This window comes from Strigops habroptila, chromosome 2, assembly GCF_004027225.2.
Source record: "Strigops habroptila isolate Jane chromosome 2, bStrHab1.2.pri, whole genome shotgun sequence".
Lineage (NCBI taxonomy): Eukaryota > Metazoa > Chordata > Aves > Psittaciformes > Psittacidae > Strigops > Strigops habroptila.
In genome coordinates, this window is record NC_044278.2 from 75,130,964 (window position 1) to 75,203,052 (window position 72,089).

The 72,089-nt window shown below is 36.2% G+C and overlaps 1 protein-coding gene and 1 long non-coding RNA gene across 2 annotated transcripts; both read right to left on the reverse strand.

Annotated features, from left to right (window-relative positions):
- Window positions 1-21,219: 21,219 nt before the first annotated feature.
- SLITRK5 (SLIT and NTRK like family member 5) lies at window positions 21,220-47,537 on the reverse strand. Its single transcript, XM_030476746.1, is given in 3 exon segments — window positions 21,220-21,260; window positions 41,696-47,490; window positions 47,493-47,537. Coding segments are annotated over 2 exon segments (2,886 nt in total). The 3' UTR covers window positions 21,220-21,260; window positions 41,696-44,649.
- A 988-nt stretch (window positions 47,538-48,525) lies between these two features.
- On the reverse strand, window positions 48,526-50,219 carry LOC115604057. The gene is made up of 2 exons (XR_003990112.1): window positions 50,049-50,219; window positions 48,526-48,732 (listed from the first exon to the last, which is right to left on the reverse strand). It is a non-coding gene; the product is annotated as an uncharacterized LOC115604057 (long non-coding RNA).
- Between the last annotated feature and the right edge of the window lie 21,870 nt (window positions 50,220-72,089).

Genomic DNA, 72,089 nt, shown 5'->3' on the forward strand with positions numbered 1-72,089 from the left:
TCATTTAGTGGTATGGATGTAGCGAGAGACCGTCTTGTTAAGTGTTTGAACTACCCTGAAAATTCAAAATACAGATAAGGTAAAAGTTTGTCAAAGAGAAGCTTTCTCTCAGGAGAGGAAGACGGCAATGTAATATAGCCGTAGAGTAGAAACTGAATAATGTTACTTCTGCTGCTGACTGTATATCCTGAGGCAACCAATTAACTTCTCTAGGTATCAATGTCCCATCCAAGAAGAGCGTTGATAGTTACTTTCCAGAGATTTCTAGGATTTTGTGTAAGGAAGACACTATATGAATGAGAAACCTCGTTACTACTCTTTATAAATTGTTCACATGGATCTTATTTAGAAACCTAATTGTGATTGATAGTTGGCACTACAGTATGTCCCGTTTTTATTATTATGTAAAAATGAGAAAACATTATCTTATCACAGCTTAAGAGTTTCAGAATCATTTCCTTACATAAATTCTACCCCACAATTAAACTGAACAGAAAGATGAGCCTAATGGAGTACCTCTCATGAAGGAACAGATTTTTTTGGATAGCTTTAGTTTGCCTTCTTGTATGAATATCTGGATTCAGCCATAGTATGTCCAGGTTAACTGTGCATTTCAACTACATTAAACTTCAAAAGTAGTTGCACTCTTTGTAACTGCAGATTTTTTTTTTATTTTTATTTTTTAAATTTTGCTGCTTGCTACATTGAACCAAATTCTCCTCTTTGGAGACAATATTAAATAATTATTATAGTTTGTAAGAAATTAATAGGAAAAATTAAAGAAACTTATTTTTTATCTTTAATAGAACTAATCCTAATTGCATTATAACATATGAGGGCAGAGGATGGGATCCAATGTATTGAACTTAGGCACTGAATTTATTTTTCAATTTTAGGTTCCCTTCTTCCTCAACTAAAGAAGTTTCAGATATGATCAAAGTGTAGAGGGTAGTTGTCTTTAAAAAAATTTAGCGTAACATTCATTTTAGCTAAGTCTAAAGAGCTGTAATCCTACTGGTTTTTTTTAAAAAGGCATCTGTTTCCATCCATTGACTATGCTGCATCCACACAATCCTGCTACACTGCCAAAGAGCTCTGTGAGAATGAATGCCGTCTTCTGCCATTCCTATTAGTTGGAGTTCCCTTCAGGGCTTCATTTGCACCTGCTATGTGGGGATGAGAAGGGAGATGTATAGCAGGGTTCTCCAGTGCATGCTCTCACAATGACAAGAACCAAACCTGGTTAGTTACGCTAATTGATAAGGGTGTGCAAAGTGTGAGAACTTTAATTTCAGATCATCTGATGAAGTATCTTGCCAAATTGGGATGATAAGGAAAGGGGGGAGGCAACAATCAAGATATAGTCTGTCCTGTCTTTCCAAATCTGTTCTTAACTATGTTTCTGTGTAATCTCCCTCTCTATCCAATGTGTGCAAGTGCTGTGAGGACTCAATGCCAGCTACTGGCATGACCAGAGTTAGTAGATTTGATAACTGCTACTGGAGTCATGCCAGGGTTGTAGGTGTCCCCAGTCCGTGGTGCCAGCTACTGGAGTGAGTGGGGTCTCAGCCCTAGCCACTAGGGTAGCAATGGGGAAATCTAGCTACTGGGGTAACTGGGGATGATTGAGGTGAGTGAGGTGCTCAGTGCCAGTGGCTGGAGCAGGACTGCAGGTCACAGTCTGCGTGCCTGATGCCGGCTGATGGGGGTGAGTCTATCTTCCCCAAACCATGGCGGGGGGGGGGGCGGTTTGCTGCCAAACTTCAACCTGGATGAGCGGCAAGTAGGATTCCTGGGATCAGGCAGGGCTATTGGGCAGAGGGGTTGCGCCAGTGCTCAGTGGATCCGTGAATGTGCGTGTGCTTGTGAACCTGGAGAGTGCTGTGTGCGTGCTGCACTAGTGACCTTTTGCCTCTGCTAAGAGGAGGAAACGTGGATGTCTGGGCTTGTGTCTGATGCAAGTCCTGTGTGGGGGTGCTGTTGAAGGCAACACCTTCTCTGTGGCCGTCTGTGTGGCCTGCTGTGTTGGTGTCCTCTGTGTGTGTGTTTTCTGGGATACACACTGAGTTTTGCTACTGGCTGAATCTGGAAACAGGAAAGCAGCAGCTACTCCAGCAACTTGGGTCTCCAGGCTGGCGTCCAGCAACAGGCAGGAGGAACCCGCAGGCCCTGGAGCTGCTGGAGGTGGCTGCTGCTTGCAGCATCCTTTAACGCCCATTGTAGTACATTGCACTTTAAAGAGAGTCAGAGAAATCTGAAAGAAATCAAATTATCATGAAGAACTAACCCTTTAAATTTGGCAGACTAATCAGGTGTATAACTGTTGAAATTAAAAATCAGAATGTGGTCCTGATGAGTATTTTCCAAGCAAGGAAATCACCCAGTGCGTATTGATTTCCATAAAAGGAGATCAGACATAGCTTTGTCATTATCAATTTGAAATCCAGAATAATCCAGGAGAGAAAGAAAGACATGGAAATCTTAGAGTATGATTCAGCGGCCTAAAAACAGGAACATAATGCAGTTTTAGACACTGATATCCCAGCTCACTTCTATCTGCCACTCCAGAAAAGTACCACTCTTCTGCAAACTTCAGGTTATTTTATCCACTTTATGCTGATGTCTCGGGAATCACGGATGGACTCAAATGAAAAAAATCAGGATATCTTGTTTAGGAAACTATATCCCATCATCAAAGTCTGAGTCTGCAGAGAACACCATATAGCACCAGACTGCAGTACCAGATGAAAAACTGTTCAGACAGAAAGAGAAGGAATATTTTTCGAGCACCAGCAGAGTGTGAACAGCATGGGCAAAGAGGAGGATAGCAGGAATGCTTACTTAAAGGATTTCTTAACAGCAGTAATTGATAATACTGCAGCAGAAAATTAATGGAAGAGTAGCTCTAAACAAACAATGAAATATTATTTAAGATTCTGTTGAATTTGCATTCAGCTTTATAAGTCAGTGCAATGCCAAAATGAGTGATATTAGAAATTTAATAAAAATACAGAATTTTGTAGAAAAGTAGGAAAAATACATGAAACACAGGAATTTTTGGAGTTGACTTTGCCATCCAGAGGGACCTTGACAGGCCCTAGAGGTGGGCGAGCACAAACCTTGTGAAATTCAACAAGGCTAAGTGTACCCTAACTGGTAATTTGCACCAGTATGAGGGAAAAAAAGTTGAAAGTATCCACTACTGAGTTAGTTTTGAAAATAAATTTAGAGAGGCAATGGAGTAAATATGTTTATTAAAAATAAAGCATGTCTTTCAGGAAAATAAGAAGAAGCTCTTAAGAAAGTTGAAAAGAGAAATAGCAGAATATTAACGGCACTACAGAAGACTTTCAAACGTGCATTAAGAAAAGTTCCTTTAAAGCTGTGTTGGTATGGGAATCAGAGAAGTATCTCCAAGGTAGATTAGCTCTGGTTATTACTTAAAAAAAGGAATAGAAGCCCTGGAAGACTCTGACGAAGTCCAGATGAACGGAAAATGATACTTCTTATTACCAACTACAGGAATATTTTTGGGAAGTTTGTAAAGTATATTTTTACAATTTATAAGAATTTTGAGACTTGCCAGAGCAGTAAAGCAGACTATACATTTCTTCATATGTTCAACAATTATTCGTATATTCAACAATTGTTTCCACCTTGTTGCACTGTGTACAACATTCAGTCTGGTTCATACTGTTATGATACTGCTCTAGTCTAAGTAGACAATATTTTGATCATGAGGAGGAGAAAAGAATTGAAGAACTAGAACAGTTAAATATAAATAAACAAGAATGTTATTGGTTTTGGAGAAGAAAAATAACTTGTGATGATATTTAACACAATGGAACAAATAGGTAGAGGAACTCAAGTAGCTAGGACATCAGGCTATGTGTACCCAGAACTAAAGGTTTGCTTTCTGCTACATCCAAAGAGATGCCTTCCTCAGCTGCTTCTTGCTGAAGTTCTGTGGGATTTTGTTGAGCCAGGCTGGGTGTAAATGCGTGAAAATTATTTATGTTTTCCCAGATCTGTATTGACAGAAGCACAGACAATTTGGTCAGTGATTATCCTCAGCGCTCAGTAGGTCACATTTGCATCAGTAGGTCACATCTAAGTAAGTTCTGGGGTTTGCAGTACATGAAAGACATTCATAAACTGGGCAGCTTCAGAGAAGGACACCAGGACTGCGATTTCCACAGCTGGAGCACTTGCCCTGTTAGACGAGGTTGAGAGACTGGGGTTTGTTCAGTCTGTGAAGAGACAGCTTTGGGGGCAGACAAAATCCACATTGTACGTATGGATATATTTTGCACTAATGGAACTTCACCTTGATGAGCCAGAAATGGAAATAGGATAAGGCTATTGGTGCTGTTTGTGTTTGTGTGTCTGCACGTAGGCAGTGTAAAAAATAAAGGAGTTTCAGTCTGCATGTGAGCTGTTCTATGCTGATAAGATGATGAGAGTCCAGTGAAGGATGTATAGTATAAATGTTGTATTGTCACTGCTGGAGGGAAGACAGGAAGTACAGAAGGACATGTGCTAACCAGCACACAGTGTAAATCTTGCTATTGACATGAGAAAGGCCTTGTGTTAGACCCAGTTATTTAAAAAAGATGTGCATTTAAGAAGTAAAATATATTCATAAATGCAAGAACATACCTGATTTACCACATCACCTGACATTAACTAAAGCTGCATTGGGCCAAGCTGTCCATGTATTGTACCATTTTCTTAACAACTTTTCCTGATGTCTGTAAGTTTGCAAGCTGTGTAGTTAAACAATTCTGACATGAATCTATGACATCTTAATCAAGACAAAAGTACAAAATCATTTATATTCTTATCAGTTCAGATGAAAAATATGTATTAAAAAGAAATCTGTATTAGAAATATAATAAATTTTCATGGCAAAGAAAAATCACAACAAAGTTTTTTTAAAAGTGTTTTGTCCCTTTTCTTGAGATTTTAAAGAAGCACATAAAAATTTAGAAGAGCAAACTGAAGTTATGCATTTGATTGTTTTATTGACTCTTGATCCCAGTGCTGTAAACTGTGATTTACATAGCTTCTTGGAGACAATGCCAAGAACCCATGTTATGTGGGTTACACCTTGGTTTTTTGACTACTTAGTGTTGTGGTAGATTTGATTTTTTTGGAGGGTGAACTAACCTCATATGAACATCAAGTACAATTAAGTTTGTGTTCTGTGACAGATCTGATATAAAGCTGGTTAAAACTAAATAGGAAAGTAGTTAATTTTGTAATTAAAAAAAAAAAAACCCAAACAAATAAGCAAAAAGAAATGTACAGCCAAATGTATTAAAAGAATTAGTGGATAAATCTTTCTGAAACAGTATTATAATTTCATTAATATCAAAACACTGGGGAAGTTTCAGAAAATAAGAATAAACTTTCATTATAATAATATTTTTAAAGATAATTGAGCTTACAAAGTAAATTATAATGCTGTTAATTCAGTGTTTTAAGTATTATATTAAGTGGTATGTGGTATGATGATAGATAATGAAAACATAACACAATACCAATCACTATCAATCTTCAAAAAAAGAAATCATTAAACTCACATCTTATATTTTTGATGAGGCTACAAGTTAGTTGATGAAGTTGAAAATATCAATACAGGATAAATCTCAGAAATATTTTTGCTTTGGTACTACTTGATATTTTCCTTAAAAGTAAAACTTGAAACAAGCCCGAATTTTTTTAGACCAAGTGTATTATAATTTTTATTAGTAAAAGGTATATTTCTAATGATACCAATAAAAAATTAATTCTTAATCTAAGTATTGTATGTAACATTTAATGAATGACAAAAAAAAAAAAGCATTTAAGCATTAGTATTAAAGTTTAGAAACAATATAAAATTATAACTCGGAAAGAAAAGGATCTTTTAGTATGAAGTGAAAATATTAGTCATTTCATTTTGGTTTTGGTTAGGGTTTTTGGGGGGGTTTTTTGGGTTTTTTTAGATAGGATCTCTTTCTTACATTCTTAGCACCATGTGACAAATAAAAGGTATATCATCAAAGTTTAAAGTAAAGCAGAGATACTCAAATGTAGGATAAAATACCACAGATGATGACCATCCTCTATGAAGTTCTGTATAATTCATATTTTTAAAGATCTGCAAATATTCTGTTTATTTAGGGAAGTCTGTTGAGGCTGGATTCATCTACCCCAAATGCAGGAATACAATTAAATATAATAAGTTATATAAAATGAATCCAGGCCAGAATGTCACTTTTCATCTAGAAGTCACATATAAAATTCTGTTTTATAGAGGTAAAATGCGGGAAGTTCATGAATCAGTTCGATGTCTTACCCAACATGAGATTCTTTATTATTGTTTTGTTTTCCAAATTTGAGCTGTTTTCATGCACCCAGATTTCTAGCTCCAACACACACTGACTAATCTTTTATGTTATTTTCATGGGAAATACATGTTCTTATATATTTATGTAATTTCTGATACGAAATTCAGAACATCCAGAGTCAAAATAATTTTGTTTAAGGGATTTATGTGATATTTCTTGCACTTATCCAGCCCTCAGTAATTGAGTAAACTTATGTGAGTGATCCTGGTGACATAACTGATTCAATCAATACCTGTAAAATGATGAAAATATTTTAGAAGAGAACCAAATAAAATCTAGAACACAGTTCTACTAAACTTTAATTCAAATTAATTCTGATATTTAATTTATATTAGAGACAGTCTCTTTGAAAACTCATTGTCAAAATACATCTGTACTTGCATCCTTATTTTTCTTTAGACCATTCTAACATAGTAATACTTGCTAATATCAGAATATGGTGACATATACATTTAAAATGCAAAAAAGTAAACTAAATATAGGCATCTATAACACTGAATTAAGAGATTATATGAAAATAAAAATGCTATAAAGAGCAGCTTTGCAAAACAAGGAATATGATTTTGAGATGCCAGAGCCACTTTTCTTTTTTGCAGTTTTGATTTTACTTACAAATTTCTGTACTCTCTTTATATAACCCTAGTAATAATAATCACTTATCTATGCAGATATCACAGCAATCCATGCACTATAATCAGCCCCTCGAATGTATTTTACTATGTTTAATTTCAGCTCAGCAATTATAAAACCTAAAGCACAAAAAGAGGTACAATTTTAGGTCTGTCTTTCTGATAAAGCAAGAATGTTCTCTAGCATATATCCTTAAGAACTTTTTTTACTACTTAGTGTTGTGGTAGATTTGATTTTTTTGGGGAGTAGACATTTTTAAGGATTTTTGAGAGACTAATCACTGTGTCACAATGGATTATTTTTGTTGCCCTCCCCAGTTTTTCAATCTGAGGTCTTATGAAGGTAACTCAATCTTTGCTTATGCCTCATTGAGAGTAGCCCTACAGCTCACAAAGTCAAAACCAGCTCCTGCACTGAAGCTGTCATGTGCCTGCCAGAGGAATTGTAATGACCAGTGCCAATGAAGGGATGGAAAGCTCTAAATTGCCAAATGAACTGCACATTTATTTACCCACAACTATCTACTGAACATGAAAGAATTTAAATGACCATTCAAACTGTACATATTTAAATTACCGGAATCACCAGTACAGGAAAAAAAATCCACACACATACATACACATAAACCCACCAACACACAACAAAACCCCCACAAACAAACAAACAAAACTCCAAACAAACAAACAAACAAAAACAAACAAAAAAGCCCAAACCAAAACAAAGCCAAACAAGAAAACAAAAACCCAAAACAACAAAAAACCCTGAAACAAACCAAAAAACCGAACAAAAACCCAACAAAGCAAAACCAAAAAGGTGCAGCTGAGCCTAGCATCCACTTTTGCAACCTCTCCGTAATGAAGAAGTAGCAACATTAGGGATTTGTGTTTTTCTTGTGTTTATGGCATGCTCCCAGAAGGTGTTCATCTTGATGAAGGTGGTATTTGCCTTCAGCTCAATAACATAAAAATGTAGCATGCAAAATATTTAAGAAGGCTTGCAATTCCTGGCTTTTTCACTTCTGCTGTAATGTCATCCTTTTATTTAACTCACCGTTTTATTTTTTGTCTTTGAAACTGTTTTCAAAAGGCTAAATTTGTTTGCTTAAACTCAGATGTTTAGTGTCATTTAAGATGCCTTTAAATATATTGTTTGATTTCCAGTAGGCAGTTCGTAAGAGAAGTTCTGTGGTTTATCTGCCAATATCAGATACCCAAGATCATCTCAAATAGTGCTAAAGACATATGTTTCTGAAATTTAATCCAGTTATTAAAGTCTCCTGTGTAGAAGTCTTAACCAGAATGAATCAGAGTTCTCTTTCTTCTTTTAGTTTAGTTGGTGGAAAGAAGAGGGTGTTTTGGAGTGCCATTAATTTCATTCTACAATAGGCAACCAAGTCAAATGAATTGTGCCCTTTAAAAGCCTGTTTCCCTCAATTGGCTATAAAAGATCCTGAATAACTCTGTCATATTGACATAGATTTCTTAAACTTGTAGAGAAGAATCTCACCAAATGTTTTATTTTATCTGGCTTTTAGGCTTTTCTTTACTAGCATTATCTTCCAAAAATACTTTCAATATTAATTCATAAACAGGAATATATATCCCCATTTAAAAATCTAGATGAAAATCTGAGGTTAAATTATTAAATACCTATATAGAATAATAATAATATCCTTGATTTGTGGGGTTTGTGGGGAGGGGGTTTTTTTTTTGCTTCTTTGGTTGGTTGGCTGTTTTTTTTTTCTGATTGTGCAAAAGCAGATTCTGCAGAATCTGGAGATGAACATCTGGAAGATGACTTTCATGATCTGTCAGCACTCCAGTAAGTAACCTAACACATACTGATGGTCACATCAGACCATATGGCAAGTCCAAGTTAGATTCATGAATTAGACATTTTTGATTCCATGTAGTGTTTCTAACTTAGAGTCTTCAGGAATGTGACTAAAATTAGGTGGCATGAATCCACCAACAATTTGTTTCAAATTTTTGTTAAGAAAATAATCTCCTTCTATACTTAAAAGGAAATAAAATATATGCATTATTAGGGGAAAACAGTATGCTTTTTGCCCCAGTCTTCAGTTTTATCCACCTGAGAAACCACTTATTGAGCTCTCATAAATATGGTAAACTGTACACATCAGACATTCTACCGAAATTGCAAATATGTAAACCTCATTTCAGATGCATAGTTGTGTTTTATATATATATAGATAGATATATATATATCTGGTGTTCGGAACATGCTTTCACTACATTCCTTTAGCATCAAAGTTGCAGAATGTTTAAGACAATGAATAAGAAATGAAAGGTAGTTACTGCTCAAAGTATTTTGCAAAAGTTTCAAGCATGCCAATAGGTCTCAAGCTTTAGAATTATCTTTTTTTTTCTTTTTCTTAAAATTCCAAACTATTTTAATTTAAGAATACTTTATCTTCAAATATCACATATTTAATAGTTTATATGAAGGAGCAGCAGTGGTCCCAACCTGAATCCACGTAGTATGCTGCCAAAAACTCTCTCATGGCTCAGAAAGATTGGATTAGATTTAGCCTTTTCAACATGGTAATTTATTTTGATTTTTTCATATGTATGCTTAACTATTTGTAAAGGAAAGTCTTCTTGTTTGCTGCTGTAATTAGTTCTGCTGAAACCTTACACAATTTTGTAATACCGATTACTGTTCTTTGAAATAAAGATTTTTCACCTTTACAATTTTCATATCCCTTACTTCCTGTAAGATAAAATTAAGTGCCTTTTACTCACTAGATAAAAATTACTTGACATTCCTATTTGCATTTTTGTATCAAATTAATAAATAGTTTCAGTAATTTTGATTCTATATCTCCAGTGTACACAAGGATGAGGTTTTAAGCGTTTCCTCCATCTTTTTCCAAGTGAGTCACTTAATGAATTACATTAACTATACTAGGTCTCTTTATTTTCATTTTAAGAATGTACCAGAAATGCTGTCTGACTTCGATCAACCTAACTTCTTTCCTGAAAGCCTATATTATGAAAATAATGTACAAATTACTCTTTACCGATTATGTCGTCATTACAGTCCCTAAAAGAGTCTTTTGCACTTTACAGGACTGTTGCATCACAGGTCTTTATATAACATTATAACAGAGAACTTTGCTGGCTAATTTTCTCCTGTGAAAAATACTTTTCCCATTTTTAATCTACATAGAGAAATCAGCAGTTTAGACCTTTACAAAAATCTCTTTCAAAGCATCTCTTTTCAAAACACAGAAATTACTAACTCCATTATTCTCTTCTCCAGCCTGGACTGAACACTTGTAGGGAATAAACAATTACTTTTTATTTATGTAATTCGTGGAAAGTGTTTTAGAGTGGTAGCTGAGGTCATATAGCTTCAAATCAAATAGCTCGCTACTGGATTGAATGATTCATATTTAACTGCCCTGCAAAATCACTTGCTGTGATATTTAATGTACAGGAAAACATGGGAGTAATTATTCATAGAGATTAAGTGGTTTTGTATGTTAAGTAAACAAATCTGTTTGCTTCAATATTTGAATAATATTAATTTAAAACATTAAAATGAAACTCTCTCCCAGTGCTTGGGTAACTCAACCAGTAAATCATTTGAAAACAAAACAAAAAAAGGTCTAAATGCACAGTGTGTTCTGACCATTGTGAGCAGCTTTGCTGATGAAATGTAGCTATAGCTGATAAGATACTAAACTATTAGCCAGTTTCCTCTGAGCTTTGTAGGGTTGTTATAAGGTAATGAAGAACAGTGAGTTGGACTGAAACTAAAATAAGGTTAAAAGCTGATGATACCCTTTTAATTCTTTAAAATGTAACTACATAACATTTCAGTCAGGTTCATGATTTGTTGTTTTCAAGTGGAATTTGTTTTAATAAAAATGATGCATCTGCATCAAAATACAAATCTAACAAGAATGTAGAACAGGTTTTTTGTTGTTGTTATTTTAATATATTAAAAGGCATGGCAATTATCCCAACGCTAAGAAAAAGCAATTCTGGAAGTTTATGAGTAATTGCTATTGCAAACCATCTCATTATATAGTTCTTCCGCAAATCAATCAAGTTCTTGCATAAAAATAGATTGCACTTATTTCTATTCCTAATAAAATGACAGGAATTGCAGTTCTCTGATGTGTATATATTTAACACCTATATCAAATTCTTCTTATGTAAACCTGCTCTTAAATGGCTGTTTTACCTCCTGACTGGGATTTATTTCCTTTCCCCACGGTGCTGGGCTAAGGCTAGGCCAGAGGCACGGCCAGAGAGGGGCAGCTCCCTGTCTCCTCGTGCAAGCTTGTACTGGGTTTAGGTGGTAAGGTTTTGGTAGCAGGGGGTGCTGCAGAGGTGGCTTTTGTAAGAAGACAGCAAAAGCCATCCCCATGTCAGAAAGCCAGTTTCACACAACTCCATGATGGACCTTCTGCTGGACTGAAAGCTAAGCCTATCAGTAAAGTTGTTGGCACCTCTGTGATAACATACTTGAGAAAGGTTTAAAACTGCTGTGCAACAGCAGCCAAAAGAGAAGAGTGAGAAAATGTGAGAAAAAGAGCCCTGCAGGCACCAAGGCCAGAGGAGAAGCAGGAGGAGATGCTCCAGGGGACAGAACAGAGAATCTGCTGCAGCCCATGGAAAAGACCATGATGACACATATTTCCACTCTACAGTCCATGGGCATCCCATGCCAGAACAGGTGGATGTGCCCTGAAAGAAGCTGCAGCCCACAGAGAGCCCACACATGAGAACAATATTACTAATTGGTAGTAAATTAAATTCATTTCCTTAAGCCAAGTCTGTTTTGGCTGTAATGGTAATTGGTGAATGATCTTTCTGTCTTTATCCTGACCCATGAGATTTCCATTGTGTTTTCTTCCTATTCTTCTGAGGAGGGAGAGTGATAGAGTGACTTGGTGGGTGCCTGGCATCCAGCCAGGGCCAACCCTCCGCAAAGTTCATTATAAAGGGCCCATTTAATATCTGTCTCTCTCTACTGACTATCAAGAAACCAAAAATTACTAACTTTAGATGACTTTCTCATGATTGAAATTAGGTGAGTTAAACAACAGCTGTAATGAATTCTCTGTATTTTGGATCAACATTACAATGATGATATCTTACGTAGAAATACTTGTGTCTAATAATCTAAAAATAAATGGTAAAATAAATCCACACAAAAAATGGTGTTTAGGGAGAAAAAAAAGCTGATGGCATTTTGGAGAAGCCACTACAGACAAAGCACAAACTGCTGATGTCACAAGCATTTGAAGATGATGGTGGAAATGTTCAAATTATTCCATAGTAGTACGGACAAACTGTTGCTGAAGGATGCTTATCAATGTTATTTGAGAATTATGTGCAAGGGAGTTAAGAAGTTATTTGTGCATTATGGGAAATTCTAAAGCTTTGTGTAAGCTTTTGCTTAGCACTTTAGTCATTATGTTCTCTATATTAATAGTAAATACTCTATATTGTTCACCAGAAATCAGCATCAGAAACAAAAATTTTTAAAAACCAAAATAAATTATTTAAAAAGAAAAGTCTGATCAAAAAAACCCATACAGTATTAGATCATAACTCTATTGACTTTAGAGTTCAAAGGGATGCTTTTAGATCAGTTTGCAAAATAAAAGCTTGCACATGTAACAGATAGGTCATTTTGTTTCTTTGGTATTCAAATTTATTACAGTTCATATGCCTAAAATAAAATTAAACCAAGTGTAATCTATTGCAAAGTCAGGACTGCTTAACATGACTTTAGCTGAGTTGTCTGGGTAATGCCATAACCCCAGATTTTCTATAGCGCTCACTTTTTTGTGGAATGGCAAATAAGGTAGTAATTTGATGTGATGTTTTGTTTCATTCTTTACCTCAAAGCTGTTTCTTTTGTTAGTCTTCATAATTGTTTTTGAATTGATGATTTAACAGATTCTCCAGACTCTTTCTTCACTAAAATTTTAAGGATCAGTTCTGCAGTCAGAAGTGGAGAAAAAGATATAAACCAATCCAAAATTATTGTGTCATGTAATAGTTACTTCTGAAAGCATGGGTCACTTTTCTAAACGCTTCACTTTTGGGGTCTTATTGTATATAATAATGAAAAAACTATGAAAGCATGTTGACGCATTTTGTTGCTTTTTGTAAGAACAACACAAGTTGAAAAATTAGCTGATTTTATTTTACAGTGCTCATAAAATGAGAAAAATGTTTATCCTCTGGTTCTGTTACATATTGCACCCTGTGATTCCTAATGTGCTGCCTTGGAGCAAGTGGGAACTAAATAGAGAACAGCTGAGGCAGCAAGAACTCTGTCATTTATTGCAAAAATGACTTACGGGGCCTCAAGTTGTACAGCAGTGGGTTCACAACATATTAAAAGCTAAGTCTCTGATTCAGCGAGGCACATCATAGGCATAGTTGTAAGTGTGGTTTTGATTGTTTAACTGAGTCAAGGTCATATACATAAGGGCTAAGACTTTCAGCTGGATGCGTGTTTAGTTGAGATGCACTGAACTGGTCTTTCTTGCTCAAGCAGACTGGTATGTTGACAAAGCAAGATCAAGAAATAGTAACATTTTTATATTATTGTTATTATAGTACATATTTTAGCAAAACCAAAAGGCTATAGCCATTACTGGGTCTCTATTAAGTTCTCTCCTGGCAGGAAGGAGCTTTTACTCTGCATTGAATATGAAGGTGACAAAGCTGCATATCTGTGATGGTGGCTTCTCCTCCAGGAAAGCCAAGGATATTCTGTTGTTAAGCTAAGCTTGCAGGAAGGCTCTCTAGTGTCAACAGACCACCCCAAAAAATGGATCTACAAGTAATGAATACTAGTCTGACTCTGAATTAGATTTATTTTTAATGATTAATCATTAGAAGTTTATTAACAGAAAGACGATTGACAAAAAATTAGATTAATATTCTGTCCAGTTCCTCAAACTGCTTTTTCTGTAGGGAATCGTTAGTGTTTTGCTTTACCTGCACTCAATTCTGATGTTTTGCATCCATATACACACCTCCGTTACACAACCGCATGGAAGAAAGCACTAAATAAATCATCAAACAGACTGAGCAAGAATTTAAAATCAGTTCCTGTAGCCCTTGGGAATGCATGGGACAGTGGAAAACATTAATTTTTAACTCTTCCACTATGTATCAACTGCAGATTTTTACTGAATTCTCTACTTCTGACTGTGTTTCAAGTCATATACAAGTTGAAATTTGTAGGGTTTGGGTTTTTTGGTTGGGTTTTTTTTTCCCATCAGTTATCAAGTTTAGGATTTATCGTGTTTAACTTAAAATATCTGAAGCCATCCATTTTGCCCTTATCATTCTCTTATCATTCTCCCTCTGTGGTGATTAGACAAAGGACATTTGGTAGAGGTACCTTCTTTCTCCATTGTCTGTAAAAGGAGACTGGCTAAGGTAAGAATCTTTGCTTTTAGATGGCTAGTGTCAAGCTAAAAAAGTCTGAGCCCATAGGTGTTACCAACTTTAAGTCTGGTGATTTATTAGTGACATTTTCCTTTGTGATCTTAGAATATCAGTATTACCTCCATGTGCTAAATTGTATGTTGAATGTAATGCTTGACAAATTAAACTGTAAACTGAAAACCTTACAGCCATTTTAAGATCCTATAGAAAGAGCTAGATTGTTAATGATGATGTTAATGATGTCTTTCACTTTGGTGCCTAATTTATTCTGGCATGACATGATAAAGATTTAAAAATATTGCGATGATGCAAAGTCAAGTCAGTCCAGAATCCTCCACGGTGAAATATACTATAAACACAGAAATATCATATTGTACAGTGCATTACATTGAATTAAATGTATTTCCATGATTCCTGCATTACTGGATAGAGAAAGTCACAGAACAGGGATTGTCAGATGAAAATAAAAAAAAGCAACCAACCAAACCACAAAAAAATTTATCAGTGGTCCCAAAAGAACACAACACATGTTCATCCTATAGAAAGTCTCTTCTAACATACAAAAACTCACATTTTGTTTCCAGAAAGAAACCAATATTCCTACTATGGTACTGCTGATTCTACAGCAATTTATACCATCTGAAAATCTGATCTAGCAAGTTTATCACTGACTTAACTAGACATATTTGAGTAGCAGCACTCAGATTTGCAGTTAGAAGAACAGAGATCCTATGATGCAAATTAGTACTATCATTTTATGCTGTAATTGTTTTATTTATTAGTATTGTAAATAAAACCAATAGCCCATATTTTTACATATAAGGTATTTTTGTTTTCCCTATTCCTTGGTTGTTTTTTTGTTTGTTTGTTTGTTTGTTTTTTAATTTATCTACATTTTTTTTTGTCAGAATCTTGTATAAAATTGTTACCATTATACACCTGCTTAGTTTCATTCACTCGCTTCTTTTATTATTTGTTTGTAAAATAGGAAAAAAAATTGAAACAATCATACCAGAGCACTGAAAGTGATAAGAGGTCTTGGAGACAGATAATGTGAAATGACACAGAGAAACTAGAGAATGATTCCAAGGATGAGAGCTGCATATGATTAAACTTTCATCACTGCAACATGGGAAGTGTTAGATGTATTTGGGAGAGGAATAATAGAAATAATGATATGTGGGCAAAGATTTAGCAACCTCGCACTTTTGCAGCTGAAGCTAAGGTGAGTTTTGCCACCAGTTTCGAGAAGTGAAAACCAGAATTTGACATCCATATAGCACAACTGTGTATTGCCTTTCAACATTTAGGGAGAACAACTTTTTTTTAGGATTTGGACCTTCATGGGAAATCGAGTGAGACTAATTAACTAATTTAAAAATAAGTAACTCAGTTTTCAAAAGTCTTCTGAGATAGATTATAAAAAATTTTTGTAGGGAGAGTTCTGCAGAAATGTTGTGTGAGTCCACCAATATACTTGCTCTGTCCCTGCTCTTCTTAATCATCCATTTATGGCTGTTGTTGTGTACAGAGTACTGGGATTATGGACCTTCAGTCTAAACAAATATGTCTGTTCTTACGTTCCTGAAGGATTGCCCATATGAGAAAGAGCTTGTGTTTGTAGGCACTGATGGGAAAATGCAGATCAGCAATATCCAGGGCTTATAGATAAATTCTACACCTGCATGTGCGAAGGGGAGGAAGCCTTCTTTCCAAATTTTCACTCCAGAAAAGGAATTTTCTACAGCAATGGCTTTACAGTTCTATTAAAACTTATGCTGAGCTTCAGGTGTTCCAAGCACATCATGTTCTGCATGAATGGATGGAGTTTCTTCTGTTGCTGAACCTACTAATATTGTGCCAGGAACTCAATACAATGACATAGAAATGAGAGAGATAAAATTTTCAAGAAGAATGAAACACTGACATGAAGTATTGTAACCTATGATACATTGCAATCCCTGCAAGATTTACTTGGTTGCATGTTTCTGGCATATAGGAAGACAATACTGTACTAAAAACTGGGAGAGAGGACAGTCCGTAGAACATGCTTTCTCCTGCCACTATAAAAGTAAAGGTCTATGTCAAACTGCTGTTTGGATACAATAAAAAAAAAATAATTACAATTACAAAAATAACAGCAAATCCCAACCAATTAAAACCCAACAAAAACAACAAGTAAAACTGTACAGCGATATTGCATTCCAAAGTAAGCAAAACATTGACTATAGACTTAGAGGATACTTCATATCCAAATCAATAGGAAAAAAAATATGTGCCATTAGAAATTGGAGCAAACTTTCTCCTGAACCTCTTTTTTGTCCAACCAAGCTCTTAAAACTATGTAGTATCAGTTTCTTGTACCATAGTCTGGTTCAGTAGCTTTGAACCTACCTGTCAGTATAAAAAACCAACATTTTCCCACAAACACTTTTTTTTGTCTTTGGTTGCAATACCTTACTGATTAAAAATACAAGTTGATAACAAATGGTATTTTATAGTTTTTCACACTTGAATTGTAGCAAAACTTTCCTGATTTTTTTTCTAAATTAACATTTTTGTAATTATTGTAAGTACTGCAAATTAACACATAGTTTGACCTTTAACAAGTTAAATCATTCGTGCATACAGCCTGTTTTCAGTAACTATTCAGGATGATAGAATCCATGTATTTTTAAAAAAGCCTAAACTGCAAAGAACCATCTGGAAATGTCAGTGGCTTACCCCGATGGTATGATAAATTATGTGATGAACAAATATGGTCTGATTCAGCAACCAACATATGCAGTCCTTAGCAGATTGTAGTCTTGCAATTAAGCCTTGGCTTGCAAGTCATAAAAGTCTTAATTCTATACCTGGATGTACAACATTTTTCTTTCCTGTGATATTAAGAAACTTGTCTATATTAATAGCATCACATAGAATTAAAAATGTAAGTGCTAAAGACTTTGAAAATCCAAATGATAAACTTATCATCCAAAATCTTCAATTTAGGTTAGTACTTCAATGTTTAACATATATATTAAGATAAATTCATAAATGCACCTGAAGAACTCAGATACACCATCTTCAAAAAAGTAAAAAAAGGTATACATAATATTTTTCTAGACAAAAATATCTTCTTTTTATATATGCAAACTTCTTTTTTTATACCCTTTAATAGAAAGTTATAAATATTTAATAGAAATAAGTGAAGTTACTAAGGGTTTTTTTGCTGTTAAATCATGACTTTGAGTTGATGTAGCTGAGGTAACAAGGTGCTAATAAAATAATCTAAATAGAAGAAAATGCTATTTTTCAAAAGAGTTATTCTTTGTAATGGCTTTAAACTGAAAGAGGGTAGATTTAGATTAGATATTAGGAAAAAATTCTTCACTATTTGGGTGGCAAGACACTGTAACAGGTTTCCCAGGGAAGTTGCAGATGCCCCATCCCTGCCAGTGTTCAAGGCCAGGTTGGATGGGGCTTTGAGCAACCTGGTCTGGTGGAAGGTGTCCTTGCCCATGGCAGGGGAGTTAGAACTAGATGATATTTAATGTTCTTTCCAACACAAAACATTCTATGAATCTATGATTCTATGATTCTATGATAACGTATTACTCTAAAATATTACCAAAGATACATTAATGTCCTTCATCACCAGATTTAGACTGCAATGTAACATAATTTATTAATTACTGAAGACACCATTTTAAACTATTGTTATATAAGTATTTCTAGTTTCCAACCCCATAGATAAATTACCTCCTAAAAAAAAATTAAAAAGGAGAAAAAATAGAGAAGAAAAAGATCCAGACACAGCTGAAGTTCCTATTTCTCTGCACAATTTTTCTGCGCCATTCAAGTGGGTATTGCATCCCATATAGACTTGCAGATTTTTATGTTTACACTCTAACCTATTAAAGTCAGTACAAAACTATGTATAAGGGTCATTACCATGGTTCCACCAATTGCTGGAAGAATATTTATGTAATTGACAATTTTAATGAGCCTTAATATATGTAGAGAAAATATCTGCATCTTCTTTGGAGGGTGGTCTATTGACTATCAAGGTTATCCTGACAAAAAGTGCAGATGTAAATAAAACCCACTGAGACTAAATTTGCTAAGCTGACTCAGAAAGAAACATTTCACAACAGAATAATCCATTTATCTATCTATTTATTTATTTATTTAGTTATTTTACTCTCTATACTAAATTACAGTTGTTCTTTCCTAAACTTTTCCTTTTATGGCTGTGAACCAAAGGGTTAATGTGTATTTATCACACAAGTACAGATGAAAAAAAATGTCAGGTATCTTGTCCAACCTATCCAACAATGCTCTAGTATACTCTATTTAAAAAAACCCATACAAATAAGCAAGTCTGCAACAATTAGGCAAAGTGCTTCCCAGTGGCCCCTTTTCATTGGACAAAAATAATTCTACACATAGTCCCAAAGTCCTATTTAATTCCTCAAACAAGACCCTAAATTGGACAACTGTGTAAATTAGGATTGGATCTGACTAGCTAAAGATTACTGAGTTTTCTCAATGTTGGCTTTAAGGTATGGTTTCTTTCCTCTTTGAACTTTAATTTGTTAGTGTAAAAAGGTAAATAATGGACATATGGGTTTGTTTGTTTCTTTGTTTTCCACAGAGAAGCCCAAACAATAGCATTAGGATTAGAGTTATAACATTACCGAAATTACATTTAAGTTTCAGAACCTCTGAAACCTGTGATTGTGGGCAGTGCCAATATTGTGTTCTCTTTTACAGCCCCATATAAATAAAAGTTTTTAGAAACTTTAAAACAAAACTGTCTGTTCATCTCTAGCTTTTTTACTGTCTTATCTGTCCTCCACCGCTTGATTTATCCTTTAAGCTATCTGGGGCAGGAATTGCTTTATACAGCTCCTAACAAAATGGTGTGGTGGTCTATGCCTAGAGATGCAAGTGAAATGAAGATGCAATTCTGTTGTGCTGATAATCAGTTGTCAGATAGTTAGGAAAAGGATTTCCTATGCTTTTCCTCATGTTTCTGAATTTATGATGCAAGGATAATCTATCTCTAGGAATGACTGAATTATATGGAGACATAGTGCCACTCTACATATCTTATGAATATGTAAGGCATCATATCTTATAGATCCAATTTGCCAGATAGGGTGATACACTCACAGGACCTTTTCTCCCAGAAGCAGAAGATGAAATGCATCTTTAAATCAATTTTCTTGTATGTATCCATTTATTTATACTTTTCCCCAAGGATGCTTGATACAGATTTTTTTTTTTTCTCCCCAGTGGAATTATTTAAATTCCTTCCCAGACGTGTTAGATATTATCTTTTAGAGCTATAAATTAAATCTTTCTACAACCTATTCACTCATATTTCTATCAATCAACTTTGTCTTAGTCACCCAAAATATATAAGCTGTCTATATACATATTAATATTTTTACTTTACAAGTATATTCTACAGGAACTTTGTGGATTACATATTTGTATATACATGTGATTTAAAAGCATGTTCAGTTTTGAACTTGCAAGTGTTACCCACTTTTCCACATATAGCCTATGGAAAATCCAGTTGTAAAGACAAAATAGATTGCTGCTGAAACAAAACCCCACATTTTTCTTTCAATCTCTCAGTTTTCTATATCACAGACTCAAATTTCTTGTAGTTTAAGGGATCTATCCTCTAGTTTATGATGTAAAGATAGTTATCAGCTCTATCTAATTAAGAAAATTTCCTGGATTTAATAAAAAAAACCTGCAAAACTATTTTACAATACTAACTCAGTAACATTTGACTACATATGTAATACACTGAAGACCTTCAAATGCCTTTGAATATCTCATTTTTCTTCCTCAGAATAGATATGTCATATATTTTCTGTTAGTATCTTGGGTTTCTTCCATAAAAAGTATCATTTTCTTTGTAAGCTTGGCTTGGTTTTCCCCAGCTTGGCTTGGTTCATAGATTTTTAGCTGGTTTAGAAATCTCAAATAAATTGATTGAAAGAAAAGTAGGGAATAGATGAAAAGCTTTTTTTTTTTTTTCCTCTACCATATTGTCCATTGGGTACCTCTGAGGTAACAAGGATTTAATTGTTTAGGATCAGCTGAAGTGCTTGCAATTTTACTGCTATTTAAGCCTGAGAATCACCATGTAATGTGAAATGTAGTTTTCTGAAGAGTACAAAAGAAAAATTGCATTGTATTTCAAGATGCAGTTATTTTTTTGGTGATAGTTTTAACCTCTGCTTACAATAGTTGTTAAAGTGATTATTCCTTTGCTTGATCTTTCTTTGCTAATTAACTACCATTTGATTTGTTTCCAGCCTTACTGTTACATTTCATCAACTACAGCACATAAGCTTAATGTAGATTTTGCATAAGCCTAATGTAGATAGCTAGCTCTTTTGAGATATAACTACATTTTATGTTCATGTTAATGATAAAAATGTAGGTAGGTCAGAAACCTCTAAGAAATGTTCCTTTTTTTTGTTTTGCTTTAGTTTTTGTTTGACATGTAAAATCTTTTCCATGAGGTGTAAGAACAGTTTTGGTACTGTACCTAATGTATACTTTCTTACTCTTGGACATTCTTATTTTTTCTACCTAACTCAGTAGTATTACTACTAGTAAATTCCACAAGTATGACTTAAGTTTCTTAATTATTAGCTAAAAGAGATTAATGAAATAAAACCAAAAGCAAACCAGAATTAATATCAATAATGAAACCAAACCTCTCCACCTTTATCTTGGGCACCATCAGATGTTAATCCATTTCTTCATATTCCTATAGGAAAATAAAATCATTATCACAAGAATATTACACTAATTTAATTTTAAAAAGATGAAGACTTAAAGCAGTGGGAGAAGGAAGACAATGATCCAGCTTGTCACCATGTTGATTTAAGATTTGGGGGAGTAAATTCAATCAGGATGTTAGGAAATGAAGATCGGTTAAGCATATTATAACATTAAACACTAAGATGTGTAATATGTGCTTGAAACACATAACAATGACAGTAATTCATGAAACAGGTTTTTTTTTTTTTTATTTGTCATTTAATGAAATCTAGGAAATGAAGAAAAAAATGTGATATTAGAACTGTTTCTTGATATTAGACTTGATATTAAGAAACATTTCTATACAGAGAGGGTGGTCGAACACTGGAACAGGCTTCCTAGAGAGCTGATCAATGCTCCAAGTTTGTCAGTGTTTAAGAGGAATTTGGACAATGCCCTTAACAAGCTTTAACTTTTGTTCAGCCCTGAAGGTTTTGGTCAAGCAGTTGGACTAGATGACTGTTGTAGGTCCCTTCAAACAGAAATATTCTAGTCTAGTCTAGCCTAGTCTAGTCTATTCCAGTCCAGTCCAGTCTCGTCTCATCTCATCTCATCTGGTCTCATGTGTTCTGTTCTGTATCTGAGGAGAAAGTCTTGTGTTAAAAAAACAAGACTTCCATTCCAAAACCTAAATTAACTATTTTTAAATCATTTCAGTGTAAATGAGCATTTTTCTGGAGATAGATAGATACATCTCACCAGTATAAGTACTTGTTCCTAGGTAGGGATATTATGGTATTTTATCAGGAGAATGTTTAAAGGTGAACTGAATTGGGGGGGGGGGGGGGGTGGTGTTGTGTGGGGATTAAGATTGTTGAAACACTACACTGTGTTAGAAAATAACAGGAATTTTAGGGAACTATGTGAAAAACATGGGGTTTGTAAGTTACTGTTATAAAAATAGAAATTGCTAGAAGGAACTATTAGAAATCTGTTAGAATAATAGAAGTTATTCTAATAATAGAAGTTACTATTTGGTTTATCATTTCACTGTGGCGTGATGAACCAGGGGATACAGTCTAATTCTTCTCTCCTATAGAACTGTGTCTTTGCGCCATTGTAATACTTCACAGTAGCTATTCCTGATTTATACAGCTATTAATAAATGATGAAACAAGTCATGACACAGTCATGCATTAAATACTTGGAAAGAGTTCATTTGAAAATGAAACGAAACACTTCTGAAAACAGCCCTATTCTTAAAAAAAAAAAAAAGACAGTGCTCCATCCAAAACTAAATACATACAGCAAATGTGAATGTTGGGTCAGAAAAGAAAGATCTTAACCATTCAAAACCGTTTTTCTGCTTAAGCAGTCTTATGGCAGCAGGGCTATTGTTTCTGGTGATTGGTATCACACACACCCCAGATGGAATTAGCATGATAGTTATGGATGTAGTCTATTGTTCATGATCGTGATGCTAGCCACTGCAGGAAAAAAAAACAAACATGATATCAGATGTGTCATTTTTCTCCTTGACCAGATTTAAAAGTCTGTGAAAGATCCCAAGTGCTGTCAGCTGGCATATGTTGTTAACAAACAGTTGGTTTTCCTTTTAAGTATTCAATCATTTTTCTTTGGAAATAATTTTTAGGTGCAGAGGTGATATCTCTCACAATGCCTTAGCTACTGATTTTCATGGGAAGGATCTGTCAAGCACTTCCTAGTCTTCTTTCAAAGAATGACATCTAAGTCATAATTGACGATGATGACTCTGCATTCAATGTAAGTGAAACTTCAAACATTTTAATAAAGTTGGAAGAATATTTATGTACTTTTCTAGTATTTCTACTTGTGTGAGAAAGCCCTTTTCTTGAAAACTGTACTTTCAAAATGACCCTTTTTTCAATAGTCATATTTCTCCGGAAAAAGGTTCTTTCTTTACATAAGTATTTCTTGCATAAAAAGGCCTGTTTCCTGGTAACCACACTTGTAAGAAAAGAGAAGGCCAAAAAAATTTAGTGAAACGGTAGTACCAGCAGACAGCCTGGCAGAAATTGCATTCAGCTCCCACTTCTAGTTAGATAATTCTGTATTAAAAAATTTCACGCATTAGTGAGGCAAACATTACTTGATTCACCCTGCATCTCTGCTGTGCATTCATCCTCAAAGAGGTAGATTGGAGAATCATTGAGATTAATTCCCTGGAAGATTACAGAATCTGGAAACTGCGTACTTTCTAGCTTCCAAATAACACAAAGAACGAGCCTTACAATTCAGGTATTTATGCGGGTTGCTTCTAGTCTGTGTGACAAAACTAATGTGAGTTCTAAGACTGTAAAGAACAAAACAACAGGAACAAAAGAAAAGGGGGGGGGAAGCCCCAACTTTTAACTATTTGTCAGATGGATATAATGTCTAAGAATTATATGGATGAGAGGTTTCTGAGGCAACTAGAGGAAACAGAATGTGGCCTACAATGCAGTGCTGTAATATGAGGAAATATTCTTAACAAATTAACAATTAAATCTGAAATACAGAACTCTACAGTCTTCAGTAAGCAAGTTTCCATTGCACTGAAAAGTATTACATAAGAACTGGTCATAAAATCATAGGAATTAGAGGTCAATACACTGTAACTGAGTTCATCATTCCAAGTCATTGCAAAGTAATTCTGTATTCTTCTTCTCTAAAATAATCTTTCCAGCGTATCACCTCTTTTGCTCAGAAAATAATGAGGTTTCTGTGATTCTGATCAACACACTTCTGCTGCCAAGCACAAAATTACTAGAATATATGCAATATTCACACCAGATTGTCATATCAAAGTCCCCTGCTCACTGGGCCACACACAGGCTAATGCAAATGTACCTTATCTACTATTACAGATTATTTTAGCATTTCAGAATGGTTTTAATAAAAATATTTTTCTTAATGATAAGGTCTCATTTTCTTTTTTAATCACAACCTTTTCTACTAAAAATGCTATATTTTCACTCCCATAGTATATTTACCATTTCAGGACCTCCTGACTATTGTTTGCTACTTCCACTTCTCTAAATCTTCTATATTTACATTTTTTCTTTATTGTAAATCAAATCTGCCAGGCCAGACAGTCATTTTTGCTATTCAATTTATTAATACTTTTAGGATAATGAAATTCTTAAATTACTATTCAATTTATGTGTGCTTTGAACATTAGATAATTAAGTGCTCTGGAAAGTAAATTCATGCCACTGATTAAAGGGGGTTTTTTAGATAAAATTATCAATAGCAAATGGCTAAGCAGGTTACATAGGACAATTTGTTGTCAGCATTCTGAAATTTGATCTAAGAACCCATCACAAAATCATGCCATATCAAAGTTAAAATGCTTCACTATGTTCCCTTATTGCCCACAGAAGTGTCTTAAGCAAGACCATAAATATTTTAAGCCATCATTTTGGATGAGGTAGCTTAAACGACTGTCAGGTGATGGCATAGTGATAGCAGCAGTGAGGCACATTGGCATAGAGAGTGTATCAACAGAATTGTCCAAAGAAAACCTTGAAAATTCATTTAATGGTTTTCTGATCATTACACACATTTTAAAATAGTCCCATATCTTTGAGATATCCATGGTTATGCCACCATTCATGAAAGTTGTAATTCTAATATAGTTTAAAATATTCAGAATATTTTTTCCCCTCTAATATTTTCAGAGGTTCATCAATCTTTCAATATGTCAGTGTCCAGAGTTGTAATAATAATAATAATTTAAAAAGTTGGTTTGTGGGATTTTTGGGGGTTTAGTGCAGATTTTCTTGGTTAGGTTTTTTTTTGTTTTCGTGTTGTTTTTTTTTTTTGTTGTTGGTTGGTTGGGGTTTTTTGATTTGGTTTTGGTTTTGGGTTTTTTGGTTTTTTTTTTTGATGGGGATTGTTTGTTTGTTTCTTTATAACCAGTACTAGCTTGTATGAAATAGCAGAGATAGTGCTCTATTTACTTTTCATTTGTGGGAATATAGGTATATATTTGTGCATGCATCTGTGTGTATGTGTGGGAGAAAGATGGGAGGAGTTATATCACCAGGGGGCTTTTTCTTCAGCAATCTCCCTAGTGACTGACAACTAGTTATTTCAACAGATGCAAGTGAGCACCAGTCTTCACAAGTTTAATACATCTCACACACTAGAGAAGGCATTTTACTGTGTATATGGCAGTGTTGATAGTAACTCAAGATAGTATTTTGTTGAGAACAGACCACTTTTAACGGACAGAATGCAGGACAAGAACAGGTCTGTTGCCCAGATTTTAATATACTTGATTTTTATACAGCAAAAACAATCCCCAAAATTGGCCACTATGTGAAAGACAGTTTGCGACTTCCACAAGTGTTTTATTTGTTTAAAATTGAAAACTTGAAAAGCAAAATCATCTTCCATTCATTGACTGAAGCTGCTTTGTTATTGAATTAAAAACACCTTAAACTTTTTTGTGTGTATTACTTATAGTGATTGAAAGTTGTTGCACTCCTAAAGTCTCCAAGAATGTTGTCTCTAATATTCAGCATTCTAATATCTATGTGCTGTTCTGTGATTTAAACAAAAGCAATAACAATTAAAAAAGAACCTAACCATTCTTCTCCTGAAAGAAATTTAAGACTTTTTCAGGCCTTTAGTTTAAGGTTAAAGATTCAGGTTTCATTAAGAAAATAATTATATTTGCAGAATGGATCTACTGAGCACAGTCTATTCTACTTAATACAACTTTAGGTACTGAACTAATGTAGTTTTAAAATAAAAAGGCAGTCATGATTAAGGTTATATCATCTCCTACACATTGAGTAGTGAATAACCTTATAAAAGCTTCAAATAAAGTCAGTTTGGATCTATGACTGATCAGTTCACACTGATCAGAACAAAGAATTTACCCTGAAATTAATATAAAGAACACTTCTCACAATGAAATATAGCAAATGATAATTTCCAATCACAAAAATGCATACAGCTTGCAGTACATAACTATAAATCTTTTATAATATAATAAGAATTCACATACGCACCACTTTTACTTCAGACCTGTGTAATTTCTAGCTGTATACTGCCTACAGTACCACTGTTTAGAACAGCTTGGGAAAGACTCACACAACATAGGTCTGATAATTTTAACGACATCAGATTTTCTTTCCATTTGAAGTGGTTGACTTGTAAGGGGGCTGTGAGTAAGAATGTTTTAGGACAGCTAGGCAAAAAGCAAACTGCTACATACATCTAAGAGAGAAAGTACATCTTTGCTGGTACACTTTTAGATCCACTATTCAAAGCAATAGAGCGTTCATGTCCATGCAACACAGCAGGCCTGAATAACATAGAAAAAAAGGAAGTTCAACAAGCACATACGATATGTCAATCAACTGTAAAGCATAAAGTTGAGAAGAAAATTACTTTCTTCATTAGAATTAGGTAGTAAAACCTATAAATAATAGCAGTTTTATATAGCAAATAAAATGATAACTGAAAAACAAAAACATTTCCATTTTAGTGATAATAAAAATTTTGGAGGGATGATACAATTAGAAATCATTTGTGATGTATATGCAGTTCTTGTTACAGATGGAAAGCTTTATAATTATCAAAAGTGTCACAGCAAGATGTAATATGCAGTGAAGACTTGATGTTCTATTAATGTCAGAAGATACGTGGAAAAGCATTTTTTAGCATACTGTTAACACTCTTTAATAGTGATCAGAGTTGTAATACCAGATTTTCCAATGGCCCTGAACTTTTTCTGTTAGTTGGGTCAATTTTCCTACATAACCTGCTGTATGCGTAATATTAAAAGATGGGTACAAAAATCTGGGTGTGATTTTGCATATACAACTGGTTTTTTTGTTGATTTAAACTTTGATATCTGCATTTTTGCATAATGGGTATATGCAAAATTTGGCATATAGGTTGTTCAAGCAAAAAGATAAGCATAAAGTTTTCAACACTTTTTTTTTCCCCTCCAAATTGTCATCCATATACCTAATATGTTTTCCTTCTATCTTCCCCCAGGCTTCAGGCTAAATTTGGTTCTGCTTGGCAGATACCAGCAAATGTGTGAAAGTAATAGAAACACTATGTAATAATGACAAGAGGACAAAGCTACTGAAACAATTATCTACACCATTCTTCTAGAGAATAAAAGTTCCTTAATCAACAGGTTACTGTTTCTTCTGGAGATCATATATTATGTCTTCAAATGCAGGTAATCACAGGATTATTTTGACATTAAGTATTACAATATCTTAAATGAATGCATTTAAATTTAAAAATAAATAAATAAATGGTCTTCATAAAATACAGTTTTGACCCTAACACAACGAAAAGCTCAAAAATCCCTTAACATTCATTTTTCAGTATGATATAGCTCTGCACCTTCAAATTTGGGACAGAAACAGTATTTGAAAAATTTCAATATGACTAAGAATACTATAGTCCCTCTATGTGACGTCTAGATTAATGCAGATACTATTTTCTAAAGAACTTGCAGAAATTAATTCATTATTATGAAGAAGCATCACTGGTGTTTAAATATTGACAGCTGCTTTAACGAGGTAAATCCATGAGAAAATATTAGTCCCAATAACATTATTATTAATATAGTTCTCAGTTTGGGCTTTTTGGGTTTTGTTTGTCATTCTCAATTGTACGTAGTTGCACTGAAAAAGAGCCCGTAAGAATCTGAACTTCATCCTGCTATGAATTTTTATGACCACTATACATGACCTGTATGTCAGTTGCTTTTGAACCATGTTGAATGCTAAATAAGTGACAATAGCCCAAATTAGGTTTCCCAAATCTAGAATATAAATCTAACTTAAAGATATTCTTTGTTATTCTGAAGTGCTTCACCTCAAGAAGCAGACTAATGCACTCTGGACACATCTTTTGCACATCCTTTCACTTAGTCTGATCTAAATCAGGTGTAACTGCCAGACAGAAATGTCAATGGAGTTCATCAGTAGAAGACGTGGAAAAATCAAGGCAATAATTTGTATACTAATCTTCACAGGAAATCATTATAATAATCATTCATAGATTATACAACCTGGACTTTACAGCTATTAAGGTTTTTTAGCATGACAATTTTAGGCTGCTTTTTTTTGTTATAATCCTGTAAAAAAGCCACAGTGTGGAAATCTATACATATGCAGAACTTAAAGCATACTCCCAGCTAATCACACATATAGATTGATTTAAGCAAAACAAGCCTATTAAAGTTGAGATATGTGTATGTAACTAAGGACTAATATTTGGTCTAATAAGAATAGCCAATGTTATTGCTACTTCAGTTTTCCTCTTTGTCATCCCCATTCTTACTCTATCCTTGAAAATCGGAGGCCACTGTGTCTAAACTTAATAACCATATAATTTGCAATTGTACTAAGTTCACATCTCTAATGTCATTTCCATAGACATAAGCATGCAATTATAAATGTTCCTCCAAACAATACCTATTTTCAGGCTTTTCGGTGGGTTTTCATCTTGTGTGCTTGTCATTTCTCTTTAGTCCCACCTGCAGTGGTTTTTTTTTAAGCACGAGAGTTCTTTTTTGGTGCTGTGATGCCCAGTCCTGGATAATCTTTAACTGAGGGGCAAAAGACAGGGCAACAAAAGGCAGAACCCTCATGATTCAGTGCATGCCACGATGAAAGCTACCTGACATAGCAAACCTCCTTTGAGGGGGAAGAGGACAGACAGAAGAAGGAAGAAGATAGAAGGAAATGCCATCTCAGCTTCTAAAACCTTGAAAGAAAAGAAAATCCTGCAGCTGGCTTTAATAGTTCATAACAACAGTTGTCTTCCCCTTGTGAACGTTTCCTATGATGTAGCGTTTCCTTATATGACATACTTCAGCTCTGTCTACCTATCGTACTGCTTCATGCCTCACTGCACCACAGGAGGCATCATACTGCAAAAAACTCTTCTCTTGTAAAGTGCCTAAGCACCACAGGAATAGTACTTCTCTGTCAGAATGAAGAGAGTCTTCATTACATATTCCACCTTCCCCCCCCCCCTCCCCAAAATATATCAGTAACAATGAAAATTATCTGTCACCATTTAATAAACTAACATCAGAACATAATTCAGTTAAATTGTCAGATACATTATGGTGGCACTTTGCTGAATAATTTGGGTCTAATGTGCTTTAAAGTATATGATGTTTTTATATACCTATATGAGCATACATAGATATCATGTACACCTATGATGCTGTATGAATGAAAAGTATACATAGGAATATATGTGTCTGTAGTTTTGAAGTTATGTATATAATAGATGATGTTCTCTAATGTTTCTAATGCTTAATGTTTAATACAGCAAATATAAATATTATCAATCTAAAGTCAATCTTTGGATTATTAAATATGTCACTGCATTTCTGAGGTATTAATATTATTTGATATTTGCTTTCTTTGTTCATTGAATGATAATGTACAAAGTGTCTGGCAAAAATACATGAACCAATTTTATGAGGTCAAAAGCTCCAATGAATAGTCTAGATTTTTTTCCAATTGATCAAATAATGAAAAATTGAAGGCTCCCTCCTGCAAATGCATAGACATATGAACAATTTTATTCCTATATGTAGCTTTTGGTGATAATTATTAAATTTCTGAAAGCAAAACTACTCATATGGTTCAGAGCATGCAAATCTAAATATCAGCTATATATTAACTACTTAAAGTGCTATTTTTGCTGTAGAACTGCCCTTTAAATCTGCATTCTATTTGACAATAACATTTAAAACCATTCTGTGAAATAACATTGCTTGACCTTTTTTTTTTTTAATTTTTTAATATGGCTTTTTAGAGTTCTATTGAAACAAAACTTAAAGGATTATTTAATTATTAATTAATGAAAGTATTTTGAAACCTAAATGGCATAATGCATTGGTAAATATCCATTGTTACAGTTTGCAAACATGAGGTGACTGTGTATGAAAATGTGTATTTTATACTCTTAATTACTATAGTATATTAATTAGGAGTATAAAGCAATACATTCTGTAAGATAGCTGAATGCAACTGTTTCTAATAGTTTAGATCACTTGTTGACTGACACGGAGGGGTTTTTTGGGGGGAGCTGGGCAAGATTGGTAATACTGAGCAATATTCACTTTTTACAAAGGTTTTAGTTCAATGTCAAACTAGATAAGTTGAATGTTATTATTGTTGTTATTATTGCTATTGTTATTGTTTTAGGCAAAGTCATGTTCTGTTTGTCAGGAAGATTTTTATTTGACAGTTTTAAAATACATTTGAAAAATAGTACTTTCTCAGGAAAAAGGTATGGTGGGTTTTTTATATATTGAGCATGTCCAAAAAAAAAAAAAGGTCTATCTTCACCTCACTTTCTAATACAAAGTTCATGTTTCCTATAATAGTTACACATGTGCCAATAAAAACATTTTTAATGGAAATTAATGAAAAGAAAAAAGTATTGTAGTACCCAGTAAAGTCTTACAAAATATTTATTAGTGAAGAAATACAATACAAAAGATTTTAAAGGTCAGATCCTACAATGCTTTGCTGAGCAAGATGGAAATTGGCAAAGAATGCAAAATTTGACAATAGCTAATTTATTTCTAATACAAGATGGATATATGATCTCAGTATTGCATTAGTCCTTCAGGCCCAGATCCTTAAAGGCATAAGACTTCATCTCTTTTTTTATTTTAGTAATTGCCATTTAGCCCTTTATTTATTATATAATTGTGTATGAATTAAATAATTTGAAGTCTAAAGCAGAGATTAAAAAATTCTTTGCTAAGAAAAAGTGCACTGATTTCTTTGGGTGTTTTGCCTGATGAAGAACTGCAAAAACAGGCCTTGGGAAAGATCTAATGGGAAACCTATTAAGTGACCATGAGATGACACACTAATCCTAGCCAAAGGATAAAATCTAATCCTATTTTTGACTGAAGTGCTAAATTTCTCCTGGCCTGTCATCAGCACATGCGTAGGTACTTCCTTCTTTGCTTCTTGTGTGTGTCTGTATAAAAGAGACAGTGCAATATCAACCTTAATATGTCTTTTATTATACTATAACCTATAAAACGTGTTTATGACATACTAATGACTTAATTAAAAGTATTAAGAATATACTACTTTTATTGAAAACACATATGAAAGAAAATGAAAAGAATTGTTAACTTCAGTGGCTGTTTTTCATTTCTGCCTGGAGCTTTCTGAAAAGTTATGTCAAATTATTTTTACTTATGTCAAATTCTTATTGGGAAAGATGTTAGCTTTCTAGACAGAAATGTACATAAGAAAATATGGCATTTGTTCATCCAGCATAGACATAGTAATTTGTATAGTTCCAGTTTGTTATTGTTATAAAAGGCTGTAAAATATTGCATTTCTACTAGAGGGAGACATTTAGATCTACTGATGAATTAAGGTCTTACAGAGTGCCTTTCTCTAACACATTCAAAACAACTTGAAAGCCACATCTATATAACAGATGTGTACAATATGCTGTGATTTCTCTGAAAACCCCTTATATGAACAACCTTCTTAACTTTCTGCTCTGTGATAGCTAAGGGAATTCAATTACACTGTAAATATTTTACCCAGGTACAGCAGGAAAAAAAAAACATCCGTTAAAAATAGGGATTACATTTGTTTGGGGTGGGGGTTTTTTCTGGTTTTGGGTTTTTTGGGGTTTTTTTTGGTTGGTTTGGTTTTGGGGGTTTTTTTGGTGCCTTTTTTTTTTAAAAAATAAGGTAAATTTCAAAGAACTATACAGAATATTTTCATTTTGGACATGTCAAAAATGCAAACCTGCATCTTCTGTGATTTTGAAAGAGGATTTAATATTTACTTAATAAGTCTAGAAAGATTTTATAAGACTAGTGTTCAATTATATAGCCCTGTAATCTCAAACTTCTTTTTTGAATACACAGTATATATATATAGCATCTGATTCAAAGGCTTCAGTTGCTACTTATTCTTCTAGATAAGTTGTTATGATGGTTAGTTACTCTTGGAGTTGCTTATTTTTCAGTCCCACCTTAAAGCATCTAACCAGAGTCCAACAAAACAGACAAACACCTAAGGAACTTTTTATGGTGTCTTGAAAGTTTTCCTCTTTCATATGTTAAATGGTAATAATTTTTAAAATGTTAAATAATTTATTTTCTCATTCACCAATATGACTGTTTGAGAAAAAAACACTGAGTGAAAAACAATTCAGGCCTTTTCATAGTATTACAAGTATCTGCATTAGTTTCCACTTTTATTTTTTGCATCAGTGCATTCCACTTAGTTTTTTTTTAGCTGATGAATTTTATATGAAAGACTCTATATTAAAAATAAACATAAATATCAGAATACATGGTATAAGGCTTCCAACTGGCATCTCAGGTATGCAAACATCAAATCCTGTCCTTGACATATCGCAGCAATCAGCTTAATATATAAAATGAAAGATTATGGAAATATATGCCAAATACTGATTGTAATATCAAGCTTTCCACAGGTAGCAATTAAAAAATAATCAGCGGAAGGGTAGAATAAATATAGATTTTCTGTATTTCCATGTTGTATTTTTCTGAAATTATATTATTGCACAAAAAAATACAAATCTGAACTCCAAAATATGTGTATACAACATATGAATTAGGAAAGAGATATCAGTCATTAGAAGTGTTAGAGCTCATGTTCAAATCTTCTGAAAAAAAAAACCCAAAAAACCAAAAAACCCAAAAATGTGTTTGGATGAAGTCTCAAACAGAAATCTTAGCCAAAACCTGGGCTATTAACAATAGTATTTGGACCGTTTATTCCTTTCAGATTATATTTTCTTTTTAAAATTTGGAATCTGTATATGATAATATTCACTTCCTGTCTTAAGCCACTGGGGAGTATTGCTGTGGAAGTTGAACAGTTACACATTTCAGTGGCAGAACTGATGTTTGAATGCAGCTTTTATTAGCTTCTTAAGTGCCCAGTGCTGTTCCCATTGGCAGTGCTCCCATCGACTTCAATCAGGGCAGGAACAGGCCCTAATTTTGTAAGGCACTTTAGGATCCTTTGGGAAGAAAGGTGTTAGAAGAATACAAGCCATAATTATCAATTAGTTGTCAACAAAGCACTCTCACAAATATCTCCCGTGGTCACAGAACATTGTATCTTAATTTCAGTTTGCTGTAGCAATTTTAATGCTGCTGCTGAATGATTATTTGTCCAGACACAGATATTCTGTGACACTGTAATTTCCAACTTTGACATGAAGAATTTTGATTCCTGTATAATGAAAAGCAATAATAAAAAAAAGCCAACCAAAAGTATTTTTCTAAGTTTATATAAAATAAGACAGAACAAATACCTGACTGTGCTGCCCTAACTATAGCTAAAACCTCCTTTGTATATGTTTAACAATCTCATATCAAGTTTTAAAAGGTTGTAAATATCTAAACTGGATGTTTACAAGTTTAAGATTTTTTAATATACTAAGCATTCAATATTCTACATTCTGTATATTTTTACTTTTGCATCTCTGCATTTGGATAATGAAAATGAATAATCATTTTCACTTCTGGTGACAATCCTTGCTTCAGAGTCTCTGCCCTGCAAATAACCACTTTCTTCTCAGTATCACAAAGTAGTGTGACAAAGTAGTGTGACAACATTTATCTTTTTTGATGTTTAAAATGCAAAGATAAATATAAATTAACCATATTCCCAAAACATTAATTCACTAAAAAGGGTTCCTATTTCATCACTGTGGTCACTTAGCTCACTGGAGAGGTGCAAGGCCTCTTCACCATTGTTCACTCACCTCCTAAACCCAGGCAGACCCAAAAATAAACATGACCTCATTTTTCTGAGTTCAATGACAACAACAACAACAATTCTTACTGAAGCCTTTGGATGGAAGCTATTTAACATCTTTATATTTCATTCAAATCCTGTATTCTCTTTTCTAATAAAAAATGTAACTTTCTGAGAAGACAAGACAAAAATGAACGAATTCAGAACCTGTAACTACTTATCTTCTACATATGGCTTTACAGTTCAAATCTCTGTATAAATGAAAATATGCATTAACCCTCCCAGTACCTTTATGCCATTAGGTTTAAACGTTATTATAAGTAACCTTTACAAGCCAGTAACATTCAATTAAAAACAAAGAGTAAGCATTTCAGAAATTGAACTAGTATTAGATTGCAAGGTCCTCAGGCCTTTCTGAGCATATAATATACCTAACTGTGTATCATCTACATGACGAAAACCAGAAAATTTTCTTTTCAGAGGAAAAAAAGACTTTGGTAACAGTAAACATTATCCTACTATGTTCAGAAACACTTATTTCTCCATCAAGCAAAACAGAACTCAGACTAAAGACTGACTTAAGCCTGTATGTGTCAGACACATATTTGAATTCATTTTGCCCAAACCCAAAAGTGCGTTACACAAAAAAAAAACTGACTGAATCTGACATGAATACTCGTATCAATCAAATTATAGATTTGAATTCATCAGAGAGTAAAAATCTGATTTTGAACTTTCATCTTCATTGCGGTGTTGAATTATGTTTCCATTAAGATTGTGAAGTAATATTGAGCTTTGATGATTAAATGACCATTTGTGAGGCCTTATATCAACACACAGAGTGGGAGGTAAGGGTAACTAAGTATAAGACAAACATAAAAGAAAAATTGTTTTACTATGTAACTGTAAGTTGAAATTACATAGTATTGATCAGGCCAAAGTTGGGAATTCTTGGTATTTCACCACAAATCAGTACATAAAGCAGTAAATACTTCTCAAACATTCAAATGGCAAATGAGGTAAATATTACAAAGACAAAATTATGAGAGGATGCTTTTCTCTCCATAAGTAAACCGCTGATCCTAGCCAAATCTAACAAAAACTTCTTAGTAATCCAAGAATTCTTAAGAAATGTTTAATTACAGGTAACATTCAGTATATCAAATATACTGAAAATTATAGAACACATTCATCATATAAAATTACGTATGGATAAAAAATTATTAACAATTATAAATACATTCAATGATATTTCTAAAAATCAGTAAATTTAGAATCATTATTTTAAGTAGTTTTTAGACTTATAGAAACAACTTTTCTCAAAAGAGTAGCAACTTCTTATGCCTTAGGAAAAGAAAAATGTTAAGGAAGAGTTGATGTACAAGTTAATACATGCACTAATAGACTTCCACCCTTTAAAAATGATTAAGTAATGTATTGCACAACTTAGATCTTACTGTTCCATATGATATTATGGTACATTGCCACTTACTTGTTGGTAGCTATCACCTGCTATGCCAAAAGGGGAAAAATTATCATTTCAGACCCAATCAGAAATTGTTGATAATTTACCACTTAAAATTACTCTGCTGAAAAGCTTCATTATATAAGTACTGCCTACTTGTAAGACAGTTCCCCTTTTTGAGACAAGGTGCATTTAAAAAAATTTTTAAAAAGCTTCATTCTGCACTGTCTGGTGCCCCATACATACATACATACAAATATGTGTTTATGCATACATGTATTCATGTTACAGATTTGCACTAATGATGCTATAGATAGAAATGAAACAAACAAACAAAAAGCTGCCTAAACCATTATTTCTTTTGATATTGATGAGGGTTTTGCTTAAGCTCTTACTCCAGCTATCAGAGCTAGAAAAGCAAACACTTATGCCTCTTCACTGCATCACAGTGTAAGAACGGAGAGAGAAGGAAGGGAGAAATGTACACCATGTGATTCTGCTTAGAAAATCAATAGCTATCTAAAGGGGTACAATATTTTTCTTTAACAGAAAATATACACACTTAAGAAAATAGCTTAGATTCCTCTCAGACAATTGTGCTCCGTAACTGAAATAAATAAAATAAAAAAGCAGGCTTCAAAACAAAGGCAAGCAGTTTGATTCAGTAATGTGTAGGAAAAAAAAATAAGATGAGGAAACAGAAAATTAAAATATAAAAGATATAACCCTTAACTCCATTCTAAAGAGTTAGAATGTTTTTAAACATTAATGTTATAAACTTTATGAACCCATCAATATATATAGTATTTTTAAATAATTTCCACAGCCAGTATTGACTACATTTCATACTACCTTTGGATGGAAATAAACTAAAAATATTCACCCTTAAAAGACCAAGCATAATTAATCACAAAAGAAAGAAAATAAATAACCTCTAGAAACAGCCAAGTTATAACTGATAGCGATGTTATAACTGACTGATATTTGAGATACCTTTGCAACAGGTATTTTCCCTATGCACAGTAAGCTAATAAACAGTCTCTAACAGGAGGAGACAAAAAAGACAGAATGTAAAGACATGCCATACTTTCAAAAATTAGAATCAATAGGAGAATTTTCATGCACTTCAAAAACATCAAATATACTGATTAGCTGATTTTTCTTTTGATGCACTTTTCATCATCCATAAAGGAAGATATTTATACTTGAGAAGAAATGATTCAGCAGAATATTCATTCTTTGAAAATATGTGGTTCAAATTCTTTGATCTTAATGTAGGCATTTCTGATAAATTTGCAAACCAAAAAATGTACATGTTCTTGAATTTTGAGCTTAATGTGAAATGTGCTGTAACCTATATATTTGGGTTTGCTATAGATTACCAGATAAAATTTAACTGAATGTGCAGTACTGTATGGAACTTCACATAAACTCATGTAACCACATCATTACTATATAAATAGTCCTATGAATGACTTAAAAAAAAAAAGTGAAAACTATTTAAAATTGGATGATTAATACATTTTAGATAAATTTAATGACATACTTGATTCAACTTAAACAGCCAACTGGAAAATGCATTTAAAATGTTTAATTTTATAAATTTTAAAATAGAATCTACAACGATGAAACCGTACCATAGCTGCAGAGTATCAATAGTGTGAATAACTCTGCCCTAATTACAGCAGAAAGCAACTGGCATTGGGACTACCAACTTTATTATAGTTGTTACTAAAAAACTGAATAGTTCAGCTAAGTTCAGCATTTAAAAAGAGAACAAATCTTTGTTGTGTAATAATTGCTGCATAATTAAATACAGTTATGAATTTATTATTTTAAAACTAAATTCAGAAATGTAATAGTGAGAGCTTTTTAAGACCTCTTTTCATTTTCATAAATACATTTGGATGTGTTCATTTATCCATTTGACTGACAAACTAATTGCTATTGTAATGAAGTTACAGCAAAGTTAAATTCAGGACACTCCTGTTATGTGATACTACTTCAGATGTAAAAGGTAGGGTTTTATGGTGCAGGAATATTAATGCCCCTCGGTCTATATTCAGCAAGTTTCAAACTGGATTTGGGCCCGAACTTTTGTTCCTAACAACCCCAAACCAACATTTATATTACTATATTAGACAAGCTGAAGTCTTGTGTGATTGGAGTGACTTTTTTGACTGTGGATATAGCTTTTATATGCTTCATATGCTATATGCAGAACTTTTGCTTCATTCCAGGCCTAAAAGCTTTCAAAACACACATGGAAATATTCTTACGTCACAGTAAAGACAATGTTAATTAAACAAATATAGATAAATACAAGTATATGCATACATATATATGTATGCATTCTTCTATATATGTATACATAAACATCCATATACACACACACACATATATATTTCTTTTTTCTTTTTTTAAATACAGACGGTAAAAAAATACAGATTGTTAAAATAATAATCTGCTTGGTAATTAAACTCTGTTTTAGAAATTAGAAAACCGTACTGGATTGTCACCTTTCAAGCTTAAGAACCTAACTTAGTACTTTTATTTAAAACTATTTTTGAATAAAGTTGATATGATGTCTCTGACAACAGCAATCTCCCACTTTGTCCCCTTTCCCAAATACAAACATAAATTTTTTGCCACAGTATTGGTACAAAATTACCAGAAGGTGTTGATAATCTGATGTTCACAAAATCAGATATACTGTTGAAATCATGAGAAGAAAATGTTTTATTACATAAAATATTGAACTAGACAATTATTACTTCAACTTTCTATCTATCTTGCTCAACTCTAGAGATATTTTTGGAAGGTCACGCAGAACCATGTCATGATATACAACAGTAATCATGTGTCCAAACAGAAAAAAAATAATTTACATTTGACATGGTCTATAGTTTTCTGCAAAATTTAAAAAGGTTGTAAATATGAGGCTCCAAAATTGAAGTGGTTGCACCTTCCATGGCAAAACCACCACAAAGGGAACAATTTTTATCAATTGTTATTTCATCTAATTCAAGTCTTCAGGACCAAGCCTAAAGAATTAAAGAAAAGTGTGTTAGTTCATATGGTTCATCATTCTCAAAAACCACATCTGTATACGTAGATGAAAACTGAACTTCCCATATAATCAAGACAATTTTACAATGCTATACTACATTAATGTTCAGTTAATTTGTCAGCAGATTGGAAATAGATGTAATTCATTTTGGAGGTACATAGCAGACTACAAGCGTTTATCATTACTGTATTCAGATTTTTCACTCTGCAAAACAGAAATGCTAAGAGAATGGCTTATTTCAGTGACAAAAAGCCAAACTCATGAGAGTAAAGTAAATGTTTTGTAACTTCCTTCAGTCAATGGAATCCAGTTTTGTACTTACACACTAGAAGCAAAATGTGGCCCATTAGCTGTAAGTTAAATAGTTAATTTGGTAACAATTTAATTACAAACTTCATTACACTTTATTTCTTTGTATATTCAATTAAGTAAATGCCTCTGGTTCCTAGGACTTAAATGTGCCTCTTTTTGCTTCCTGTTCGGTGTTTTAAGAATAAACAATTTTTCTAAAACATAACTGCGCTTAGCATTTATGGAGAATTATCATACTGCTAGGTACTCTGAAATGTAGCTGAATAATAAACAGAAAAAAAAGTAGTATATAAATCGTAAAGATTGGTCATATATATATTAGGATAGTATTTATACACAGATGGATAAACACAAATCTGTAAGACAGTATTGCTGGACTGCAAGGAGATCCATGTGCTCTCATTTCATCAGAGCACATTGCAGAGCTCCTTAGAAGGCTTGGAAAATGATGTAAATGAACTAGTACGGCCACCCTGTTCAGAGTGCTGCTATCCTGCCCACTCCTCCCACAGAGAAGACTCACTCATCTACTCCTCCATCCTCGTCACTCCTTAGCTTGAGGTTCTACACTTTCCAGAGTAAACGAATGCTGCAGAAAGGAGGTACAAGTACCCTACATCAAATAATCAATAGGAATGTGAAGACCATTTGAAGGCTGACAGCTATAGAATTGTGTCTGCCATTCACTCTGTCTTCCCTCCCCATTTTTTCTTGTTAAAAGCATTCTCAGTTCTGTGTAAGACAACCAAAGATTTTGGCCCCCTTCTCTAGAGGCCAATTTGGAGACGCTAGATTTCAGTATGCCAGTCTTTAACCAAATGAAAGGCTATTCAGGTTCCCTGGAGACACTGAACAATATAAAGAACCTGCCCTCTAAAAATGAAGGAGCTCTTGTTTACCCTGTCCTTCAGGATGTAGAGCCTTAATGGACTCTGCCCCTGGAGAGGGAACCATATGCATTAAGCAGACTCTAAAGTTTCTGTAAGAAACACTGCTCACACAGTTTAGCTCCAGCTAAATAAGTCTAAACAACCTACAGAACCAAGATGTTACCTTCATATTTTACCAACAAACATGATTAGCTATTCCTGCCTTTCCAGGTAGACATTCTAAATTGTGTTTCCATGGGTCAGAAGCTCAGTTTTTAATATTTTACCATTAGTTTTGTTGTATTATTTGAAGAAATGAATTATGATGTGACACAAGAAAAGGTACCACCACATCTAATATGTTTTCCTAAAAGGAATACTTCTAAGAATTAGTTCTAAGCTTTCTAAAAAATTGAAACATAGGAAAAAAGTCACAAGTTAAATACTGCAGTATGCAGAATCGATTGAACATGTTTTTTGCAACCTTAAGTGACCACTAAAATAATGGGAGGTAAATATGGGGCGGGGATGGGACGACTGTGAGAATTTGGGCTCTAGAAGTATAAAAGTGGAAGCTGCATTTATATCAGACTTTTAATTGATGACAGGACTGATATAGCATCTGGTGTTTTAAGTACTGTGTAAGAATGTCTAGAAATTACATGGTCTATCTTCTGGGATTATTCAGTTAAAATTCAGGTCATTTTATCAGAGATGGGAGTCAAGCATGTAATACAGGAAAGAGGAAAGGGAGAGGGAAAAAGAGAAAGGGAAGGGAAGGGAAGGGAAAGGAAGGGAAGGGAAGGGAAGGGAAGGGAAGGGAAGGGAAGGGAAGGGAAGGGAAGGGAAGGGAAGGGAAGGGAAGGGAAGGGAAGGGAAGGGAAGGGAAGGGAAGGGAAGGGAAGGGAAGGGAAGGGAAGGGAAGGGAAGGGAAGGGAAGGGAAGGGAAGGGAAGGGAAGGGAAGGGAAGGGAAGGGAAGGGAAGGGAAGGGAAGGGATCTCACTGCTAAACTCACCATTAGTATTTAGGACATTAAATTGGCATGATATGGGAAAAAAAAAAACCTAAATAAAAAAACCCCAAACTAAGTGCAAAGAATACTTCTTTTACTTCGTAAGAATAATTGTTCTATATCATCACAATCCATGTTTTCATTGCAGTAGTTACCTTAAGAAATTAGGATTCTTCTCCATCTTTTTTCCTCTTTTATCACAGAATTTCATGCACTTTTGAAATCAAATGTGAGGCCATATGAGTGATCCAATAAGCTCAATATGACTTGTCAAAAGACTAAACAAAAAAACAGAGGGGAAATAAAACCACTCTAGTAACTTTCCTACACCAGTCTGATAACTAACCTAAACCAAGGTAAAATAATATTCTGGATTCTCAAAATAGGGATTTTTTATTTCTTCTTCTTACACTTTTACCCCTTTGGTCAGCCCTAACTCAGCAGATCATCATGCAAAAGGTTTCACTGATCTTGCTAACAAAACAAAGATGATACACAAATGTTTTTTTCTTGAAACAAATTATCCTGTTTTCAAATCACAGGCACATCTCCCTTTGTCAAGTCATATTCCCATCTACTTTTCCTTACTATAATTTTCCATAGATGATATATCATTGTAGCCACTGAGTGGGAAATCCTAATTCCATTAAAGTTCTCATTCACAAATAGCCGTTTCAGGTGTATTTCAGGATCATTATGGATTAAAGAGTATTATTTTGAAATCTGCACTGTTTTTTTAAGGATTTATCTTCAAGAGTGCACTTTATGAAGGTAACTGATGCCATTTAAATTTTTTCTCCAGTAATGGAATGGATAATACATTTTTTCTACTGAAGATGAGAAATTGAAGAGATTTAAATTAACTGTTCTGATTTTAGTGTAGACCATTAGAAAAATTCTTCCTTACCAGCTATTAAGTGCGTGTAGAAAACATGGAAGCAGCAGTACTGTCGGCCTCAGAAATGGCAGCATCAGAATGTAAGCATAAACAGACTGCTGAGGCATTTCTACCAGCTATTTCTTACAAATCCAACCAATTCCTGCTCATTTACTCATTTGTGGATGCTGCCTCTTTGTGGCAGAATGCCACGTAAAACACACCTTTCACATTAAGGACCTAATCCTACGTTTGTACTGACACCTATGCAAAATCCTGTATATGAGCTTTGAATCACACAGAAAAAATACATATACACATGAACAGACACATAGTTTGCAGGACCTTCTCACTCAGTCCTTAGAGTTAGCCTTTCTCTCAGTGAATGACAAAGCCAGTGAAGCTGAAAATTTTCTTACTTATATCCATTTAACAACAACGTTCCTCTACTGAGTTTAAATGGAAGGAGAACCAGGACAGTAGCTTCAGCAATACTTATAAGGTGGTAATTCAAAATTAGGGCTTCAAAACTGCACCTCAGACAGCAACACTCACATTCTTGCTAGTGTCAATGAGAAGTCTGCAGGAGATCTAGAGCAGTGCACAGAACAACCATATGTTGTGCCTCTTTGTGACAAAAGAACATTCCTCATATCTGCATTTCAAACTGAAATAACACTCCACTTACTAAACTGTCCAAACTAAATACAGTCATATTTTTCTACTTTTTTTTTTTTTTTTTTTTTTTTGCTTTGCTTTTGCTCTTGCTCGGTGTGGGTGGCATAGAGGGAGGAACACATGCCAGCAAAACATTTTTCTTGAATTCCAACAGACCAGTTATATAGCTTTGTTTTTGTAGAAAGTGTGACAGATTGTACATGGATAGGGAAACAGAACAGAACAGAGCCCTTTTGCAATAAGAAATGTACTAGTGAGCAACTCTGCAAATAACACCAAACATGATAATTTCTTCTAATGAAGAAAGACAAAGCCACATGTGAAGTATCACTTACCCTGATCCATATCTTAAAGAACACTTCAGTAAGGAAACAAAATGTAAATATAAAACCATCCTGTTCAATATGTTGGTGAAACACATATCCCTATGTTGCTCTCTGACCCATCTCATGTATGCTGGCAAAATTACCGTATGTCATATTTTGAAAATAGAGAACATGTTATGCTTTGCCTAAAAATGTTACAGCTTTCTGATGAGACATAATTACTAGTAAAGAGAATCCAACGTACAAACAGTTGATTTTGGCAAGAAATTTTAAACTTCGGATACTCATTACTTCATGATCTTACATTTGAAATACTTATCAAGTGTTTATTCAGAAACTATTAAAAAATCACATGTGCTGGGATACATATGAGACATCAGTTGTCCCATCATACTGTGATGCTGTGTTTATGAATATCCTTGCCATTGCCTGCTGCCCAAAGGGGTAAAGACATTGTATAAAGATGTGTACAGTCCATCATTTGGTCTTTCAGGATGCCAGTAAACACGTGGATCTGTACAAGTGCAATTGTACTTGACTAAACAATCAGAAACTGGCTACAACAGTTGTAAAATCATTATATTTTGGTTAATTAATAAAAAAGAAGAAAGAGAAAAGAAACCAAAAACTGACAAATCAAAAATTAAACGCATTTTTCCTGCTAAAATGAATGCCTTCTACATGTCCCTCACTAGTTTGCCCAACGAGATGCCTGAGCAGGAGGTTGCTAAAAGGTACGTTTTTAAATAAACATTTTTTTTTTCTATTGTGATCAGATTTTATGTCTTGGATTGTCTGTTAAGATTCAGTCATAATTAGCATTATTTGTAATGATTTAAAACGTCCTTTTGATACTGTATCAAAAAAAAGGGAAAAAAAAAGCTCTCAATATAGTGCAACACTTTAAAGCAATCCACAGACTTTGGACCCCATCCTGAAAAAAGAGGAAACATTTAAACATCCCAGTAGTTTTAGTTGTAAGAATAGCTCTGCATCCTCTATCCTAATCTTTTGGGCATTTGACTAACTTTGCCCAATGAGTGAGTCTATCGGACTACACACATTGGTAGAGTTGTTCATGTGCTTAAGTGCCTGCAGGATGAAGGCCTAAGCTTGGGCTTCTTTCACAAGTAGACATACTCAAATGAGTAAGAATCTGCAGGATTAGGCCCTAAAATAGCGAAGGAAAGAGAAATGCTAATGTGCATATAAAAATAGGTGCTACAATAAAATATTTTTTATATTTCATCAATAAGTTATTTTCACTAACCAGTTATGGATCATATATCTCTGCACTCTTTAATGATTTGCCCACATCTACAGCGATCCTTTTAAAGATCATAATATATTTTTTAATTCAAAAGTCCAGAAAGTATACAAACACATCCTTAAAAAAAGGAAACCTTGTATTAAAGTCGGGGTGTGCTAATCTCTTCATAAAAGCCATTTAGACTCACCCATGGCTAAAAGGGGAAAATGTGCGCTGTACTCTTCAACCAGAAAGAAAACAAAATTAAACAATGTCTGTATAAAAAACCTAAAGTGACCATGACTTTTGTACTTGTAACCTGAATATGACCTGACAAGACCCTCCTGCCACCTTCCCCAAGCATGCATGGACACACACACAATGCCAGTGCTGTGCCCGATTTACACAATAGGTGGTTTCCTACTTCCGAACACATTAAACGGGGGGGGGGGGGGGGGGGGGGGGAGGGGGGGAGGGAACCAAACTGAAAATAAAATAAACAGCACACCCTTTGATAATCATTCCCCAAAGCTGAAAAATCCTGTGCCAAGGCACTTCACCCTACAATAAAATGAATTAAAGGGGGGAAAAAGGAGGGGGGCGAGGTGGGGAGAAGTCAGCATTTATGTTTCTTTGTTTTGCGTGTGGTTGTTAAATACAAATACTCTAGAGAAGGAGCTGCTGTGGCTGGCGGGGGGCAGGGAGGGGAGGGGGATAAGGGGGGCTGTTTCTCAGAACTGGCTGAATGTGGTCTGTTTTTCCAGCACTTCGAGGTAGTCCGGCTCTGCATTTAGTTTTGCTTTTAGCTCCAGGTACTCGTTCCTGTTGGGCTCTACATAGACAGTACTCGGGGGCGTGTACAGCACCGTCTCCCGGAGCCTGCCGTCCCCCGGCCCCGGGTGCAAGTACTGGGGGGCACGCCTAAGGTCATAGTTGGGGGAGTAGGTGTAGGCAGCGGGGAGTTTGGGGTAGTCGGGGAGGGTGGAACCGGTTGTGCCCAGCGCGGAGGACGAGGAGTGTTTGTCGGGCTCCAAAATGCCCCTGTAAAAGCGGTCGGCGTCTTGTACGGGGGAGAGCAGCTCCTCCCGCGGCTCGATGGTGCTCACGCTGTACGCGGGGCTGCGCACCGGCGCATCCTCCCCGCCGGGCGCCGGCGGCGGCGGGGGGGCTGGGGGAGACGGCGCGCCCCCGCCGGGCTGCAGGGGGTGGCTGCTGTAGGTGACCTTGAGCTCGTGGAGGTCTTTGTAATCCTCGCCCGCGTTGCCCTCCCGGGAGCGGTATATGGGGTTTTTGCACATGTGGCCCAGGGGGTGCGGGATGTACTCGTAGACGTGCCCGGCGGGGGTCTTCACTTTGGGCAGTGCCGCGCTGCCCCCGCCGCCGCCGCCGCCACCGCCGCGGTGGGACGGGTGCTGCTGCAGGTGGGGATGGTGGTGGTGGTGGTGGCCGCCGCTGTAGACGCTGTACTGCATGTTGAAGGAGCTCACGTCGGAGTTGTTAGCGCTGGCGTGGTCCCCCTGGCCCTTCTTGCGCCGCTTCATCACCAGGACGAAGAGCCCCGCCGCCACGAAGACAGACATGATAAAGACCAGCAGCAGGCTGAGGATCAGCACCGAGAGCGGCACCGAGGAGCTGCCGCCGCCGGCGCCGCCCGCGGGCGCGGAGCCACCCGCCGCCGCCGTGCCGTTAAGACGCACGGTGGAGGAGGAGGGGGTGGTCCTGGCCGGCAGCTGGCCCGGGGAGGGCGTCGGGGTGGAGACGACGATGTCCGAGTAGTCGGGGCAGAGCAGCTCAGCCCGGATAGCTCGCATGTCGCTCTGGGCAAACTTCTTCGGGGACTCGCAGATGACCTGGTCCACCAGAACGCCGGTGTTGAGCTGCTCCAGCCACAGCTTCATGCCCACCACGTCGCAGGTGCAGTCCCAGGGGTTCTCATGCAGGTCGATCTGCAGCAGGGATTTCAGCTGGTCCAGCACCCCGCTCACGGGCAGGTAGGAGAAGTGGTTGCTCCGCAGGCTCAGCCTGTAGAGAGACAGACCAGAAAAAATGTTCCCTGGCAAAGACTTCAGCAGGTTGTTGTTCAAAAACAAGAGCTGAAGGTTGGGGACAGATTGGAAGGTGCCCGCCTCTATCTCCCGGATGACGTTGTACTGCAGGAAGAGGTACTGCAGGCTTTGCAGCCCATAGAACAGCTCTGGGCTCAGATGCTCGATCCGGTTCCCATTCAGATACAGCCTTCGCAAATTAGTTAAATCCCCAAAAGCCCGGTCCTGAATGACCGAGATACGATTATTGCCCAGATGCAGCAAATCCAGCCCAGTGGCATCCACAAAATCTGCCCTGCGTACCAGCGCAATGTAGTTTTCTGTCAAATACATCTTCTTAGGATTATAGGGTTTGGGCTGCAGTTCAGAAATGCTCTCAATCTTCCTCTCCTGACAATTGACATTGAGGCCCAGGTCAGAAATCTGCAAGTTGCAAGTGCAGGCGGTGGGGCACTCCAAAGGCACCGGGGATTTGGTCTGGTAGGCAATGCTGGGGCCATAGTTGCTGTATCCCAGGTCTTTTGAGGGCAGGCGGGAGGTGGGGCGCACCCTCGTCTTGTTGGGTTGGCGGGTGCCTTTGGGGGGCTTCAAGGGGGATTTGTAAACAGCTGAAGAAGAAGTGGCCACGGAGTTGACCGAGGCCGGGGTAGTGTGGAAATACCCTGTGGTGCTCAATGGTGTCTGCGGTCTCATTTCATAATCTGAGATGAGCCTCCTGGGGCAAAGCTCCTGCTTGGACACTTCATCCAAGTCTCGACCATGTAAGCGGAAAGGGGTCTCACAAACCACATCTCCCACCAGAGCAGAGTAGGAGATACTGTCCAGCCAATCCTTTAGAGCAATCAACTCACAAGAGCAATTCCAAGGGTTTTCCTCCAGCTGCAGCTCTACCACTTTATCCATGTGCTGCAAAAGGCCCACATACGGCAACAGCTTCAGCCGGTTACCCCTCACGTCCAGGTGAGTTAAGGGCACAAAACGGAAAAGGTTGTTGGGCAAACTGGAGAGGAGGTTGTCATTGAGAATCAGCACCTGCAGCAAATGCAGTTTGCTGAAGGCATTGGGTTCAATGACGCTAATGTAATTATAATCGACCTGTAGGTATTCCAAACTCTCTAGCCCAAGGAAAGTGTCATCCCGTAAAAGTTCCAGCTTGTTATTGTTGAGGTGCAGCCTCCTTAAACCTCTCAGACCATGAAAGGCCCCGGTTTCAATGTCTTGTATGTCATTGCTCCCGAGATGCAAAATTGAAGCCCCCGTGTAATTGACAAACTGGTTCGGGTACAGCCTGTTCAAAAGGTTCCCGGACAACAAGAGGTGGTAGACAGGGAACCTTGGTGGACTGATCTCAAAAAGGCTGATGATCCCTCGGTTTTCACAGCTCACCGTTAAGATGCTGTCCTTCTCCTCACAAGGACATGCATTATCACAGATTTCCCCATAATATTCGATGCTTTCTGCCCACGAAAGGACTAGTGATGTTAAAGCAAATGCGATCGTCTGCAGCATCCAGATATGCATTTTTTTTTGTTGAGGTCCTGTTCTAAAGTTACTGTAGAGCAGCAAGCGTACATTTTATTTCCTGTAAGGATAAGGAGAAATAAATAAAGCAGCATAACAGCATAGCGCCATAAAATTTACAATGGACACAAAGTTTATGTGTATCTTCAGTGGGGTAGAGAATGGAGAATGGATTGTTAATCAGAGAAAAAACAAACAAACAAACAACTGTCACTTCTAATTCCCACACTTTAGAAAACTGGATGACATGCATTGATTAAAAGGTTGATGGGCAACTCCTAGCAAGTCAAATGCCTGTGGTGTTTAAAAGGTGAGGTCACAGCAGGAATTGTCCTGGTTCTGTTTGTGTGGGGTGCATTTCAATGCTTCCTTGGCTTTCTTTTTCATGACCAGCCCCATAAATATACATAAAATGGCTGTCAGTTCAGTTTCACGGTTCTAATTTAAGAGAATAAGAAGCACCATTTTACAAGGTTTCCCACCTCCCCTGTTACCCGACTCCCCCTTCCCTTCAGAACCTCCCTGGTGAACAGTGCACCGAGGTCTTCCCCTCCTTCCACCTCGGTTTTTAACCGGTGGTGGAAATGCCATGGTAGGAATCCAAAGAAAAACGCTCAGTGCTGAAAACGGCAGCTTAATTCAACAGAGAGCACGCTGACACATTCCCCACATCACACATTCCTTAAAACTCTTCTATGCCTTTTTTTCCCCTCATCTCTACATTTACAAAGCACACACCCACCCACACAGACATGCACACACACACACGCACCCCCAGATGACTTTTGTGGAGGAATGCTTCAGTAATGACATTAAATACATTAACCTCCTACTTCAGTGCGCTTAACAGCTCTCTTTGCTGAGAGAAATTCTGTATCTTTACACAAGTAAATAATTTTAATTGATTTTATGACTCCCCTCCCCCATGAGTTATGCACAGTGCAACAGAGCTGACCACCAAACAGAGGTCTTCGGTTCTTACACACACATACATACACACACAAAGACACACAAACTTAAAGGAAATGTTTTAACCACTCACCCAAAATTTATGAAAAATGTAAAACATGCAGATCATCTTCGGAGTCTCAGCCATATCTGACATAGCGCTTATTCCCAACGTTCTGCAAAACTAGCCTGGTAGAAGTGGAGAGATCTAAATAGGTCTCATGGAAATGTCTCATCGCCAACACTCCAAGCATCAGAGTTACTGATTATAAGCAGCGATGGCTGTCAGTACTCTTCATCCTTTAGGGGAGAAGACACCCAGGCTGATTAAAAGCCAAGGGGGGGGGTGGAAGGGAAACCCTACCATTGACCTACGTCAGTAATTTAATACCCAAATTTCACCTAGCTGCAAACAAATCCCATTTCCATTCCTTCTTTCAGTCTTTCTGACTCCATGTGGCTTTCTTCTACTTCTACTAGCCTGAAAGCAGTATGACTAGGGACTATAAAAGCATTGTGTGTTTCAGTAGGGGAAGACTAATAAATCATCCAGGCTTAAATGCTGGGCTCTTGGAGCAGGCTTGCATTTTCTACTGTCCACCTCAGAGCTCTAATCCTCATGACACAACTCTGGTTTGGAGGAATGCATCCAAAAAAACGGGAAGTCTCAGTACTGCAAGACATCTCCTGTGGTATCAGGTTCAAGGCTGCAAATCTAGCACTTGCAGCAAAGGCAGTCATGCAGCAAGAAATTGGAAGTCTCCATGAATCTCTCTATGATTCTGACCAGACATCAACTGGATCGGAATTACTCAAAGCAAAAGGCTTCGCTGCATGAAGGCAGCAGAAATCTCACTCAAAGGCATGTATCTAGCATATTCTTTCTCAGCTTGATCGGATCCATTCATCCATTAACCAACAGTTCTTCGGAGGGAAAAAAAAAAAGCCATTGAAAACCTTCCCGGTCAGTGTTCAACTCCCAGGCATTTTACAACTTTAATTAAATTATGGTTAGTAAAGGAGGCAAATACAGTATTCCCTCTGTCCTCCTTTCTCCCTTCCCCTGAAAAAGAAAAGGGGGGGGGGGGGATGGGATGTAAAGAAAATAAAGTTGTAGCTGGCTGTATGCAAGGTTGCAATCCCGCCCTGGAAACCCCTCTGTGATGACTGCGTGCTGCTGTTCGCCAGCTCCCTACAGAGGTTCAGATTGGGGGGGGGGGGGAGGGAGGGAAGATGGGGGGGATGACGGGGGAGGGGAGAAGAGGAAAGGGGTTGCTTGCATCGGGATTTTTCTTGTGTGTGTGGGTTTTTTTTCCCCGAAGAGTTCAACCCTTCGATTACCGCACTGCATATTCGGCTCGAAGCAGCCTTCAGTACCGACGACAGCAGCAGCAGCAGCAGCCCCAGCCGGACACTGCCACCCCACCGAGCAGCACCCAGAGTTGGAAGAAACGGCTTGGGAAGGGGCGGGAGGGGAGAAGAGGGACGGGGATGGGGGAGGGCTTAGGGGTGGACAGCAACAGCGAGGGAAGACCTGGCGGGGTAAGGGGCGGGGGGGGGGAGGAAGGAAGAGAAGAGGGAAAGAGAGCGCGAGAAAAGTGAGCCCCGGTACTTACTTCGCCCGAAATCCCCAGGGCCCCAGCATGGTGGCAGCCCATGAAGATGCCTCCCTGCTGCGCGGGCGCTGCGCGGAGCCGCCGGGGCGGCGGCGGGTATATGGCAGCAACCGGGAGCGCGGTGCGGAGCGCGCACAAACACCCCCCGCACGCGGGCGGCGCCGAGACACCAGCGCTCGCACAGGGGCGCACACACACACACACGCGCGCACACGCGCGCGATCTCACACACGCGCGCGGGAGCGCGCCCGCCTGCCCGGGCAGCCGCGGGGGGCGCGCGCCCGCACAGCGGGGGGGCGGGGGGGGGGAACAGTACAGCGGAGCGCCGCGATCAAACCGCCGCCGCTGAGCGCAGCGGGGAAGGGGGGGGCGGAGGGAGGGGGGAGAGCGGTGGGAGGGGAGCGAGGGCGGGGCGGCGGCGGCATTTTGGGGGGGGGGGCTGAAGGGGGAAGGAGAGAGGCGGGAGGAGGAAAGCGGGGCTGTGGGGGGGCGGCGGGGCGGGTGTCCACCGCTGGCGGCGAGGGGGGCAGGCGGCTCTGCTCGGCGCAGCGCATCGGCACGCGCGGTCACGCACACGCGCAGGCACGCACATGTCGACACCATCGCTGCCCCCCCCCCCCCCCCCCGCAGCTTCCTCGCACTTTGGCTGGCACGGGCCAACTTTCCCCGGTCGTCGGCGCCGTTCCCCGCCCCTCGCCAGCCCTGCCCCGGGCCGTATTGCCGGGTCCTGGCAGCACGCGGTAGGGAGGGGGCGGCAGCGCAGCTGGCCCAGTGCTCGCCCTGCAGCGCTCGCAGGCCATGGCTGGGCGGCGCGGGGCGGGCGGCGGGAGCCGGCGCTGCTGGGTGTGCGAGAGACTCGGCTGCATCCGCGAGGACCGTGGGGAGTTGCGTGGTCAGGGTGAAAGGGCGGGTTTCGCTGCACGCATCCCCCGAAAGCGGGCATGCGGGGTGTGTGTCGGGCTCGTTTAGTTTGTCCTTCCGCCTCTGCTCACCCCCGCCACGGGGCGCGGAGAGGGTCGCGGTGGCGACTCTGCCGGCGTCCTCCATCCCCCTCTCGGGGGTGGCCGCGGTCTGCCGCCGCGGGGCGGTGCGAGGCGGTGCGGTGTCTCTCGCCGCCGCCAGGTGGCAGCGCAGGGCGGCGGATGAGACGCGCGGCAGAGCGCGGAGCCGCCCCGCGGGCGCGGGCAGCCCCGCAGGGCGCGCATGGCATCGCGGGGGCTGGGCTGCCGGAGAGCGTCGAAGACGGGGGGCGGCGAAGTAGGTGACCCTGTGCTGCCTACGCTGTCTTCGTTGGCTTTTGGGAGAACTGCCGTTATTCTCTTGGTGTGCGGAACACGGAGGTTTTTCTGTGCAAAGCTGGCTGTAGCAGCGGTGATGTTTTTTATGTTTAGCTTTAGGGGTTTAGTTTCCGCGAAATTACGTATTTGGCTGATCTTCAAAAATAGAAAAGGTGATTTAATTGCATACACTCAAAGATGCGTATATGTTCGCATTTGTGTATTTGTTACTGTTTTGTGCTGTATGCATTTCAGTATGTAAATCAAATAGGTGCTATGCATGCAGGAACACATAAAATACATCCTACGTGCACAGCACAGAGGTTGGACTCTAGCTTTAACTCAGAGATAATGCTAGAGGTAGTTGTGCCTTCATGGGTTTTCTAGTGCATGCCTGAGCACTGAAAAGGGAAGAACACTGCATGCGATACGTGAATTCATCACATCTGTATCTTCAGCAGAGCTCTTAACTTGTATCTTAACATCCCAACACGCTAAACCCAGGGATGATTGTGAAGAATCAGCTTTTTCTTGATGTTCAGCCTTCCCCAAAAGGTGTATTCTTCTCTTTGCAAATGTAAAAGGAGTGTGACTCAAATCCTTCTTCCCTAGGCCTCAAATAAGCAAAATCTGGTGTTTGGATGGAAGACAACATTCTTATATAAACCAGGTTATATTTCTGACCTTGTAGAAGCTTTTGGAAAGCTGCTCGGTGGGGCAAACTACTTCTATTGTTAAAGAATCTCTGACATTCCTGTTTTAATGCAGAACCAATTGATTCAGTGGAAGGTTTTGAATGGCTTTAGATTGAGTTCCAAGACACTACTTTTGGGCAAGAAAAGAGCAGCAAACCACACTAGGCACTTCCCCCTCTCCCTCAACTTTAAAGCTTTTCTGATAATCCACATGAAATTTATGATGGTAGTGGAATAAAAGGAATTCACAGGTAGTAAATAGGGATGCTTTACAGGAGTTTCGTATGACCTCAATATTTTTGAAAAACATTTTTGTTTTGAATTAATAATTCTGTATTTTGAATACATGGGATTTTATGCATATATGCGTCTGGTTTTAAGGCCTGTCACAGCATCTGTCTGTGTTTCTATGCTATTTTTCTCCCTGACACACAAAATTAGACACACAGAAATACTTTCTCATTCATAAGAGAGAAAGATATTTTAAATAACCTTGGCAGCTAGGCTGAGCTTAACTCTTTCAACAAAACTGTTTTGGAGAAGTTGACATTTCATAAACCTGAACTGGGGTTAAAAACTATCATGGAAAAGACAGTATTATACATATGTTTCAGTTTAATTATCCTGGTCCTGTGCTAATGAGATATTAAAAAGTATAATGAATAGAAAATCTGATTTAATAAAATCTTACTTCTAAGTTGTTAGACTGCTAGATTATTCTAGTAACACACAAAAGGTTTAAATAGTTACTAGTGTAGAACTATCATGCTGCTGTTCCATTAATTCTTACTCTAATTAACATTATATTTTTAGTTAAGTACTTTTAAGTTCTGTAGAGTTTTGCAGAATATTTATTTCTGTATGCATGACCGGCATGAAAGGGCACAGCGCTGTATTCCTTACTGATTTCAGTAAGGGATTAGACTCCATTTGAATGGAGTCTACATAGTCTGAAAAGTATTCCTTACTTTGGAAAGGTTATATCTGAATATTTGAACTAGAACTGTTATTATAAACCTGAGCACATGAACATCAAACAACAAATGTTGCTGAATTTCTGAGAAATAAAGAGTGCTTTATTACTATAGTGTGTTGCCTTTTGGTAATTTCTATCTCATATGCCTTTCATTAAACCAGGAGTTGCTAAAAACCTTTAAACTGAAAAAGGAAGAAACTTGGAAGTAACTCATACAATCCTCATAGGGAATACAAATAGAGGGATGTGAATGAGGATGGAATAACAGAAAAGAGAGCTAAACAAAAGGATATGATGAATACATGGATTATTTCTACAACAACTTGTAACTGTATAGGTTTAGCGCATTTGTATAGTACTTCAATCAGTAAGACTAGCAGAAACAGTTGATATAGTGTGTGGAACCAGACGTTATGGGAAAACAGGAACACGGAGGTACCAAAGTAATAAGTGAAATGTATTGGAACCAAAAAGGTGGTAAAATAATTTTATGTTAATGCACTAAAAACTATTAAGGAGTTAAGACTGTTGAGCAGTAGCACAATAAAGACATTAATTTTGAGGGTGAAGATGAGATAGTGTTTGCTTGAATGAAAATTATTCAGTAAAAGGTAGGAAAAAACTTCATGGGGATGTAATCTATTTTGAATCGGCTGGTACAGATTTCATCTGGATAATAATGCCTACAAATACAGGAAAAAAGGGTAACAAGGTCATACGATTATGCAAATTTGTGTGATTTCTCATAGGCAAATATCAGAAAAAAATTCAGCCAATGATGTTGGGGGTGATATGAGTTTGAACATGATAGAGGAAAGCTTCTTCTATGGAACAGACACTGAGCAAGCAAGAGGCAAGGATAACTTAGAATTTATTTTTGTGAATGATAGGATCTGCAGAAAAAAATGATGATAGAAAATAATCTTAAATCTGGTGGTTTTGAGCTTTTCCACTTCACGTGAATTTGCAAGAGAGAAGAATGCGGAGGATCTGTAACTGCAGTCCAGTATTAAAGAAAGGCAAACTGAGAAACAAAAAACTTAGTGAGATAGTCTTAAGGGAAGATCACCAGAATTATTATTCAGATAAAGCATGAGACTACTTTATGCAGGAAAAAAAAAATAATTCAGACATTATTGAAAATTTACATTGGGGGAGGAAAAAACCCAACCCAACCCAAACCAAAAAAACCCCACTTCCAAACAACAGAGATGACAAAGAATTCCCAGAAGGTAAAAATCTTGAGCAAGTTATTAAGGGTAAGCACAAAACCTATAAAGAATGAAAATGAGATATTGATTAGCAAGGAGAAATCTGCATCAAGATTTAGAAGATATAAAACCAAACTGAGAATGAAGAGAAATCTTACTAACCAAAACTTGCACAGAAAACTGAAACAGTGAAAACTTCTAAAGCCATGCAAATAAAATGAGAACTGAAAAAGTGGGATGGATGTTAAAGGATTCAGTGGGCATTAAGAATGAAGTAGGCCTGGACTAAATAGTTACTGGAAAAGTTGCCTCTGCTTCTGGCAAGACTGTGTATATAAATTTTTATATATAATGAAAGTAGGAATAGGGCAAGAGAAATCACATCATCAGCATATCTGGTACTGTGTGGCACAAGTATTTGGTTCAGAAAATTTCTGTCCTAGAGCGCTGAAAGGATCGACATACGAAATGCAAGTCCAGAAGTAAGCAAGTCCAAAATTTCCAAGAAGCATGGGCAAGGAGGCAGTAGATAATGATGAGAGGGGACGTATCTGAACGGATGGAAGTCTTTAGTGGCGTTTCTTGGTGGCCAGTTTTGAGCTCAGTACTTTGTAATACACTTAGCACTGATTTCAGTTTATAAGGTAAGTGGGTCTGAGTAGAGTTTGTAGACCATACAAAACTAGAGGTGTTGCTGAGAATCAGATAATCAGACAAGAAGAGTTGTATATACACTCATATGTATATACACATGTATATGTATACATATACATACTTACATATTGGTGTCTGTATTGAGATAAATATATATGTATATACATGCACACTATATAAACATTTACAAATTTATTGTTACTGTCAATATTTTACCATGACAAAGTTTATAAATTTAATTAATTTGTATCTATTGTTTTATTTCGGTCTGGACTGATAGAAATGGTGTGAAATTAAATAACATGATTTACAAACTCATGAATGAAAAATTTTGCTATAAACTGGGAAGCTCTAATTTTATACAAAATTCTTAAAATCTGAAGGTAGTATGTTGCCATTACAAATGAAGTACTGCTATAAAGAGAAAAGAGAAATGTGATTCTATGATGTATTAGGCAGGATTGTCCTAATAGGTGGGAAGGCATTAATACTATTGTAAAGGATGTTCTTTTTCATGAGTTTCTGTTGTATTATGCATGGTCCTAGTCACACATTCAAAGAAGATCTTTAAATGAAATGTAAAGATCAGAAAGAAACTAGAGTAATTAGGGCATGGAAAATGTGCCTACATAAGAGACTTTTTTTTCTTTTTTTTTTTTAAAAAGGCATACATAGCAAAATACATATTGAAATGGCATGTGGTTCCTTACAAATGTATTTTCAGTTAAATACTAAAAAAAACAGAAAACATGTGAACTAAAGAGCAATGTTGGCATGCCATCAAATACTTATATGTTGGTTATATAGCCTAGAAATGTGAAGAGATTTGCAGACTGAGAAGTGAGATACTAGAAAGGTCTTCCAAATAGGTATCAGGCAAATAAACCAAAACTGTTTTAAGGTAGAACTTGAAAAGCTTACAGAAAAAGTTATGTAATTGAATGGGATAGCTCCTGTTAGGAAAGTGACATTTGTGCCAAGTTAGGAAGGAAAGGGCTATTTGAGGAAGGTGGAATATGGTTGTTCTACATTTATACTGTATCTGTTCTCTGCCTGAGGGCTTACTGCAGGCGCTCAGGTCAGGAAGGATTTCTCCCCTTATTGTATAATTTAGATTCTGAGTTCTGTTCATTTCTTTCTTTCTTTTGTTCTCCTTTGTAAAGCGGGACATGTTTTAATTCATAGAACATTTTGCAAATAATTTACAACGTATTTCCCCTCCTATTGCAGGGGCCTCCATACACAGACCATTGGCGGTGCCCTTGTTCCCTTTTTCTTTTTCCCCAAGGAACGTTAGAGGTCTGTCTTTTTGTTGTTACTGCAAAATTAAAGGTTCCGGGTCAGTCTGTAGGCCTTTTTTTGGGTTGGGTTGGGTTGGGTTAGGTTGGGGTTTTTTTGATTTTTTGGGGTTTTTTTGGTTTGTTGGGGTTTTTTTGGTTTGTTTTAACTGAATATCTTGTATATGGTAACCCACAACTGTGAGGGTGTAGGAATTTAGATAGTCTCTTCCAGCTCTATGTTCCTATGCTTCCCATTATACTTCTTATGAAAATCATATTCAACTCAGTTCCATTCTCCCAAAAATACTAGCTAAACTTTCAGCATTTTCAATAGGACATGGCGTGGATTAAGTGACATATAGGAAAACAAAGTCTCTAAAATTTCATAAGCTGTTCTGCCATTATACATTAGATTAAAATTTTCATCTTTCTTATCTGCTTGCTACATTAAGGATTATAAAATAATTAGCATTTTATTATATCAAATACATCTAATATTAGGTATCTAAATCTATCCGTAATAACGGAAATAAAATTATTATGATTTCATGTGGATCTGAACACTTCATCTGGGGTAGCGTCTCAGTTTTTCTGATGGAAATTTTAGCATAGGAATTATACAGAGATTTATTCATATTCTTACACACAGGGGTAACCCTAACATACAAATCTATTAGGTTATTCTTCTTTTCATTCACTTTAAATTTCTTACAGTAAGCAAAACCAATTTAACAGGAGAAACTCAGAGAATTACCAAGTGTTTTCTATCTTAATGGTTTAATGGTTAAAACATTCAATAGAAGGAGCTGGGTTAAAATTTTTACTCCAGATTAATTATTAGAAGTTTAAATATGGTGAGTATACTATCCTTCAAACATAGACACTGGCCTATCTTGTTCCTGTTCACTTTGGGAAAGTTAACTATCCCATGATTAACTATTTTTCAAAAGCAAAACAATCAGGGGAAGTCAGAAATTGAAAATCGGTGATTATGTATATATTAGACTTCCAAGTGACTCAGTAGTAACAGCACTGATGTGATTCCTAATGTCTATGAAAAAATTGCTGTCTAGTTAAGTGTTATTGGCAATAAAATATACAGCAAGGACTGTGGATCCTTGAGGCACATGAAGGTACCCAGCAAGGACTTTGGCAGCCTCAGTTGTTTCTGAATAGTGGATCTAGACACTGTAAATTATAGATAGGAGCATATATATATATATATACACACTTAGCCCTATGTGACTATAAGTGGGAACGGGTGCTTAGCTTTATGTTCTAGCAATCATTTGAATAATTTTGCCTGAGAAAAGTCAGTTGGGTTTACTGTTTTGGAAGCAATATTTAAGGCAGCCTATCTGCATGCACAGTAATTTATAACAAAAGAAAAAAAAAACCAAACCAAACCAATCCCAAAACAAAAACCACAACAAACAAGCAAAACCCAACAAAGAAGTAAATCCTCAATCTGATTTCTAAAAACCAAACCCAGTCTTATGGATTTCTACATCATATGTTTAAACATATTCACAAAATATAAGCATAATACATGTTAGTTCCACATATTTGTGTACATGCATTCACTTAATAACATAGAATTGGCTGATTCTTAGTGGGGTGATTTGGTCTTTAAGATAAATATGAAGCTTGATTTACACAATGATAAGTTAAAATCAATCTGTTATTTAACCGTTCTACCTAATAGGCACTATAACTATGATATGTTGTATTAAAAGGAAGTGAGGAGTGTTTTGGTTTCGTTTGATTTGTTTTGGGTTTGTTTTGGGGTTTTTTTTAAGTAAATAAGCTCACTCCAGTAGAAGTACAGAGGCTTTACAATGAACTGAAGTTGCATGTTCTGGCTATTCAGTGTGATCTGGATTTCATACCACTGGTGACTCCTCCAGGTCTTCTGAGTGGGGAATTTTCATCAGTTGCTGCCACTAGGTGTCCCTATATGCACCTATGTGCAGAAAAATGCCTAATGAAAACATTAACTGAAGGAGAAGAGAAATTGAGTGGAAGGAGTAGAAAACATGATAGCAAACTTTCTTTGTGATTTTGAGAGTTCTGTTTGACAGCTATCTTGCACATTAACGAAAAGAACATATTAATAGATTTGTGATTGTGCAGTTAGATGTCAAAACAAACATTTCAAAAACTGGCTATTAATGTCTTCTTAGAGTGGTCTTTTTTTGATAATAATTATATATGTAAAATGGGAAAAAATAATCTAAAAACATGTCAGTTCAAGTTTTCTAGTCAGTAAATTTATTATAATTTGAAAAATACTCATGCAATTAGGTATAAAAATGGATTTTCAGATAGTAAACTCTTTAATTATGTATGTTTGAGTGATGAAGAAATACATGTACTGTGATTAGCTTTTCTAGAACATCCTGCTAAAGGGGATGTTTCAAGAATTAAAGGCCTTTGATGGATTGTACAACCATCTAAACCTTACAATTAATGTTTAAATAGATCACTAGTAATATAAAATATTTTGGTTTATACCATAATTCCCTTCATGTTCAAGTTGTTATTAAATGTTATGAAAACATTCTTCTAGTGCACCAGTTGTTTAATCAAAGTTAGCAATGAGCAAGATACTTGAACAGACACCTAAGAGGATTAAATAATTATTTCCTCTAACATCAAAAGGCATCCACAGAGAGGTGCATTATACTGATATTGTCTGGAAAACAGGAGTTCTTGAGCAGTGCCTTCTCTTTTTCAAAATACAGATCTTTACTTAAAACAAACAAACAAGCTTTCATCCTTCTCAATACTATTCAAAACATGACTACAGACTGCTCTTCTAAATCTGCAGTCAGTAATCGTGAAACTAATTCTGAGCATACTTGTTTTGAACTTGTAGAGAATGATAATTCTTTTTTGGAGATGTCAGCACTGTTGAGCATTTTACTGCTGGACATTTGTGTCACACATAGTCTAAGAATTTGGGATTACAGAATCACAGAATCAATCACAGAATCACAGAATCGTTAGGGTTGGAAGGGACCTCTGGAGGTCATCCTGTCCAACCCCTCTGCCAAGTCAGGGCCACCTAGAGCAGGTTACACAGGAACACATCTAGGCAGGCTTTGAATGTCTCCAGAGAGGGAGACTCCACAACCTCCCTGAGCAGCCTGTTCCAGTGCTCTGCTACCCTTAATGTAAAGTTCTTCCTCATGCTGAGGTGAAACTTTGTTTCAGTTTACGGCCACTGCTCCTCATCCTCTCACTGGGCACCACTGAAAAGAGTCTGGCACCGTCGTCCTCGCACCTGCCTTTGAGATGTTTATATGAATTAATGAGATCCCCTCTCAGTCTTCTTTAGACTAAACAGGCCCAGATCCTGCATGAAAAGAGAAGTGGTATAAGGACTAGCCTTTTCTTTCTTTACTCTGCTAACTTACTAAATGTTGTAACTGATAATCAGTTTAAAATTTCTATACAATAGACAATGGAGGGAGGAGGACTGGTGCTCTACCATTCAAAATGAAGAAATGGGACATGATTTGTGAGCAAGGGATTTCAACAATCATTATAGACCAGTGGAAAACACAAGTAAGCATCTACTTGTTTTTCATTATCGGTAAAGTAACTTAATAATACAAGAGTTTTATTAGTTTACCAGTAAAATTATTAGTTTAAGTGAAAAATTGTACTGCTATATGAATAAAAGCTTTTATATTGCATATATTATCTGTATAAAGTATACATATAGCCTGCGAGACACTAAAAATATAATACAGTGAATAAAAAGAAAAAAGTCATAATAACAATATGATGCACCTTAATTAAGAATATAATTCTTAAACATCGTTAGTCTTACTCTGTTGCAAGTTATAATACACCAGGCACCTTTTCACACCCTCTGTTAAAGTATAGAGTTACAGGCCTCTGAGGAAAAAATTATGAGTTTATTTCTGCATAGAACTGGAATCAAATTTATGATTTAATGTTGTTTCAGCTCTAGATTTATATATATGTATGTCCCTGTGGAACATGAACGTCCTACAAAGCTTAAGTAGAAAGCCACATAGGATTTTACTATGTTTATTACTACTAGATGGTAAAATCTAGTAGTTACAAATGGCATCTGGATTCTCCATTATACGTATCTAATCAGATAGTATCACTACATATTTCCATATTACAACCTATGTCTTAGAGAAAAATCAGCTGGAGTGAGAGTGTCATTCCTATTGAAATCCAGTAGCAATTAAGTAGTATGAAGTTACTTAACTGAAAATTTGCAGCTAAAGTAGAAAAAACAGATGAAGACAGGTGAAAGGAAATATTATCCCCAGTCTTCATGTCAGGAACTGAAGCAAGATGAGATCAGTGAACTGAAATGTTGCATATGGAGTATGGAAGACTTTATTGAATGAATTTAATTCATTTCTCAGAGCTCCCTCTCCAATATCTCATCCAGAAAATAAATCCAACTCTTAATATAGTAAAATGCTGGAAATGTGTAATGTCTTCTTATGTCTTGCTTCAGTCATTTTTTTTAATGCAACTGTATCGCTGAAATGGATGCCAAGAGAGAAGTTTAATAAATAACAGTATCAGTACCTAAATCATAAAGTCTGTCTTGCCTAAGATAAGACTTTAGCATTTTAAAGCCTATGTAGGCTCTGCAAGCTTCAAGCTTTGTTAGGAAGCTGTCTTCCTTTACAAAATGTTACCTACTTCTGAATTGCATCCATGAATGAATGGATTCTAAATGAAATTAGTTCCTTCCACTTGAACTATTTCCCAACTATTGTAGGAGAGGCAAGACATACTGTATTTAGCTTTATGAAATAAAGGCAGATAGGTACTGTGTTTTGAAATAGTTTTACTAGGCAACTATGCATGGTTTCTAAATCAGGGTAAATTCATCTTCAGTACTGTTCTATAGATAATAGTGTTAGATGGGCATCACCAAAGGGTAATTGTACTTACATGACTGGAAGTCTGCTTTAAATACAGGTCCCTGTCTACTGATTGTGGGGACATAATGTATTTAGCTTAGTGCCTGAGCTTATACCTAAAATCAACTGGGCTTAATACATTCTTGGGGAATGATCAGTCAACGTATTAAAACCAGAGATACCTAAATATAACTGTAAAGAGATTAACACATATTTACACTTTATGTCATCTGTAGTCTTAAGTACTTATTATTACAGGAAACATCTGAAGTTTCCTTTCAAAAGATAGTTCATACTGTCACTAGCAAGTGCATATGTAAATTTCTGTATGACTAAGTTTATTTTAGGTAGTTATATCTACAATAATATATATTTTTCCTTTGTTATTCTGTTAAATTGATGTGAATGAACATATGGATTGTGGGATACTGCTGTAAGCATTAATGATGTGATAGCAAACCCGTGTCCCTGGAAGTGGGGATTTTTGTTTGTTTTCATTTTTGCTGTTATACATAGATTAAAATGTCACGCAGATGCCATAATAAAAATCAATTGCCTTGCTTTGGTTTTATGTTTTCTTATAATGGTAATTTCTATTTATTCAACAAATTATGCTTAATGAAAAGAGTTTCCAGCTAATTCATGTTTTCTTTTCTTTCATTACTTATTCCATTGATCTTAATATTTTAAACCTGCATTTTTTTGTTTGCATACATTTAATAGAGCTCAGTGGTTAACATTCACATCCAAGATAAAATGGAATAAGTGTCTTTGTTATGCTGGATGGAAAGCATAAAAAAAACCCTAAAAATGTTGTCATCAGTCTTGCCAATTAAATTTGCAGATTTGGCAGGATATCCAGAACAATGGCTGCCACGTAATTTATCAGTAATAAATGCTGACTACCACATAATTTAATTTACTACACTAACACCCAAAATGCTACCATAAACCATACATTATTTATGTTCTATTTTTGCTTTTGACAAAAATTGATTTAATTGACTTGCGTGTCCCATATTATCTTCACTCCAAACTCTTAGCTGGAGGAATGTAGTACTATCGTGAATAACTTTTTGACCCTTGTAAATATCACAAGGCTGTAATCCCTAGTCATTCATTATATGCTGCTTATAGCATAAGTCTTTCAATCAAGAGTATATTTTTAAATATCTATCACTTATGTAGAGTAAGAATATTTTCATCTTGCAAAATAAAAACCTTGTATCGTGGAATCATGTTGCATTATCATATAGTTGTTGAACAGTAAATTAGTAATCTCTTGATCTAGCACATACTATTTTGATGTACCTCTATATAATCTTTATTAAACGGTGGTTATGATTTTTACATTTTATTAATACTTCCCGGTTTTGAGGCATAATCATATTACTACAATTTCTTTTTCTTTTCTAATCTAATTATCTTTGTGTTTTATTGCATAATTTCCTAAATTACATAAATCTTGTTTCATTCTAGACCAAAATCTGACATGATGGGTAGCATTTCACTCTGCTTGTATTATTAGTCCAGAAAAAACAGGGAAACCCAGTAGCAAAATCTGTGAGCAGAGAGACTTCACTTTTCTCTTTGGTACTTCTCCATCAAAAGTTCATATTTTCATTCTTTCAAAGTAGTTGTAATAGGTGACATTCACCCCATTTCCTAAATCCTGTCTATGACAGTATGCTGCACATATGTGCAGGTAAAGATGTGCAGGTAAAGATTTAAACCTGAACGACCTATAGGTTCCTCACACACAAGTCTGAATTCTGTCTTGCAGAACATGATGTCAGTGGAATCAAACCAGTAATACAGAACTTTTAAACTGTTTCAACATAAGTAAAATATTTTTAATTATTTTATCAGTATTTATTACATAATTTTATTTTTATCATTGCAAGTTGGAGTAACATTTGCAAGCCTAAATTATACTAACGAGAAATAGCTCTGGAGATGCTGTACAGTTTTGCTTCATCATTTGCACGCCTGCAAAAGTTATTTGTGGCTTTGAATATTCTTCCATTATGGATAGAATCCTTTCAAAAATAGTTTTCATGAATGAAACTGTTAATTAAAGCTGTTTATTTACAAACTGCCAAAGCTTTAAACATCTGACGTGAACATTAGATAAATTAGCACCTAAGAAAATACATCACTTAGCGTTTACTATTTTCGTTGTTGTTTAGTTTGTTTTTTTTTTTTTTCTTTAAGTAAGTGTCAGGAAAAGTTTGTTGATAATAAAACTTCAGTGATGTAAGAAATACATTAAATAATAACGCAAGTTAAACTTGTGGATAAGTTCAGGGATTTGCACACTAAAAGGGATAGGAGATGGACTTCAGGTAAATTGCAGTAGAATGCAAAACAGTTCTTCTCAGAAGAGCTCTTCTGTGACACTAACCCTGAAGAGGCAAGAAATCGCTCCTGTGGGAGACAAGCTGTTCTTACTGGAAAAATTTGAGTACATCAAATATGTATTGGAGCCTGTCTTAACAGAGGCTTATTTGCTCTAGGCTGCTTATGTACTTAATGATAAACAGGTGTTAAAAGCCTCCTTAAGAAATGAATTATCGTCTCAACATAGCTATTTCTTTCAGTTGACTATGTCCCTTTGTTCCTCAGGGAAAGTAGGGATCTAAGATAATTTAAAGGCTCATTTAAGTGCTGCAAGCTATATGAGAAAAACTCAAGTTCAAGAAACTATTTTTGGCTATGCCAGAACTCACTGAAAAAGAGTAAGCATACATGCTGCTAACCTCAGTTCTGGAAATTAGGAGTAACAGCTTACATGAAAGATCTACTCAATTATGTTATGTTCTTTAAAGGTTAGTAATGAGAAATCAGAGTTTGAGGTTGTGTCTGTGGGAAGTCTTTAATTATAAAACAGATGAATTAAAAAATCTGAGGGACAAAAGATTCTGAGGCAGACAAAAATTATGTTTGAATGAATCAGACTGCTAACAGAAATTTTTATTATTAACCTGTATCAAAATGTTCCATGATGAGTTATAGTTCAGTACAAGCCTGTTCAAGAGTTAATTAGCCTTACATTCCCCCTTCAATCTCTCAAAAGAAAAACAGTGCATGGTTGGTTGCTGAGAAGCAGCTCTTAAAAGCAACAAATGACATCATATCTCTCCATTACTCTGCTGAGTTTTTTCCAGTTTTTTCCTTTTTGCCCTACTAGCCTTTCTGCAGCCCATCTCGTTTTGGAGCAAGAAGAAGCCATTTCTTTTCAAATACTTAACAAAAGCTCTTTAGGATGAGTGACATGCTATACTTGCATGAATCATCTGCGTCCTAATGTCTACCACTGAAAGATCTTGTAAGAGGTCTTTCTTTATCATATCATTATATCATTCAACGTACATGCTCCAACAAGAAAGTCATAGCCATTACAATGCTTATACAAATTCAGGGAGTGAGGAATACCTCCTCTCTCCAGCCTTAACATTATCACTCGTCACAGCTACCTTATCCTTACCTAAACCATCAACAACTTAACCAGATAATGGCAATTATACTGATGATGGATGACACTTAAATTGGTACCGAGGATGTTGGAAATACTGATGTTAGGTTAGCTTTACATTTTTTATCAGTTATAATCCTGTTTCTTTGAAAAGCACTTAAAAACAACTGCCATATGAAAGCACTAGCTTTAGTACCAGCCCACAGCATTTTCAGTCTAAATGCTATAACCAAATATCAAGAAGCTTTGCCTGGAGAATTCTGGGGCTTTTTGTCTTGATACCTAACAGGGATTTTACTTGTTTCTTCTTGTTATTCAGTTATTGCTAGTCTGTTGACAGCGTCATTGTTGTATTTTCTTTATAAAACATCCAATATGTTTTGATTCTACCACAAATCCTGTATTTATTTTATTATATAAAATATATTTTCTATGCTGAAGTTAATAACTTGGGGGCTTAAAATTTTTGTTTTTCTTTCCAACCCTGTGTCTTTGATCACCAGTGTAATTTGATACCAAATTATTGGTTTTACAGATTGTTAAATACAGAGTATTTGGCTCATCTGTCTGAAATACGTCATTCAAGGAACAATCCAGGAAAAGTGTACCCCTCACAGCATGCTATTTTATTGTAAAATGTAAGATTTCTCCTTTCATACAGGAGTTCAGTGATACGAAATTTAGACCAAGGAACTTGATAACATGAGTTTAATGGTCTCTTCAAACTGACAGATTTCAAAATGACTTCTTCTCGGCCCAGCTAGGCTTTTATATTTTATGAAGCCATTTATGGATGTAAACCTTTAATATTTTTACTATTCCATTTGGCTTGTTTACACATCTTTTTTTCATTTATAGTAGTCAGTTCATAATCTTTCAAATGACCTGAGCAACCTTAGCTTGGCATTCCACTCCAGGAATGCCTTTTTAGTCACTGACTATTTGTAGTATTCAATTTGTTCGTATAGTAGTTCAGCACGACCTTTTCAAACTCTAAATGAACAAGAGCATGGTTACTTTTTCAGTGATTTAAATTAACCAATATAAAAAGAGCTGTATGAAAATGCAATGCTTAACATAGTGGTTATCAATGTTGGCTAGATTCTCCACACACTGACAATACTGTTTTAAAAACTTATAATGTCCTTTGGTGACTTTTTCACCAAAGATGTGAAATGACTCAATAAAGGAAAGTCAATGCTTGCAGTTACATTTTCAAGTTTAAAAATATATTTGTAAACAGCACAGAGTTTATGAAAATATGGAAAAGATAACTTTGCAATCAAGGGGAAAATCATCTTCCTGGTGCTTTGAGCAACCTGGTCTGCTAGAAGGTGTCCCTGCCCATGGCAGGGGGGTCGGAACTAGATGAGCTTTTACATCCTTCCCAATCCTAACTATTCTATGATTATATGATTCTATGAAACAAAGGTGAGTGTATGTTGTATTGTTACTTTCTCCTATCTGCAATACAAAAACTATTGAAAGGGATTAGGAGGGTATACCCCAGGGGGAAAAAAAAAAAAAAAAGGGCATTTAAAAATTAAAATTGTCCTGCATTAGTACAATTGATTAAGCAAAGACTCTTTTTCAGTATTTTTCAGCATGTAGTAGGTATTCCAGAATGTATTCAGTATTTTTCGATACATATTAACTAGCTGATTTCAAAGAACTAAATAAACCTCATCACAAAGTTAATTCACACAGGAGTAACAAATCCCATGCTGTGAAACTGAATTCGAAAGTCTTACTCAGTTAAAAGTTTTGGCAATTATAGTTTGTTGCATTTGCGTGTCTTGGCGTTTTAATAGAGAGCATCTTGCAAAACAAGTGATCATCTGGAAACATATGCCACGCAGTAGACTTCATCCAGATCTCAATGTTCATCCCACATTAATCTTTAGAGTCTCAGGATTTGGTTTCTATTTATATGAGAATATTCAGGAATCTGGTAATTACAATAATTATTTCATGTAAAATGTGGTGTGGAAAGAAAGAAAATATGATCTGTTCATTATATTCTCATAAAACTGAAGAGTTTTTCTTGCCTTTATCTTTCCAGTTCTCTCCCCTATCCCACTGATCATCTCTGTTCCAAAACTCTTGCCTATTTTAATAGTTCAACTCTAAATTTTTGTGTTATCCATTCAACATTTAACTCTTGAGTGTTGATCAAAATATTGCTCAATGACTGCCAAGTTATAATGAGTTCCCTGTACTAATCATGCATTATTGAAAAGTGTTTCCATCCAAGTTTTCTGCTTTTTAGTGTAATTGAGTGAGAGTTTATTATTGTGCTAGAAAAGAGGGTACAAGGATGGTACAAAGAGCGTACAAAAAAACAGCAATAGCATTTCAAGATTATTTTTTCTTTCCTGAGTATTTCACCTTTTATTCCATAAATAGTGGCTAAATACGGAATCCAAATAATGACAAATATCTGCTCTTTCATATCCTTCTTGGAAGCCTAGTCCTTTGACAACTTGCAAGTCATGAGATGATGAAAGGTGACTTCATTTGAGTACTTTTCTACCAAAAATGGCCATGTCAAATATCATGAGATAAAGAGCTCCCAATGGTGTAGAAAGTGAATGCCTTGAGGCAGCTTAGAAACCTCTGGCAAAATGGTGGCAATACAATAATAATGTACTATTTGGTATAAAGATTTTCTTGGGCTCCACAGGATAGAGTAACAAACAAATCTGTTGACATGGCTTTTCTCTCCTTCTTTCATGAATGGGAACAAAATATACTTACTAATTTACCTTTTGAAGTAAAATATCAATGTAATTTTTTTACTCTCTCTTTGGCTACTGATTTACACAGCCTTTTTCAACAGGGTTTTTTTAATATTTCTTTAAACATCATGAAGGTCATCTAACTTTTTTATTTTATAATGCTCAGAGTGATGTGAATTATTAAAATACTGTTGGATGTGGCTTCAAAAAGGGAGAGGAAAACCCACAGTAAAAACATAAAAAGCAACCAAACAAAAAAAACCTACTATGTAAAGCTAACAAGTAATGGCAACACAGAGGTAAAGTAATTTTCACCGAGTGGCATCCTGATGCACAGTTTAACATAGCAAAGCATCACTACTCAGAATATGGCAACATATTCAAATACAAGAGGTTGTCTTCCTGAGGAAATCCTGTGTATGACAAGGCACAGACTCATTTGTACAAATACTTCTGTACCTGTGATACTGATATCACAGATACATCCAAAATCACTGGCCTGTCGCATTTGCTTATTACTGCAGAGGAAAAAGAAACTTGAAAAAAATGAGGGGTTTTTTTGAGAACATCAAAAGTACTGACAACATACATTTTCAGGTCTTTTCCTTTTACATGAATGCAGCCCATTAATTTTCTTTCTGGAAATTAGAAGTTGGGGACATTTTAAAGATAAAATCAGTGTACTCAGAGAAACTGGACATCTTGAGAGGCTCCTACTGAGTAGCAGCCAGTTACTGTGCTACTTGCACACAGGAGAGCAGCTTGACAGCATGATATGCCCAGCCCTGACTGCAGAAAGATTTTCATTGTAACTCCTCAGGGGTCTTCCACATTTCCACGCTACATGGTCAGCCTCAAGAAGGTAATAAAGTTAGAAGTGATAAGAAACACAGAAGTAAGGTGGATCAAGGTCAGGAATAACAAAACAAAGAGAAGTCATGATTCTTAAAATGTCATCCCCCTCTTTCCTCCCCTCCTTCTTCTTCTTCACAATGATTCCTTGTATGAACCGGCAAACACTTTCAGCTATTTCCAACTAATACAAAGAAAAAAAAGAGAATTGGGCCAAGGTTCCTTGGCTAAGGTTGTAAGCCCCCTCTGCATTGACACCTACATAAAATGGTAGCCTGAAAACTTCCAGATTTACAAACAAACAAAAAAATCCACCATACTTATTTAAAAAAAAAATAAAAAATTTAAACTGCTTTAGGTGCAAAATACAGGTCATAAAAACTATCCCAACTTTTATTCTTGACTGGTGTCAAATGTATAATTGGGTCTCTATGGCTTCATTGTCTTTTTCTCTCCTGTCCTTTCATATTTGACATATTCTTTAAGATCGCATTCTGGAGATATAGTTCGAAAAATGCTAATGTTTATCATACACAGCTTTATATTATCCTAATGTGTATCATGCACTTCTCAGAAGAAATAAGAAGTATGGGGGGTTTTCCCAATTTTTTTTTCCATATCCATGCTATAATTATGCAGACTTTTCAAGGAGACAACAACAGAAGGGGGGTTAGAAAAAGAATTAAAAAAATGTGGCATAACACAAATATTTTAGCTCAGGTTATTGCTGTATTTCTGAGAAATGCATTTGCAGAGAAACACAAATGAAAATGAAATCTTTATACTGTGTTACATCACAGTATGTTTGTTTCTCTGTATATTCAATATGAACAAAAACTGAGAAACATTCAGAGTGTCTGCAGGAGAAATGGAGTTGTAGTTAGCATCCTTACTGAAGTAAAAAGAGGAGGATATGACTATACTTCTGACTAGCAAAACTGCAAGGATACAATCCTATCACTGCTCTTTAGATTAAATATTGCTGCTGCTGCTGCTTCTTCATAAATGCTACAAACCCTATTTTATATATCTCAGAGAAACTAAAGAAACAGAGTTTACTGCTTTCTGTTCATTCTGGAAGCTTAAAAAAATCCCCAAAAAACCCTGAAGATAATGAGCATATTATTTCAAAACTTGATATCTTATAATTTCCTAACTTCAGGATAAAGAAAAAACCAAACCCCGCAGTATGTCATTAGAATACAAACCAATAAAAGAGTAATAAAAACATAAAAATGGAAATTACAGGCATAGGGCACTGAGACTCTTTTTCTAATAAAGCTTCAGAAATCCCAATACTAGCGAACAGACTCTGGTTGCCACAGAAGTTGTCAGTATTCTGGAAAAAGTGCAGCTGTACTCTGAGTCCCACAGACAGCTAACTTCTGACAGCTGTGAATGGTTCTTTGTAAATGTAGGCTTCTCTCTGACTCAAAACTGAGCTTCTGGAAAAGTTCCAAACCAGCCACTCTTGTGTGGCTGAAAAATGTTCTAAATGCATGCTAAGAGGTGGAATGGTGACGAGGCATACCTAAATGTGTGTAAACTCTGCCAATGCTCTACCTTTCTTTCCCTATATAGGGATTACAAGTTGTCTGGTTTGCACTTCCTGTACACTGAAAACTGAGGAACATCAACAGGTAAAAGGCGTACCATAGAAATTCAGGGTCAAACCCACGCTGCAACAGAGTGCTGTTCAGTTAATGTAAATGGTAACTTAGGTTTCACGTACTCAAGAACCCTGCAATAAAAATAACCTCAAAATATTTCAAGATGTTAGAAACAAAAATTACTTTTTTAACAGCATAATCAACTCAGCTGAAATAGAATTTGGTTTAACAGTATCTTTTCAGTCATTATTTACCCAATATAAATAAAAATCTGTAAGATTTCCACTGTTTTCTTGGTAATAAATGTCTTTTAGAACTGTCCTTTATCCTGAATTTTCCTTTTTTAACCTCACAACCATTCAGCTTAGGAAAACCTATTGATCATATTCTCTGATTCATTTTTCCCTATCTTGGGAATAACACACTTACAGCATTTTTAGCAATTACTATGATGCTGCCACCTCAAACATCATTTAGGCAATCTGCACACCCAAGGTATTCCAAGGTATTTAGACACTGAACTTTCACTGATTTCAAACATATTTCTAAAAAGCTGTTAGATGCAAAACTGTGATCCTCAGCTCCTTTTCAAAGGAGCTTCTCCTTTGAAACCTCCTCCAATTTATCTAGATTCATTGTCACAAAATGGTATGTGATACTCCACTTCCAGTTACTACAGATGTACTCAATTCTTTATTGTATAGAACTTAGAGAATTATCAAAATACACAAACTCACTAAGCATACACTCTTGTGTGATGCATGTGTGAAAATCTCATCTAAAAAGGCAGATTCTGCTTTACTGCTATGGGGTCAAATTAGTAGTGGAGAGTGTAGAAAAATTATGCCTGTATTCATATACCCTGCACATAGGCAAAGAAGAAATGTAGCCACTGTGTCTTGAGGAACTGTTTAACTGCTTTTCCTCTGTAGTTGTGTGGTATCTTAAAGGTGGCAGATATGTGAGGAATTATGCATTACTACTGTGTAGCAAGGCACACCCAAAAAAAAAAGTTATACTTGTAATACAATATAGGAGAGTTATACATAGGAGATACATATTTATATGCTCTCATTTACATAAATGCAGACACACACACACATATATATATGCATATAGAAGACTTACAGCTCTAGGACCTTCGTATGCACTACTACTGTTGCTGATGGGCTCAGCCTTGGCCAGCGGCGAGTCCATCTTGGAGCTGGCAGGTATTAGCTTTATTGGACATGGAGGAAGCTTCTAGCACCTTCTCACAGAAGCCACACTTGTAGTCCCCATGCTGCTAGTACCTTGCCTGCAAAGCTATGCATGAAATGCAAAGGGGCTATAGGACAAGTATATTTTCTTAGCCTGTAACACACAATTTCTGCAAGACCCAGTTCTACCTGCTCTGGAAATGCATTTGCAAGAACTCTAATAAAGTCTAATGAAATAGGCTTTTACTTCCATCAGTCCTCCTTCTCCACTTTGACAAAAGTATCCTTTATTTTATGGGTTGTTTAGACAATAGAAAATTGCCTTTCCTGTCTCTCAGAGTTCCTGCAATAATTCTCCAAACTTCTCAGCTGAGCTAGGTGTATAAATTCCCTTACTGTTGGTAAAGAAGAATTTCTTAAATGTAGTTCATCTCATCTTAAAATACATCAGATAAGGAGATCACACCCTATTTCCCAATGGAGATAAACCATTTATTGCTCTTTATATTAGAAGAGAATCAAGGCAGACCATATCATAAAGCCTACATAGACACTGAAGACACCTAAATTTTAGTGAGGTAATTTTAACCAAAGAATAAATTCCCCACTGTCTTATTTTTTTGCTGAAGATTGTCAAGACACTGCTGCTTCGTAATATTTCCACTTTCTTTTGATTCTCCATATTGTAGCACTGGCATTGACCCTTCTTCCACAGTCTTATTGTCTTTTTGTTGGCAATAGCTTTAGTTCATAATGCTTTAGCCATATAGTTTCACTTGTAAAATCCAGTTGAAGGATGATACAAAGTTACACCAGATGCTCTGCTCTTCAATGAGTTTCCAAAAAAGGAGAAAAAAATATGCATGTGTTATTTCTTTTTGTTCTATGTAATATTTACAATGAAGTTCAATGTAACGTCATAACAGTATAAATATTCTCTTTTGTTCATGAATATGAAAACCTTAAGGAAATCTCTTATATTTATGGGTCTAATCTTTGTTTAACTTTCTTTGTTTATTCTTTTGCAAAGGATATATATCTGGCTTGATGATGTCTTTATATTGAGACAGAATTTACATCTTTAAAAGAAAAAAAAAAAAAAAACCACAAACCTTTTATGTCACTAGTTCTCCACAAGTCTATCTTTCT